Source organism: Dermacentor andersoni, chromosome 1 (genome assembly GCF_023375885.2).
Source record: "Dermacentor andersoni chromosome 1, qqDerAnde1_hic_scaffold, whole genome shotgun sequence".
In the NCBI taxonomy this organism is placed as follows: Eukaryota; Metazoa; Arthropoda; class Arachnida; order Ixodida; family Ixodidae; genus Dermacentor; species Dermacentor andersoni.
In genome coordinates this window covers 130,191,382-130,263,470 of record NC_092814.1, presented here as the reverse complement: position 1 = coordinate 130,263,470, position 72,089 = coordinate 130,191,382, and the positions used below count along the sequence as shown (strand labels likewise).

General features: G+C 46.8%; 1 protein-coding gene and 1 long non-coding RNA gene across 2 annotated transcripts; both read right to left on the bottom strand.

Annotated features, from left to right (window-relative positions):
- Positions 1 to 17,910: 17,910 nt before the first annotated feature.
- Positions 17,911 to 19,842, bottom strand: LOC140215251 (uncharacterized). Its single transcript, XR_011892197.1, has 2 exons — positions 19,037 to 19,842; positions 17,911 to 18,148 (listed from the first exon to the last, which is right to left on the bottom strand). It is a non-coding gene; the product is annotated as an uncharacterized lncRNA (long non-coding RNA).
- A 26,567-nt stretch (positions 19,843 to 46,409) lies between these two features.
- Pgls (6-phosphogluconolactonase) lies at positions 46,410 to 66,730 on the bottom strand. Its single transcript, XM_050193882.3, has 5 exons — positions 66,360 to 66,730; positions 66,071 to 66,271; positions 65,859 to 65,995; positions 64,878 to 65,018; positions 46,410 to 46,624 (listed from the first exon to the last, which is right to left on the bottom strand). The coding sequence occupies exons 1-5, from the start codon at positions 66,484 to 66,486 to the stop codon at positions 46,508 to 46,510; spliced, it is 723 nt and encodes a 240-aa protein (XP_050049839.1). The 5' UTR covers positions 66,487 to 66,730; the 3' UTR covers positions 46,410 to 46,507.
- Between the last annotated feature and the right edge of the window lie 5,359 nt (positions 66,731 to 72,089).

The window sequence follows — 72,089 nt, the reverse complement described above, 5'->3', positions numbered from 1 at the left end:
GCAGCCATAGAGGAGCGCCAAGCGAAAAACATAAAAAAAGATTGCTTTCCTCACACGAACTATTAAAATGGAAAGTAATACAGTCCTAATAACTAACAAAAAATTACTCGCGTACTGATTACAAAGAGAAACAACAATAAAAACAAGAATAAATTTATACAAGCGCTCAATTTACAATTACTCTTTCTTAATGCGCGCTCGATTGGGTCGCCGACTGACAGCCTTTGGTCCACGCTGAGCACAAGAGGTGCGAGACCTAGATTGCCCTCTGCCGTCACCTGCCACTCCCGTGTGCTCACGGTTTGCTGTCTCGTCCCTGAGGGGGAGGCCGTAAACGCGGGAAGGATACCCCTTCTTCCTTCGTCCTCGCTCTCGCGGCGCATTCCACCTGAGTGACTGTTCGACTGACCCGGTCCGAATCGCATGTCAGCCAAGTTGACATTTCAGTCGCACCTTCACTCCTGTCGTAATGAGCCTGTCGCGAAGCCTCCGCTTCCTGACTCACCACAATGAACCCTTCTCGGCTCCGCGCGCTTGCCTGTTCTGTCTCACAGGCTGCGATGTGGCGACTTTCGCGAGTTTTCTCTGCGCCGAACACTTAGCTCCTTTGGTCCTGCTCCGCCTGAACCAATATTTCGCTGCCAGGTTGTCACCGAACGTGCCGCTAGAATCCTTGAGCGTCGGGTTCCTGACTTGCTTGGCCACCATGGCATTCTCTTCTTTTGGTGGTTCCGGAACGTCGCTCAAGTGTGGTAGTACGAGGAAGGTTCTCAGCGCCTCCTTTACACTGTTAGGGCTGCTGAAACAAGCCTCGTCCCCGCAAGGAACGCCTTTCGGAATAGCCACTATCGCTTCTTCGCTCTCTATTCTCGGCAATGCCAGAGAGTCACTCAAGTTCTGAGGCACGAGGAAGGTATCCAGCCCTACACTGACCCTCATAGGGTCGCTGGAACAAGCCTCGTCCCTGCAAGGAGTGCTCTCCGGGATGGCTGCTGGCTCGGATTCGGCGTACGACTGCATTGCGCAGTCACCGATGCTGGAGCCCTGAGCTATCTCCGCTCCGTTCTGCCGCGTCGGGTCTTTTCTCGGCTCGGCTGCCACCGTAGCTGGGTCTATCCCAGAGGATTCCGGCAAGTCGCCCAAGTGCTCGGATACGAGGAAGGTCTCAGCGCCTCCCTAACATTCTCAAGACTACTGGAACAAGCCTCGTCCTCGCAAGGGACGCCCTCCGGAATGGCCCCTCTATTTAGATCGGCGACGGCCTCGCATTGCTCACGCTCTATCTCTGAGGGTTTCGCCGCCTCGCACTTTTCATGCTCTTCATTCACTGGCGCAGCATCAGTTTCTTCCAAAGTACAAACTTTGCATTGGTCACTTTCATTTTGTCTCTCGCTCTCCACAGAAATGCCGAAATGGCGCAACAATGCGTGTTCAGCCAGATCGTACGTCTTGAAGTCGGCATCAGAAAGGCGAGCTAAGCAAAATGACACGTTACAGGGAAGTACCCCCAACAACCCTATACACACCACGTATAAAGTCACGGCCCGGCTGCACCTCCACACAAACATCCTCGAAAAAATCAAGATAACTTCGTATGTGTTCGCCGTCTTCGAATACGTGCAGCCTAGACCGTGCCTGCAGCGTCCTGAGATGCTGGATTTCCCTGTCCATTTCCTCCATACGTATTCTGTGCTGCAGCTTTCGCTCATCCCTTTCGCGTTCTTCCTGCTCTCGCTTTCTCCGGTACTCTTGCCTTTCGCGTTCGCGTTCATCCCGCTCTCGCTTTCTCTGGTCCTCAATATCCTCCCCAGCCTTGCCTATCGCTTGCCTATCGCTTGCCTCTATCGCATCAGTGATCTCCGCCTTCTTTATCTACTTGCCGCAATTAGTCCCGAATTCCCCGCATATCGCGTTTAAGTCCGTCCTGCGCAACTTCCTCCAATCCATGGTCACCTCTCTTTTGCCGACACGTTTCTCAAGGAATCACGTGTAGAAGCAAGGTATCTTTCAACAAGGCTTCCTACATCCTTGTTACTAGGAAGAACCACGTTAAGCCTGACAACTCTCAAGGAGAAAAGGTCGTGCGCTCACCATGCCGAAGTCGAAGCGCTGAGCAGACTATATCTCACCGCTGCCATCTAATGTTGTGACTGGGGGTCCGAAGACGTGGAATTCACCACCCACTTTGCTCGTGGAGAAGTAAGGAAACGTGAAGCTGGGTCCGATATTGAGGTCGTTTCACTAACACGTATATCTTTACATTGTGGGGATGCGCGACCCTCGCGCCTCCCCTGATGTTTTCCCGCATAGCGCATCCCCTGATATGCTGTTTTTCCCGCACGGCTCGCGTGGCCTGGCGCCCGCGGCGCTCGGAGTGGTACAAGCGCGGTGCGAGAGATGGCGCGACGGTCGCGCCGCGGCGGGGTTACTCGGGCGCCGAGGGACAAGAGGCTGTCTCTTTCCCGGCGGGTCGGCGAACAGCGCCGGACGTTCCGCGTGCGCTGCGACCATGCTTCTGCGAGACCGCCTCGCGTGGCCGCCTTCGAACGCACGACCATTGGCGTGACCGAACACGCGAACGACCAGGCGTTGGGATCCAGCATGGGGCGAACATATTCGCTCGCAACGCGGTCGCGGTAAGTCAGACTTCTAGATTTGTCGCGCGCCCATCGGCATGTTTTGGGGATAGCAACTCGGCTAGCAGGCATTGATCTATGAAAGGTGCAATAAATGCCCTTGTGACTGTTTGCACTACTGTGTGTTGTCGTTCCTTTGTCCCAAGAGTACGGAGGAGACAACCCGTATCTCCCACAACATATGTACAAAAAAATGCAAAGTAATAGAGAAAAGTTTATGATGAAGTTGTAGCAGCCGATCACTCCCGCCGCCGTTGCTCCTTTTATGCCTTGCGTGATAATTGTTCAGTCACTTCCCCCCACCCGGCGTCAGCAGACCGATGACATCATGTCCTACCAATCCGGAAGCCGGTTGCCCTTTCCCTAAAGAGGGAACTGTCCGAAACGCACGCACATCACTAGGCACAAAAAGGGAAAGGATGAGAACGTATGCTGACAGGTGATGGCCGTATCATCGCACTGACCGCGTCTGCGGCTTGGACATGCCAATTTGTGCGGCTGACAAGTGATGGCCGTATCATGCTAATTGATCAAACCTCTCCTGAACGAGGTACTCCCGCGCTGATCATAAATCATCAGTTTTGAGAACCATTTTGACGAGGCCGTCGGCCCGTTGCCCATAATCGCGCGAGTCCTGACCTGAGGTTGTAGCTGGGCGAACGGCCGATCACAACAGACGTTGTGATCGATCTGCGGCGGAGGTTGTTAGATACAGGACCTTTTCCTGAGCCTCCTTCGAGTTCACCAGGCCACATCGAATCGCGTCACACCTAATTAAGGAGCGCAGAAGCACATCTACCACGTTCCCGAGGAGCGGCACGTCCAAAGAAGTTGGCGTCCCCCACCTCGTGTGCCACATGTGGAGCTATTGTCCCACTGCTTGACTTTTCCCGAAAGTGTAGCGGGAGCCTGGCACGGTTCCAGGTAACGTGGGTCCTGAGCCAAGCTGCTTTGCAGCTCTGAAAGGTCGCTCGAAGACAACCCGTCTCCCCCCATCCGCCTACTGTGACGGCGCTTGCAAGCCGCGAGGCAACGACGGCCGTAATGCACCGTGAAGCCCTGGGAGCAATCCCCCCCCGTCCGCCTTTGTGACGGCAGTTGCAGACCAAGAAGGCAATACCGCAGACAAGTAATCCCTCGGACAATTGGAGCCCAAGGAGCGACCCTCTGCGCCGGATGTGACTTACATTCGCACGGACGCCACCTGAGCGGGCTCGCCGATTGGCCGAAAATGACACCTGAGCGGGCTCGACAATTGGCCGAACGGGACGTGACTTCGAGACACCGAAGGGGTTAAAAGCCAGAGACCGTGAGCAGCAGGAGAGCATTCCTTCATTCATCTCTTTCGAGCTTCTTGCCACGGGCCGCAGCGTCCGAGTTGCTGCCGGCCCGTAATGACTTTATGACTGTTAATTTCTTTGTACTCTCACTGTAAATAATGTAAATAAACCTTCAGTTTTCATCTCAAAGTCCTCCTCAACCTCGGCCAACTCCCGCACCCAATGGCAACGTCCAAAATCTGGGGGACAGCAACTGGGATTGTCCTCCAGATCCAACAAGGTGAAGCAGTCGTTAAGCACTCCCCATACGTGGGCCGATTTCGAAGATAGTGCAATGCCGGCCCGACCCGCAGAGGAGGTGAAGCAGGCTTTAAGCACTCCCCATACCTGGGCCGATCCCGAAGATAGTACAATGCCGGGCCGACCCGCAGATGAGGTGAAGCAGGCGTTAAGCACTCCCCATACCTGGGTCGATCCCGAAGATAGTGCAATGCCGGGCCGACACGCGGCGGAGGCGAAGCAGGCGTTAAACTTCCCATATGTGGGCCGATCCCGAAGATAGTGCAATGCCGGGCCGACGCGCGGCGGAGGTGAAGCAGGCGTTAAGCACTCCCCATACGTGGGCCGATCCCGAAGATAGTGTAATGCCCGGCCGACCTGCGGGGGAAGTGAAGCAGGCGTTAAGCACTCCCCATACGTAGGCCGATACCGAAGATAGTGTAATGCCGGGCCGACCTGCGGAGGAAGTGAAGCAGGCGTTAAGCACTCCCCATACGTAGGCCGATACCGAAGATAGTGTAATGCCGGGCCGACCTGCGGAGGAAGTGAAGCAGGCGTTAAGCACTCCCCATACGTGGGCCGATCCCGAAGATAGTGCAATGCCGGGCCGACACGCGGCGGATGTGCAGTTTGCCCATTAAGGGGCCCACATACACAGCTTCGCTGGTCATCCTTCTTCACAGAGTGGAAGGGCACTGAGTTTTTTTTTTTTTTAAGCGCTAACGTCGCAATATAGCTGCCAAGAACCAAAAAAAATGTATTAACTGATAAAATTTGAAGCCCCACGTAACGTTTCGTCATCTTGATGAAAACACAAAATTGCATTTTGCAAAACTTCTGTTTCCCGGCACAAATTTCAAGACACGTGAGCTCTCTACAGCTAATCAAAGAGTCAACATGCCGGATAATGGCGGCCATGCAGCCGCCATGAGTGTCGAGAATAGAGCCTATGGTGAAGTTTTTGTAAGCAGGCCTGACCGCTGGAGTGTCCACCGAAACGTCATCACGCCATATGAAGACAGATTAAAGAATGAAAAATGATTGGTAGTGACAGTTAGTGAATGATAACGTTATAATAGAGATTGGTAGAGGTTAATAATGACCAGTAATGACTAATAATGACTACTAATGAATTGTAATGCCTACTAATGACTCTGAAAGGATCAATGTGTCTAACGACGGCTTTACAACGGCTGATTACAAACGACTAAAAATGCTTACTAGTGAGCAGTAATGACTAATAACGACTGAAATGACTTGTAATGACTATGAAATGATCAGTATGTCTAACGAAAACTTGTAACGACTACAATTGATTAGAAATTACTAAAAATGCTTAGCAATAACCAGCAATGACTAATAATGACTGAAATGACTTGTAATGACTACTGATGACTATGATATGACTAACATGTCTAACGACGGCTTGTAATGACCACAATTGATTACAAATGACTAAAAATGCTTAGTAGCGAGCACTAATGACTAATAATGACTGAAATGACCTGTAATGACTAGTAATGACTACGAAATGACTAATATGTCTAACGACAACTTGTAACGACCACAATTCATTAGAAATGACTAAAAATGCTTAGTAATGACCAGTAATGACTAATAATGACTGAAATGACTTGTAATGACTACTAATGACTACGATATGACCAACATGTCTAACGACGGTTTGTAATGACCACAACTGATTACAAATGACTAAAAGAAACAAGAAAAAGAGGCGAATGATAAGAGGAGGAAGAGTAGGCTTTTGCCGTTCACCTCTTAAGAGAGCTCTTAAGAGACCCTGTAATTTTTTTTTCCTTGTTAACATCATTGCAACACCATCTAGATTGGTGTTGCAATGGAACCGAGGCGGTCGCGCCGCCCTAAGACGGACCTCAAACGGCAGCCGGAAAAGGGGTTTGTGTTTGAATTTCAGCGTAATAAAATTATATTTTCTCGTATATTCTTATTACATTCTGACGCTGTCGTGTCTGTAGGTTGTGTGCAAGTCGTAATTTACGAATTTTACGGCGCATTTTACTTCGAAAAATTCAGTTAATTCAGTAACGCCTCTGTGCGCCACGCGGGGGGCCTGCGTGAATCGGGATGACTTTTCTCATACGGACATCGCCGCCAGCCCCGACACCAGATTTTCTGCCACACGGGGCCCTTAATTCTGTCGCGTTAATAGGGAAATAAAAATAGATGACAAATACGTTACAGAAAGAAAGGGTAAAAACTGGTATCATCAGCGAAACTACGGACGGCCCCGGCAATTCAGCAGGCGTTTATTTCTAAAAAAGGAAAAGGACTATTAATAATGAGTGGGCAATATACATATTGCGGTCCTGACTCCATTTCTCTTGATCCCATTGACTAACAAGGATGTTTAATTTTGGGAATAGGTTTCAGGTCCTGTCACACTTATATCATATTGTTACGGAAGGATGAAAGTAGAGAGAGAGGAAGAAGAAGATCGCGAGACGCTGGCTGTTGCGTGTTGTTGGTGGTCAGCCATCTTAGCTGTTCTGACTCATTCTGTATATATATTGTAAATATAGTTTTTATATACTCGCAACATCCCCGTAACATATTGGTGGAGGTGCTGGGTACCACGGCTGGAAACGGAACTCCGCAGTGGACGTCGCATCACCGTCCGCACCATGAATGACGGTGAGCACGCGGGATCAACGTTGTTGCCGCCTCCAACGTCACCGTCGCCAGCTACGTCGCTGTCACCTTCGGTTGTCGTTGTGCAACCCAAGGATCCTGGAACTTTCTGCGGGACCGATGGCACCGACATTGAAGAGTGGGGGCCATGTAGGAACGCGTGAGTGGAATCAACAGATGGGACCCTACGCTTATGCTAGCTAACCTGTTGTTCTACCTAAGAGGCACGGCAAAGGTGTGGTAGGAAAACCACAAAGATGAGCTAACCAGCTGGGACCAATGCAAAGAGAAATTGACAGGGTTGTTTGGCAAACCAGCCGGCTGTAAAATTGCCGCAAAGCAGGAACTGGCCCGTGCCCAATCCCCCACAGAGTCCTATGTCTCGTATATCCAGGACGTGCTGGCGCTTTGTCGTAAAGCCGATCACGACATGACAGAATCTGAGAAAGTAGGGCATGTGCTCAAGGGAATTGCTGACGACGCCTTTATTTTCTGCTCATGTGCCAAAGCTGCTCTACAGTTGATGCTATCATCAAAGAGTGCCGACAATTCGAGCAGGCCAAAAGCCGACGCGTCCTGCACCCATTCACCAGACTTCCCTATCCTGTCGCAACGTCGACGTGTGAAGATCAGCCAGCACAGCAGCATACGTCGTCGTTCGACGTGAACTGGACGCGATGGCGCCCGCAGCTTTCTCTTCGCGTAGCCCTGATGCTACCCCTATTTCAGTTCCCCTTGTGCAAGCCATCGTTCGACAGGAACTTGAAAACTTTGGCCTACATTCTGTCTGTGCTGTCACCAACCCCAGAGCCAACGAACGTCCTTCTACGATTTTCGCTACACCCCGACGCTTCTCTCCGTGTTATCGCAACCCGACTGAGCGGAGAACCACGGACGACCAGCCGATATGTTTCACCTGTCGCCGCATTGGTCATGTCGCCAGATACTGTCGCAACTCGTGGCCCGCAACACCGCGCACCCCGACCAATCTAGACGTTTTAATGGAAATGCCCGCAATGTTTCGCCCACCGCCGAGTCCAACAGCGCCGACAACTCCGCTCGGAACACGTGGTACAGCCGCTCACAATCGCCGCGCGGACACCAGTCTCGTTCACCGCAGACACGTCGCCCATCTTCCCGTTCGCCGCAGCCACGTCGTCTTTCGTCCCCTGCGGCCTTAGGCCGCACCCTTTCGGAAAACTAAGAAATGCAGCCCTCGGAGGTGGTGCTGCATTGCCCACTACTGCAGCAAATCCTCTGTCTGTGCCCACAAAGAGAAGTATAGTTGACGTTAAAATAGACGGTGTACCTGTCCAAGCACTTTTCGACACTGGAGCACACGTATCTGTGATGAGTGCTAGCCTACGTAGACGTTTAAAGAAGGTCCTCACCCTAGCAGCTGCCCGAGTGCTTCATGTGGCCGACGGCGCCGTGCTGGTTGTACGCGGAATGTGTACTGCGCGCATAAGTACAACCAGCCGCCCTACTTCTGTTCTCTTTGCTGTGACCACAATTGCCCTCACGACATTATTCTTGGATTGAACTTTTTATCCTATCATTCCGCTCTCATCGACTGCGCAACCGGCGTTCTTCAGTTGGAACTGCCTCAAGTCACCGATGCTCCGAGCACCGCTACACCGCACTTGTGTTCGCTTCAAGATGTGCGTCTGTCACCTGAGGCAGTCACTTACGTCGCTTTGACCACACAGCCACAGATTCCCAACGGTGAATATGTCCTTTGCCCCGTCATCGACGTGCTGGTGACGATTACAAATAACAACGTCGTTCTTCCGCTTCTCAATTTCAGCCTGTGCCCTCAAGTGCTTCCAGCCGGCATATTCTTGGCCAACGTTTCTAATACTTCCGAATTTGATATTAAAAGTCTGAATGCCGAGAGCGGTTTCTTAGCACCAATTGCAGCTCACAGCTCTGGTTCCCTAACGGATGACTTGGCGAAGATGATTGTACCTGACCTCACCTCTGCACCGGCCACGGACATACGTTGTTAAGAACGGCCCGCTGACGTGCAAATTTTGCCAGCCAGTTGCGACAGCGGGCGTCAACTTTTCCTGGAACGCCACCTCAAACCTCTAGCCACGGCGTCACTAAGTCGACTGGATGTGGAGAACAATACGCGCGTCCTCGACTCTCCGTCGCTGGAGCCAAGATGAGTGCGACGAAGCAGGCTTTGTGCCTGAACCCGCCACCGCCAATCTGGTCTGCTGTGAACGATGCAGTCCCCGAGGGAACGTAGTTCGAGGCCCCTTCCCACGCGCCGTTCAAGACGCAAGACAATGGGCAACCGGCGGGTGGCGCGCTGCGGGGGTCAGCTCGGGGAATAAAATGCGCCTTTATTGACGTAAGCCCCGAGTTCTGCGAAGACCTTCTGACCTCGGTTGGGGACCGTGAACCTGTGCGGAAATGTGTGTGTGTAAGCCCTCCCGCCTATGGTGCCTGGTCGTCTCGCCTACGGTGCCTGGTCGGCTCGCCTACGGTGCCTGGTCGAACGTTTCCCTCACCTTAGGATGGAGGGAGGACTGAGTGTTTATAAACCGCTGTTGTGCGGCTGCTCAGCAACTTTCTCTCGCAGTCATGCTAGACTGATGAACTGCAACGTCCTTATGTAGATACTGTAAATAAACCCATATTCCTCGTTCTCGATGAGAAGCAGTCCTTCCCTTCAACAACGTCCTCAGCGTGGATAAGTTGGACGACGGCATGGGCCAGCTACCATCTAATTCATGCCCGACTCCAATCTTGACAACGGGTTACGAGCGATGGGATTGAACCCCCAATCCTCACAACTGGCTGACAGCGGTGAGGTGGACTTTGCGACGTGGTGCTGTGTCTGCGGTGAGTGCTTGGTTCTTGCTTTGACTCTTTAGGCTTCATTTTGTGGTTGTTCTGTTTAGAACAGTAGGTAAACTAGATTGTTGATTTTTAGCTAGGTTGTGTTTTCCTATGCAGGTTTAGTGAGCAGGACCAAGGCAGTAAAGCAGCAATCATGGAGTTAAGGAGACTGCTGAGAGACGAATTGTTGATTGTTGGTGAGGAACTGGGCCTAGATGTACGCAAGGAAATGCTAAAAGCGGAATTATTGGAGCTAATTTCCGAACAGGCCAGTGAGAAAGAAATTGAAATGGGATTGGAACTTCTGAAAAAAAGAGAGAAACGGGACAGATAGAGAGAAGAATGTGACAGAGAGAGAGGAACGCGATAAAGATCGCGAGTTAAGAAAAATGCAACTTGAACTTGAAAGCAAACGTTTGGAGTTGTCTCAAGGAAGTGAAGGGGCTCTGGGACGATCAAGTGAGGCAGAATCGTACCGCATGGACAGGCTATTAAAGCCATTTGAGGTCGGGACCGACATAGGCTTGCTCCTAAGCAATTTCGAAAGGACTTGCGAGAAGATGAACTTCGGTCCGAGTACATGTCCACAGCGGTTGCTGTCTATGTTGCCGTGTGAGGCTGCAGAAGTAATCGCCAGACTGAGTGCGGAAGATGCATATGATTATGCGAAGGTCAAGGCCAGTCTTCTGAAGAAATACCGCCTTTCAGCCGAAGCTTTCCGGCAAAGGTTTAGAAGCACAGGCAAGAAAGATAGCGAGGGGTATCCGGAGTTTGCATACGGCTTAAAGGCCAACCTAGTCGAGTGGCTGAAAAGCGCGGAAACGTACGACAACAGAGACAGGATCATTGAATGCATGTGTCTAGAGCAGTTTTACAAAAGCATCCCACCATCTGTGAAGCTGTGGGTGCAAGACAGAGGGAATGTAAACACTGTGTAAAGGGCGGCTGAATTAGCCGAAGAGTACGCAACGCGTAGAAAGTTGAACGCCGAGGACGGAAATTGGGACGGTCGAAATGGACCGCGGAAACCATTTCCGTTCAAAAAGGGTTCGCAGGCTAGACGACCGGAGCCTGTAGACGGGGAGGAAAAGCCCTCAGAAAAGAGCGAGGAGAAATCAAACGTGAAAACAGTACCAAAAAAGCAGAAAAGAAAATTCGAATCTTTCAGACCAATCCGCTGTTATAAATGCCACAAACTGGGGCATATTGCTGTGAACTGCGGAAAGCCTAGCGTAGTTTTTTCCCTACGTGGATGAAAAAGACGAGAATATGGAACTTTTAAGCCCATATCTTCACGAGCTGCAAGTTAATGGCAAACCATGCCGGGTGCTAAGAGACAGTGCCGCCACGATGGACATTGTCCATCCGTCTTACGTGACGGTAGATGACTTCACGGGAGAAGTAGCATGGATCAAACAGGTTGTAGAAGAACACAGCGTGTGTCTGCCCATGGCCAAAGTCAAAATCAGTGGACCATTCGGGGAGCTAGTGACCGAGGCTGCAGTTTCCAAATATTTTGTCACTGCAGTACCCTTACATTTTCTCGAATCGTTCAAATCGGTTACTGCGTGAAAAAGGGCTTAAACTGGGAGAAGGCATAGTACAGGAATTGACCCGAGGCCAAGTTCGTGAAATCGCGTCGCTTTCGGCTGGAAATGCACAAGCTGCTCCAGCGGAAGCAGAAAAAGGGATAACTTCAATACCCAAATCCGAGCTAGGCCCGAGGGACAAAAAAAGAGTTGAGGAAAGCCTGCCAGCTGACCAGCTCAATGAGAGCGTATCACGAGAGTGTCAAAGTTCAAGCCTGCAGGAAGAGCAAGCTGACGCAATCGCAAGCGAGACACGGTCGTTATTATCACCGGCCTCAAATAACTTTGATCAGCTCTTACGTGTGGACAGAGAGTCACTGCCAGCCGAGAAAAAGAATGATGACAGCTTAACTAAATTACATCACACAGCTAAAGAAGGCATTGCTAGGCGCAACGTGACGATACATGAGAGAGGAGGGTTGTTGTATCGACACTACAGAGATCGAAAGGGTAGGATTTTAGGTCAGTTAGTCGTATACCTACTAAGTACAGGGAGGACCTTTTGAGTCTCTGTCATGGAAACGGGTGGTCCGGCCACCTAGGCATAAAAAAATCAAAGGAAAGATTGCTTATGGAATACTACTGGCCTAGTTGTTTCAAAGACGTAGAAAACTTTGTAAGATCATGCGACGCCTGCAGCGCTCGGGTAAAGCAGGAGAGACATGGAAAGCTCCACTAAAGGTAGTGCCCTTAATAACAGAACCTTTCAGACGACATGTGATAGGCATGGTAGGGCCTCTACCAAAAACAAAATCCGGTTACAGGTACTTGTTTACCATGCTGTGTCCGGCTACAAAGTTTCCAGAAGCAATCCCTCTGAAAGAGCTCAGCTCCACCGAAGTAGTAGACGCGCTTTTGACAGTATTTGCACGAGTTCGGTTTCCAGCCGAAATTCAGGCGGATCAGGGGTCAGTATTCACCAGCGCACTGACTTCCACATTCTTGCAAAAGTGCCGGGTAAAGTTGATACACAGTTCCGTCTATCACCCTCAGTCAAACAGTGTAGAGAGGTGGCATTCAGTGCTTAAGCGAGTTTTGCGTGCGCTCTGTTACGAGCACAAGGAGGACTGGGAGAACTGTCTGCCGGCAACTTTGTTTGCTTTGCGAACGGTTCCACATGAGGGTACAGGGTTCTCGCCAGCAGAACTAATGTATGGGAGAACACTCCGTTCTCCACTGAGAATGTTAAGAGAGATGTGGGAGGAAAGAGGGGAGAGTCCAACAGTGGTTGAATACGTGCTAAATCTGCTGGAACGGCTAAGCGCAACCCAAGAACTAGTCGAAAAGAACATGGGAGTAGCTCAAGAGAACGCCAAATTATATTACAAGAATGCGAGGCTTCGTACGTTTAACGCCGGACACCAGGTAATGATCCTCAAACCTTCAAGAAAGAACAAGCTTGAAGTTCACTGGGACGGGCCCGTTAAAGTGTTGCACAAAATTTCAGATACTAACTACGCTCTGAAAATGCCCGGTCGCAGGAAGGAGGTGAGGATATATCACTGCAATTTGATGAAGCCGTATATAGAGCGGAGCGGAGTCGTTAACTATACCATCAAAGAGAAGGACGGCACTAGTACCAAGTTCAAGGAGTATAGGGCGACCTCCAACTCTGAAATCGGCCTAGAAGAAGCGGTAAAACATTCGCTAAGCTCGCACGCTCTAAGACCCGAGCAGCTAGATGAGCTAAAAGGGGTGTTAGGGGAATATCTCGTCAGATTCAGCGATCAGCCAGGTAGAACCGAACTAATAACGCATGAAATAGAGCTGACATCAACCCAACCCGCAAGATCAAAGCCTTGCATGGTGTCTCCAAGACAGAGAGAGATTATGGAGGCAGAGATACAGCGCATGCTAGAGTTGGGAGTTATTGAACTCGCTGAGAGTGACTACACGTCACCGCTAATACTGGTAGAAACCCCTAACAAGGGCCCTCATCCGTGTGTTGACTACAGGAAGTTAAATGCCATCACTAGGGACCAGCTGTACCCGATACCCACCATTGAGGAACGAATTGAAAGAGTTAGCGCTGCTAAATACATTTCAATTATAGATCTCGTACGGGGGTACTGGCAAGTTCCCCTTTCAGAAAGTGCCAGCCGCTATGCCGCATTCATCTCACCTATAGGTACTTTTCGCCCTCTCGCACTCAGCTTCGGGCTGAAGAACGCGCCGTTTAGCTTCTCTAAGTTAATGGATATTGTCCTAAAAGACTTGCAGGAGTTCGCCTTGCCATATCTTGATGATGTAGCAATTTTTTCGGACAGCTGGGAACAACACGTATCGCACCTCAAACAGGTGTTCTCACGGTTGAGGGAAGCCGGCTTAACGATGAAAGCGGAAAAGTGTAGATTTGGGTGTTCGCAGGTTACTTATCTGGGCCATGTTGTCGGCCAGGGCACGAGAGGGCCGGTCGAGCTGAAAATAGCTACGATTGGAGAATTTTCTCAGCCGCGCACGAAAACAGACCTTCGTTCATTTTTGGGACTTGCGGGGTACTATCAACGGTACATTCCGATTACTCGCAAATGGCAAGTCCATTAACGGACGCCCTCCGAAAGGGAGCACCGAGTAGCGTACACTGGGATAAGGACAAAGAGAACGCTTTCCAAAGTTTGAAAACGCTATTGGTTTCTCGTCCTGTGCTTCGCGCGCCAGACTACACAAAGGAATTCATAGTTCAATGCGACGCAAGCGACAGAGGTATGGGCGTGGTACTTAGTCATGTCGGCGACGATAACGAGGAGCATCCTATCCTCTATGCCAGCCGTAAACTAAATGTTAGAGAGGAAGTCTGCAGCGCCTCAGAGAAGGAATGCGCTTGTTTAGTTTGTGCCACCCAGAAGTTGTCGTGTTATTTGTACGGAGCGAAATTCATCTTCGAGACCGACCACTGTCCTCTGACGTGGCTCAATCAAATGTCACACAAAAATGGCCGCATGCTCCAATGGAGTCTCACTCTCCAAGAGTACAACTTCTCCGTTAGATATAAGAAGGGAAAGCTGCATGGCAAGGCGGATGGTTTGAGCAGGCTAATTTGAATTCTGCGTTTAAGGGTCCCGCCTAAATTTTAGGGTTAATAGTGTTAATTTTGTTAAGCGAAGAAGATCCCCTCTCATTTAGCAGGATTCCCTCCATGATTGCTGAATTTGTCAGCACGAAATTGCATCAAAAATTGGCAAAGCGAAATGCAGCATTTTTTGTTTCTACACTTATGTTTTCTTTGAAGCCTAGCGGGTCTAAAGTTAGTTCCAAGGTACGTCATCTCGGTGCATAGCCGTGTTGTGGCGTTCGTTTTGCAGTAGCCTGTCCTTGTTGGATGTTTTGGGGTGGTGACATCATTACACAAGTGGTCGCTGCGAGCCGAGGCATCACCCCCTGACCACCAGCCGTTCTCTTCCTGCCCAGCGGTTGTCAGCGCTGGACAGTTGAGATTTTCCGGGCCATGGAGAAGGGCCCGCTGACGTGCAAATTTTGCCAGCCAGTTGCGACAGCGGCCGTCAACTTTCCCTGGAACGCCACCGCAAACCTCTAGCCACGGCGTCACTAAGTCGACTGTGTGTGGAGAATACGCGCGTCCTCGACTCTCCGTCGCTGGAGCCAAGATGAGTGCGACGAAGCAGGCTTTGTGCCTGAACCCGCCACCGCCAATCTGGTCTGCTGTGAACGATGCAGTCCCCGAGGGAACGTAGTTCGAGGCCCCTTCCCACGCGCCGTTCAAGACGCAAGACAATGGGCAACCGGCGGGTGGCGCGCTGCGGGGGTCAGCTCGGGGAATAAAATGCGCCTTTATTGACGTAAGCCCCGAGTTCTGCGAAGACCTTCTGACCTCGGTTGGGGACCGTGAACCTGTGCGGAAATGTGTGTGTGTAAGCCCTCCCGCCTATGGTGCCTGGTCGTCTCGCCTACGGTGCCTGGTCGGCTCGCCTACGGTGCCTGGTCGGCTCGCCTACGGTGCCTGGTCGGCTCACCTACGGTGCCTGGTCAAACGTTTCCCTCACCTTGGGATCGAGGGAGGACCGAGTGTTTATAAACCACTGTTGTGCGGCTGCTCAGCAACTTTCTCTCGCAGTCATGCTAGACTGATGAACTGCAACGTCCTTATGTAGATACTGCAAATAAACGCATATTCCTCGTTCTCGATGAGAAGCAGTCCTTCCCTTCAACAACGTCTTCAGCGCGGATAACTTGGACGACGGCTTGGGCCAGCTACCATCTAATTCATGCCCGACTCCAATCTTGACAACGGGTTACGAGCGATGGGATTGAGCCCCCAATCCTCACAACGTCTCCTCCTCGAATCGTACCTTGACATCTTTGATTTCGGCGACAAGCCTTTAGGACAAACATCTGTTGTTCACCACCGTATCAACACTGGAGACACGAATCCTATTCGTCGGCGTCCCTATCGTGTATCGCATGCTGAACGTCGAGTCATCCAATCAGAAGTGGACAAAATGCTCCGCAAAGGAGTCATCGAACCATCAGCCAGCCCTTCGGCTTTGCCTGTCGTCCTTGTGGAAAAAAAAAGATGGTACCTGGCGTTTATGCCTCGATTATCGTCATTTAAACAAGATCACCCGAAAAGACGTCTACCCCCTACAACGCATCGATGACGCTTTGGACTGCTTTCACGGAGCTAAATACTTCTCGTCCATCGAAGACGGCCTTCATCACACCGGATGGCTCATATCAGTTCAAAGCCATGCCCTTTGGTCTATACAATGCTCCTGCGACATTACCACCTGTCTCTGTTACCTTGACGACGTTATTGTTTTTTCTCCCACGTTCGACAGCCACCTTACCCGACTCGCTGCCATTCTTGCGGTCTTCCGAAAAGCCGGCGTCCAACTGAACTCCACGAAGTGTCAATACACAGTCAATATACAGCTATCTTACCAAGTGATAATAATCATATTTTACATACACTTGACCTTAATCAACAAAAGTCATTCTTTTACACATACATCGTATACGTACCCACCACGGTGCATATACGGGCTCTTGGGGGCGAGCTCCACCACTGGAAAAGCTGGCGCCGCTGTCGGCATGACGCGGTATGAGGGATCACGTGGTCACAGCGGCCGCATTTGGCTGCTTCGGAAGCGCCGAAGCGAGCTGAAAACGAAAGCTGAAAGTCCCACCTGCGCTGCCGTTCTGATTAAACGGGCATGCTTTCCCCGCTTCGGCTGTGTGCTTGACAACACTTGAAATCCCTATAATAAGTAGTGGCTGCCTTTGAAAACTTCCAGCATGGTAGGCTACTGCTCGGTGCCGCAGTGCCGGACGTGCGCAACGGAGCCCGGTGTCAGCCTTCACACTTACCCACAGGACAAGAAGCTGCGTGAAACTTGGATCGCTAAAACTTAGAACCGGCAGGCAGCCATCGGCTGCAACTCGGGTGTGCAGCAAGCACTTCCGCGAGGAACATTTCTGATACGGCGCCGGGGCTGCGATGTTCGGCGAGTACCAGACAGCGCGCACTGAGACGGTCGCCCACGCGCGCTGCCCGGCTAATGTCATGCAGCTTTGGTCTATATATGAACTTGCTGATGCTAGATACTGACAAGTTTACTGAAACGGAAATAGAACGGTAAAAAGCACATTAAAAAGGGCATGGCATATGCTTATGCTTGTGTAGCACCAAACAATGAAATGTGCTGGATTAAGAAAACCAAGCACGGGTTATTGCTCGCTGAGAAGACCGATAAACATACAGTGAGATGCAACTTGAGAAATAATGATATTGAATCGTCCAAGACTTTAGAATAAAAGAAAAAAAAAGATTGAATCGTCGCGACGGCACATCACAAGTCGCCGTCGTAGGCGTCGATGTCTATCGAGATTATTTTTGAAAAGCTCTGATAGTGTCCACGCAACAATGGTTGCTTGTGTACTGTTAAATGCTCATATGCTGCGGCCTAAAGCTCACGGCACGGTGCAAAAACGCGCTCGCAGCGAAAGCGAAACATAGTGCGCGGACATGCATGCAAACGCGCAGTCGGTCACCGCGAACCAGTGTGATCGCTACATTGAGGCTTCATTCTGTCATGCTCCATTTGGCTGTACAGACAGCCCACTATAAGAACATATTTCACATAGTTCACTCTCGGCGATTGTCGACCTTTCCCACAACAAACCGGTTCGGGGGACTCCATCGCGGCGACCGACCGCGCGCAGTGAGCCTTCACCCCTTACAAAAATCATTGCAGACTTGCTGCAGAAATTCTGCATACCCCGAGTCACCCGGGATGCAGAATATCTGAAGACAGGTGACAGACTTTCTGTCACCCCCTGTCACCTCCCAGCGCCCAATTGGTACACCCTTTCTGCAGAAATTCTGCATACCCCGAGTCACCCGGGATGCAGAATATCTGAAGACAGGTGACAGACTTTCTGTCACCCCCCAGCGCCCAATTGGTACACCCTTTCTGCAGAAAGTCTGCTCAATCTGTGTAGGTGCAGGATACAGCATTTCTGCGGAAAGTCTGTCGAGATTGTGGTCACAGGATTACAGCATTTAGGCAGACATTAGAGAGAATTTCTGTAGCCCCACTATGGGGAACTGGCATGCATGCATGCAATAAAATAACAGACGCAATAGTATTCTTTGCACATTTTATTTGTCTCCGATTTCTTCCGGGCTGCTTAGTTGGGACCAAGAATATCGCTTCCAAGGTATAAAGTAGTGAGTACCGACATCTCATGTGTGTGGCAGTGACCATCTTGCACACACCTTGTCGCAGCATGCAAATCAGATGCTTTGACGCGCTGTTCAGCCTGCAGAAGTGCCGCAGGCTCCCAAGTGGTGTAGATTCCTCTGGCTCACAAAATCGTGACATCCCTAAACAAGAAGAAATGTTCAGTTTACTGTAAGCCCTGCTGAAACTGTAAACTTGTGAAACGTCTCGTACAAACAGCTACATGAAGCTGCATGGTTGCGCAAATACCCGATTATTACATTACAGGCAGTTAATATGTAAATGGAACTGGAGCAAACATGAATCTACTATAAAAAACTTCACACAAACGCACGTCTGTACCAAGTCAAATGCGAATTGCACAAGCAGAAAACTCGTTAACACATGATAAGCGTTCGAAAACCTAATTTATTTATGTGGTGCAACAAAGCCATGCCCCAAAGGACGATGCATTGAAAAAGAACAGACTCCCTCTTTTTGAGGTGAGAAAACAATTTTTTCCATTAAAGATAGATACTGTTGTTGAAATCTCGGAACCATTTACAAATACATGAAAACACATGACACCCAACGCAAGAAATACAGGCTGTCTGAAGACACTATATAAATAAAAGAACTTGCATACAAGCTAAAATCTGGCCATGCGTCGTACACAGCAATCGGGTGCCATCTCGCGCAGCCGTTAGCTGTGAAGACGACAAATCGACGTACCTCTAGAAATGGCTATGCGATTTCTCGCTGAAAAATTACGTACAGAAATAGTAACTTTCCCTGCTTGAATTTTTGCGCCTATTCAAATCAAACAGTCCCCGGCGCAAGGAAACTTCACAGCAGAAAGCAAATATTCGATAGATTTTGGCAACATCACGTTTTAGGGCAATTTTCATCAAACTGTTCGCTAAATGCGCCCTGCGACAAGAACGAACATTCGAAAAGCATGATCATTTTTGTCACGTTACTAATCATCTTGTTATCCGTACAGAAATGCACACTTCACGCACCACAAGAATGCGCGTACGCGCCGGACTTACCTTTCTAGGCGTGCTCGGTAAACGAGTCTCCGTGACAGCTGCTGCCGCATCGCACAGGTACCGCAGGAAGGACAGTCTGTGCACGGTGCCTCCGGCGTCAACAGCGTAGAATTGCAGATGAACTACAGCACGTGATAGCACAACTTTCAAAAAGTTCTTCCGCGCACTGTGATGGAATGCGAGCGCAGCGAGAGTACCATCGGCTTTTCATGAGCCGGTAACAAAGAAAGCGCGACCGGGTCATAACTACGATAATTGGCATCGGCACACCACACGAAAAACACTGAGAGCTACGTTATGCAGTCACAGGCGTTTTGGATCATTAACACACACAAAAATCGCCACAATTCCTCTCGGCACGGCATGTACACTACCTCATCGGTCGCCGTCAATGCGGCGTGCACATGGCGTGCACGCGTGCACGCCGTGACATGTCGGTGACCAGGTGAAGACGGGAAAATAATCTCACCGGTAATTTTACCGGTGCTCGCGGCCAGCGCCTCCTGGGGGCCGGCGCCGAAAGCAACCACGCAGTCGGTGGTCGGATGGATGGTGTCGGCGTCGCGCGGTAGATATGTCCTTAAATTCAGGCTGCGGTTCGAGCCATAGTATAACTGCTGCATTTAATGTACGTTATGTAACAATTACCTTATTTCAATTAGTATTAAATAATTGATTTATATAACTGCCATTATCAGACTGTTCTTGTAGCAATCAGTGACAAAGTTTTCAAAATGTTAAAATGGCAAAACAGAGCGCAATGATAAAATGTGTCATGGTTCAGGATGCGCACACGTGTGTGTGTGTGTTTGTGTGTGTGTGTGCGAGTGTGATTCGTGGGTGGCTGAAAGGTGAAGCCGATTTAACTGCTATAAAATGTGTCATGTAGAATATATATATATATATATATATATATATATATATATATATATATATATGGCATGCATATTACATACAAGTCTACCTACTTGCCGTCCACACAGTGTCTGCAGACAATTTGCAGACAATCTTTAGACTAGCTCTACATGGAGGTGACTGGTGGGTGACTCATGGGTGACTGAAAGGTCAGACCTATTGAACCGTAATTATACAATGTGTCATGGTTCAGAATATGTATATATATGCGTTTATATATAGATATACATCTACACACACACACACACTCGCTGGGCCCGCATATTACAGACAAGTCTACTTGCAGTCCGCACGGTGTCTGCAGACATTCTGCAGACTAGGTCTACGTGGAGGTGACTGATGGGTGACTCATGGGTGACTGAAAGGTCAAAACTATTCAACCGTAATTATAAAATATGTCATGGTTCAGAATATGTATGTATATATAGATACATATACATATTTACACACACACTCATTGGGCACGCATATTATAGACAAGTCTACTTGCAGTCCGCACGGTGTCTGCAGACATTCTGCGGACTTAGTCTACAGAAAGGTCGAGTCTACAGATAGGTGACAGGGGTGACTGATAGGTGACTCATGAGTGACTGAAAGGTCAAACCGATTTTTGTAAGGGACTGTACCTGTTCGGTAAAGAGATAGGGTCTGTAAACCATTCTATGCTTTCTGTTTGCCCAAGATTATTATTTTGGTAGTAAAGAACTTCCTGCGTTTCGAAAATACTTACAGAAATGTGCAGGAAGGCTCCCGCGTGGTGTTTTTATTGAGAGCCAACAGCCAAACCTATGAAGAGCGCGCCCCGTTATCCCTCATAACACGCAAGCGAGGCGCTTCCGAAAGATCGCGACTCGGTAAGTCCTCGCTCCCAATAGTGTTGTGCTGCTAAGCACGAGGTCACGGGATCAAATCACGCCGTGGCAGCAGCATTTCGGTGGGGCCGAAATGCAAAAATGCACGCATCCTGTGCGTTGGGGGCACGGTAAAGATACCCTGATGGTCAAAATTAATCCGGAGTCCCCAACTACGGCGTGTCCCATAATCAAAGCGTGGTTTTGGCACGCAAAGCCCCAGAATTCAATTCACATTGCATACACCTTGTGATTGATAATAAAAACTCATGAGACGGTTACGAGTGTGTAACGCGAATTTTTAAGCGTTAGGCTGTGGTGCGGGATATAGGCGTTTTCGCTCCCGCGATGTCGTCGAATCGCTTGGGGCTCTGAAGGTCCTTCTTTCTCCATGACATTTCAGTGTAAAGCACGTTTTATAGCATTCTGGTGTAAACTACTACGCTCCTCGATGCTCGTAAAGGCCGGGCTACATGGAGCGAGAAACCGGCGTCAGAGCGAAGAACTCGATCCTGACCTCCTGCTAGGTTGCCTATCCCGGCGTCCAAAAATTTGGCGCCCGCCACCGACCTGGCTCGGCCAGAAATACTTCGACCAGAAAGAAGTCACAGGCCTACGTGGCACAAGTACAGTCCAGCGTAAGATGGAGGAGTGACTCCATAAAAGCTCCATTTTCGTCATCACGCACTAAATATCTTCGCGGCGAAGTCCCTTTGTATCGTTTTCAGAACCATCTGAGCTGTCCGTCTGGCATTGACAGTGAGCGACGGCTTATGCTGCTCTCTGCACAGCGGTCTGCAGAGCCTGAGGTTGCCTGGTTGCAGCCGTGCGCGTAGTACTGCGATTCGCTTGCTCAGCAGCGGTTCGTACCTTGCGAGGAAGCGCTACATGAAGTGTACCGAAGAGCAAACACAGGTATCGCGACTGCGCGGCGCACATGGCACATCCCTTTACCCGTGGTACAGTGTACTAATAACCGTGGCACGTTCGGATGCTGTTGATGAGGATGATACCCGCCGTGGTTGCTTAGTGGTTTTGGCGTTGCGCTTGCTAAGCAAGAAGTCTCGGGATCAAATCCCGACCACGGCGGCCGGATTTCGATGGGGCCGAAAACGGTTTTGCCCCCGTTTTCTGCAAGAAGATTGGTCTCCTTGCCGTTGTCCTTGGAAACACGTGGATCCTGCGTTTTGCTTTTGTTTTTATTTTTCGTTGGCACCATTTTTCTCCATAGCTTTGGTGGCTCGGCGCAGCGAACGTTGCACGCTGCGTTTCCTGCGGTGTTGTGCTAGCGCTATGCCGCACTGTAGCACATATAACTGCAGCAACAAGCCTGAAAATGGTTATGCAGTTTTAATGCGCAAGCATTCTTTGGCGAATACCCCAGCCACGTCACGCGAAAGTGTAATGTCTTGTACCTGCTCTTCGTAATTTGCAAAGCTGAGACATTTAATCGTTATAGTAGTGTACGTGTAGATAATTGGTAGCTTTATACGCGATAAGGAACAACTTAAACTAAAAAATATATAAAGAGAGAGAGAAGAAGAGGAAAGGCAGGGAGGTTAACCAGATATTAGTCTCTGATCTGCTACCCTACACTGGGGTTCGCAGATAGGGGTTAGAAAGAGGACAGAGAGGAAAGGGTTAAAAAATTCACACACAGAGACACACACACGAAGGGCGTTCCAGTTAGAGACGTTTACAGAGGCCGGTAGATCGCAAGAAGCGCAGTAGCGCTTGCACCCACTTCTTCTGTGACGTTAGGTCCTATCGATGGTGTATAACTTCTTCCGATAGTGGTCGGTCGTCCAGCTGGTTGAGTTCATGGCGAAGGCATTCCTTCTGTGGACTGTACAGCGGGCAGTCTCACAACATATGGCCAATCGATTCTTCATGGCCGCAGTGGTCAGAGGTTGCGGTGTCAGCCATCCCTGTGCGGAACGCATACGCTTTGGTAAAAGCAACACCCAACCACAGTCGATACAAAAGCGTGGCGACTCCACGGCGAAGCTTTGATGGGACTCGAAGGTTTAATGTAGGATCAAGGAAGTGTAGTCGGGAATTCCTGAAATATGGCTCATTATATTGTGACATGGTGCACTGGCGCGCAAGCAGGCAGAGCTTCCGTGCTGCGTCAGTTCTAGAAAGTGGTACTGGTACGTGGTGGTCCTCAGTATGGGCTGAACGGGCAGCTTGATCGGCCCGTTCATTGCCGATACTACCGCAGTGACTTGGAAGCAATTGGAAAGTTATTAGAATACCCATAAGGATAAATGGGGCTCTTTAGAAAGTGCATGGGGAAGCTTATATTAGGGGTGGACCAACTGAAATTTGGGGTTGGGTCAACTTGAATTTTGGTGTTGGGCGAACTTCAAGTTTTGAGTTGGGACAACTGAAATTTCGAGGTGGGTCAACTTCAAACGTGGGGTGGGCCAACTTAAACTTGGGGGCGGGCCAACCAGAAATTGGGACGTGGGCCAAATTAAATTAGGAGGTATGCCAACTTGAAATCTCAACGTTGGCCAACTGAATTAGTTTTTTTTTTTTGTGGGGGGGGGGGGGGGGGGGGGTCAACTTGAAGTTCGCAGGTCGGCCAACTTAAGTTTGTCGATGGTCCAACTTAAATTTGGGCGTCGGTCAACTTAAATTTGGAGGTGTGCCAACTTAAAAATTTGGAGATGGACCAACTAAAATTTCGGGGTTGGGCCAACTTGAAATTTGGGGTTGGTCAACTTGAAATTTGGGGATGGGCCAAGTTAAATTTGGGGGTGCGCCAACTTACATTTGGGGGTGGGCCAACTTCTTAACCATCCAAATCTGCACCTGGGGAAGCTTAAATTTGGGGATGGGCCAACTTAAATTTGGGCGTATTCGTAAGAATACTTGGACAAATCCAGTAAAGTTTCTGCGTTCTTTTTATGATACTACAAGAAAAGCGTGACGGCTTGAACAAGAAGAAGTGGCTGCACAACAGTGGCCGAAATAACTTTGTTCCGACAAAGAACAGTGTTGTTTGCGAGGTAAGTACACTCTTAAGTAAAATTACACCCTTTTGCCACACAACGATAATCGTCATCTGTCTTGTCCACATTTCCTTTCTTTAACGCGGCGAGCCCGGTACTTCCCAGTAACGAACGGCATGCGCGTTATCAGCATGACCTATAGCATTCCCGACAGGAAAGTAGCGGGCGCGGCGCTTTCAAGAAAGGAAACGCAAGCAAGGCAGAAGACGATTATTGTTGCGCGGTAGAGGTACACCCCAAAGGGTTTACCTTTGCCTAAGAGGGTAGTCTTTCTTATTGCTCGCGTCAAAGCATCCCCTAATGCTGCATTTATTTAATTTTTCCGGGCCGCTCATCAGTGTTTTTGATGTGACAATTTGTACGTTGCATAAAAAATCACCCTCCAAGTACTCCGTACACATGGTTAACCAGCTAAGCTGAAACGTGCGGCACCGGTATTTATCACTGCGTTAATTCCGACGAAACATTAAACGACGGCTTGGTAGGCTGTCGGATCCTGCGTACGCAGTTGCTGCTTGCACTCGGCTGCACAAGCCTGTTCTGCAGCATCGGCACGGCGTAGACGAACTCGTTCCCGGTTCTGCTCACGACGTTGCTGATTGAAAAATGCCTGCTCCTATGGAGTACGTATGACGCGTGGCCTACCCATTTCGGAGCCGGAGAGAAACTGCTGTGCGCGCGCTCGGCTGCGACGGAAAGCAAGAACGTCACTACTGGCACAGCTAATCCAACACCATCTAGATATCACAAGGCCTTTTCACTCCGATCCAAGACGCCATTGTACCTGGCCCGACTGCCATAGAATCTAATGTTGATGCTCCCGAGTAGGCAACAGTGATTTTGACGTCACCTCTTCACGCCAGCCTTGTCAATAGAAATTTCCGGCCAAGTAGCGTGACGTCATGGATCAGAGTAAACAGGTCTTGTGCTATCTAGATGGTGTTGACTAATCTCGCTCCTCTCTTTCTCTCCCTTCTTTTTTTTTTCCCCGAATGCGCATGGGGTTACGCCAGATGAGTTTCCGGCGTATAGGCGCCCGACAGACAGACAGACAGACAGACAGACAGACAGACGCACGGACGGACGGAGGAATCGGCTAGCCATAAAAATGGGGTTGACCTCAGGATGCTGAATATTCTGCTGGCACTCCATCACTTCGCACGTCGTCAACTGTTATTAAGCCTGAAATGCAGCACTACAGTTTCAGCTTTCAGCTGTGAACAATTATGTGCGAAGATACAGCCTCTCGATCGCACTTTTCGTGATTGTTAGGATCCGTTGCCTGTTTTACTGAAAATCAAAACAGCGGCTTGTAGAGGAGCTTTCTTTCCAGCATACTTCGATGTGTGTGTCAGTCACTTTGATACAATGAATGCAAGCCCTGAAAAATTAATGACAAGTATACCCGTGGTATTGCTGGTGATGCGCGCTAGCTAGTCCATATATGCCGGGGTTCTTTTTTTCAGTTCTTGAATACGCTTTGAATTGGGCTGCCACGCACGCATGAGTGGGTGACAATTACATTTGGTTTTCTCACGGATACAGGCAATGTGCAGGGGGTGTTCAGATGATCACGCACGCTTGTTCGCACTGAAATTGCGCAACCTTCCTATTTAGTTTAGAGACCACAAAGCAAAAGCTACTTTCACATTGAGAAGACAAACACACGGACGGACGGTGCACTCGTGACTAATTCATTATAAGAAGGCACGCTCAATATAATATCTGCAATGCACATGCTCGCTCAGGCAAGAAAAAAGAAAGCCAAACACCGAGGTGTGTACCACAAGCGATACTAGATCCGATGCACAAAGTAAAGCATCTTCTCATGTGGCAGAGAAAATGTCTGGAGTATGGAACTTGCCTCAAAGCTCCTTTTACATCAGTATGTCTCATTCATACGGCTTTATAAAGAAACCAACCTCCTCATGAACGTTACCTTCAGCATTCTCGATACTGTTATCACCATTTTTCAAAATTTTCTACACCACTGGGGCGCGTAGCTGGCCCAAAATCGTGCACCTCCGTCGAATGCTGTGGCCCGTCCGCGGGAGCCAAGGAGAAAAAGCGTGCCGTGTGCAGTGCGTGCAGCCGGCACGCGAGGAGAATCGAGAAGGAAAGCGCCGCGGGGAGAAAAGTGTCGGGATTTTCAAATAATCAAGGGGTTTTAATCGCGTGACAAGCAAGGAGGTTACATAAAGCTTCTGGAGTGGCACTCCCAGCCGCAGCCGCTTGCGGGAGCGAGTGAAACTAAAACCCTTTAAACTTCGTAAAGTAGCGCCACGCTTTGAAGAATGCCGCCTCCTCCTCGTGCGCTGTGGCCGAGGCCGACGCCGCGTCGCTATTGGCCTAATGGCATCACGTGGGCCCTCGCGCCGGTTTTGTTTGTTTACAGTCGTGCTTCAGCGCCATTTTCGCTTGAGAAGCATCTACGGAGTGGTGAGGAGTGCATGGTGGCATCGTTGCTATTCTGTGTTGTTTGGTTTGCGAACGCCTTGAACTAAGTTTTGTGGCAAGTGCGACGTCGCTTCACGGCATTTTCGATCACCATAACATGCTGCGCCTTCGTATGCGAAAATAGTTTCAGAAAAGACAAGAAACTCTTCTAGATACCATCCGGTAAGCGCTACAGGTTAAGAAAGACATGTATTCATCGAATTGGGAGGAAGAACTTCAGACCAGCATTCTCCACACGACTGTACGAGGTAGTTGCGAGTCTGTCATAGCATAGTCCTACGCGACGTGTACTTTGTTTATATAAGCAGTACGTGGTCGCATTTGGTGCGCTTAATCGTATTGTACGCCAACAGTCTTGAATTCGCGGACATGCGAGGCTGCGTGCGAAGACGTGATTACGAAAGCTTTAGGATTCAGCGCATTTCTTTTGACAAAATTTGAGGCTCGAGCGTGAAAACATATCTTAGGAAAGCAACTCTGCATTCTGTGGTTACTAACTAGCCTTGTCTAGAGCGAATAGCTTTGTTTGCCTCTTTTGTTCGTGTTCATCACTGGCAGTCGCCCAGTGGATTTGCGATGCAAAGGAAAAGTACGCTTGCTCACCCGAAACAGCGTTCGTCGCCGAATGACAGCATCATAAGTCCTTGAGACGTACGTGTTAATTCGTGTCAGCTTCAAAGTGTGTGTAGGTTAAGATGCAGCGGTGGAGCACTCCCAAAGAAAACGTGCGGTCGCTCGCTCGTTCACTGGCTGGTTTAGTCGTCGTTCACTCGTTCGTTTAGTCGTTCGCTTACTCGCTTGTTCAACTATTAGCTCGTTAGACCACTATGTCTCTGAGACACACGTAATGAGACAACAAATGGTGTCTTAATATGAACGACTGCATCATTTCACTTACCGTGATTTCGGCCGCATCTATCGCGGCAATTCTTCGCGCGGTCACCACTTCACTAAAGTCATATCTCGCAAATCTTATTTCGGAGCGAGCGAAACCGTCCGCAATGCATGCACCTCAGTGCAACTCGGATCGCGACAAGTACGTCACTTCGTGAACGGACGAGCTAACGCACTATGAAATGTTATTCGTTATGAGTCACTAACCTGAAAAAATATTACATTCGTTTAAGCCTGAATGAAGCGCTGCTACCGCATTCCCGCTTCGCGAAAGAATACTAAAAAATTTCATTTTCTATATACGCACAATCCTGACTCGACGATCGGCCGTTCATATTTCTGTCGACTTTGAGGCACGAGAAACATAAAAGCCCCAGCGCCCACCTCTGAGTCTTTGCGCGTGCTTAGAAAATTGGCAAGCACGCGGGTTGGCAGCACTGTAGCTTGTAATACTCTCTTAAACCTTCAGAATAGCGACAGTTCGTGCCCTCTGTCGGCCTTTGTACGTCGTAGCTGATACGTGCCGCGAATTCATATGGTAAGGACGGCGCGGATTATTTATGCTACTGAAGGCTAGCTGGAGGTCAGGATGTTCGTATTCGATCGTAAATGTGTTATTTACAACCATTCGCATCAAGGTCTTGCGACACGCACTTGGCAAATGTTGCGTACCTAATTGTAGCGCACGCGATACATTCGGAGTCGCCATGGCAGAGCGTTAGCGCTCGTTCAGATACATTTTTTTTATGTAAATAGTTGTCAAAATAGGAACAAAAAGCTGCCGTCACTGAATTTGTATAACCGTCCGCGTAGAAATTGTATGCTGTACACGAAGTTACTCGGAGCTAGAAAGCCAACGCGAACGCTTAAAGCGCACCGCCTTGCTATGCGTGCATTCCCTCTGCGAAAGGTCGTCTGCTACGCTCGAGCAGTGTAGGCGGCGCCACGGTCCAGAACGGAGCGTGAAAGAGTAGAGAAACGAGGAGTGAAGGTGCAGGAAGAGAGTGTCGCTACTTTATGAAGTTTAAGGGGTTTTAAGTGAAACCAGGTGCAGCGGTGGCGTAGAGGTAAAGCATCCGCCTCGCGTGCAAGAGGACCGTGGTTCGAATCTCGGTGCCGCGCAATTTTCCACTAGAGTAAAAAAAAAATCCGCGTGTTGATAAAATTGCATAAACAGGCCTGGAGTGCGGCCTGATCCCAGTGACCAGAACTGGTAACGCACTCCCTCACCAGAGCAGGATTGGCCACCCTGGTTCAGTACTTGGCCACAACCTCCTATATGAATACAACAATCAAACCCCGGCCCTCAGTCCCCAGCAGCTGCAAATCATTTGAGCACGGCGGCGGTCAGACCTATGACGCAGCAGAGGGTGCTAAGAATCTCTGGGTCCGGACAGGCTGTCATTGGAATCTGAACCCGGTAACATGTAACGCTAGAACGTTATCTAATGAGGCGAGCGTAGCACTGCTATTGGAGGAATTAGCGGGTAGTAAATGGGATACAATAGGGCTCGGTGAGGTTAGGAGGACCAAAGAAGCATATACAGTGCTAAAAAGCGGGCACGTCCTGTGCTGCCGGGGCTTAGCGGAGAGACGAGAACTAGGAGTCGGATTCCTGATTCATAAGGATATAGCTGGTAACATATAGGAATTCTATAGCATTCACGAGAGGGTGGCAGGTCTTGTTGTGAAACTTAATAAGAGGTACAAATTGTAGGTCGTGCAGGTGTACGCCCCTACATCCAGTCATGATGACCAAGAAGTCGAAAGCTTCTATGAAGACGTCGAATCGGCGATGGGTAAAGTCAAAACAAAACACACTATACTGATGGGCGACCACAATGCCAGGGTAAGCAAGAAGCAGGCTGGAGACAAGTAAGTGGGGGAATATGGCATAGGTTATAAGAATAGCAGGGGAGAGTTATTCGTAGAGTTTACAGAACAGAATAATATGCGCATAATGAATACCTTCTTCCGCAAGCGGGATAGCCGAAACTGGACGTGGAGGAGGCCGAAGGGCGAGACTAGAAATGAAATACACCTCATACTCTGCACTAACCCTGGCATCATACAACATGTGGACGTGCTCGGCAAGGTGTGCTGCAGTGACCATAGGATGGTGATATCTAAAATTAGCCTAGACTTGAGGGGGGAACGGAAGCAACTGGTACATAAGAAGCCGATCAATGAGTTAGCGGTAAGAGGGAAAATAGAGGAATTCCGGATCATGCTACAGAACAGGTATTCGGCTTTAACTCAGGAAGAGAACCTTAGTGTTGAAGCAATGAACGATAATCTTATGGGCATGATTAAGGAGTGTGCCATAGAAGTGGGTGGTACCTTTATTAGACAGGATACCGGTAAGCTATCGCAGGAGACGAAAGATCTGATTAAGAAACGCCAATGTATGAAAGCTTCTAACCCTACAGCTAGAATAAAAATTAAATTAAATTCTGGGGTTCCACGTGCCAAAACCACTTTCTGATTATGAGGCACGCCGTAGTGGAGGACTCAGGAAATTTGGACCACCTGGGGTTCTTTAACGTGCACCTAAATCTAAGTACACGGGTGTTTTCGCGTTTCGCCCCCATCGAAATGCGGCCGCAGTGGCCAGGATACAGCTAGAATAGAACTCGCAGAACTTTCGAAGTTAATCAACAGGCGTCAGATAGCTGACATAAAGAAGTATAATACGGATAGAATTGAACATGCTCTCAGGAACAAAGGAAGCCTAAAAGCAGTGAAGAAAAAACTAGGAATAGGCAAGAATCAGATGTATGCGTTAGGAGACAAAGCCGGCAATATCATTACTAATATGGATGGGATAGTTCAAGTGGCTGAGGAGTTCTATACAGATTTATACAGTACCAGTGGCATCCACGTCGATAATGAAAGAGGGAATAGTCTAGAGGAATTTGACATCCCACAAGTAACGCCGGAAGAAGTAAAGAAAGCCTTGGGAGCTATGCAAAGGGGGAAGGCAGCTGGGGAGGATCAGGTAACATCAGATTTGTTGAAGGATGGTGCGCAGATTGTTCTAGAAAAACTGGCCACTTCGTACACGCAATGCCTCATGACCTCGAGCGTACCGGAATCTTGGAAGAACGCCAACATAATCTTAATCCATAAGAAAGGGGACGCCAAAGACTTGAAGAATTATAGACCGATCATCTTACTGTTCGTTGCCTACAAAGTATTTACTGAGGTAATCGCTAATAGAATCAGAAACACCTTAGACTTCTGTCAACCAAAGGACCACGCAGGATTTCGTAAAGGCTACTTAACAATAGATCATATTCACACTATCAATCAGGTGATAGAGAAATGTGCGGAATATAACTAACCCTTATATATAGATTTCATTGAGTACGAGAAAGCGTTTGATTCAGTCGAAACCTCAGCAGTCATGCAGGCATTACGGAATAAGGGTGTAGACGAGCCGTATGTAAAAATACTGAAAGATATCTATAGCGGCTTCACAGCCACCGTAGTCCTCCATAAAGAAAGCAACAAAATCCCAATAAAGAAGGGCGTCAGGCAGGGAGATACGATCTCTCCAATGCTATTCACAGCGTGTTTACAGGAGGTTTTCAGAGACCTGGATTGGGAAGAATTGGGGATAAGCGTTAATGGAGAATACCTTAGTAACTTGCGATTCGCTGATGATATTGCCTTGCTTAGTAACTCGGGGGACCAATTGCAATGCATTCTCACTGACCTGGAGAGGCAAAGCTGAAGGCTGCGTCTAAAAATTAATCTGCAGAAAGCTAATGTTTAACAGTCCCGGAAGAAAACAGCAGTTTACGATACGTAGCGAGGCACTGGAAGTGGTAAGGGAATACATCTACTTAGGGCAGGTGGTGACCGCGGATCCGGATCATGAGACTGAAATAATCAGAATAAGAATGGGCTGGGGTGCGTTTGGCAGGCAGTCTCAGATCATGAACAGCAGGTTGCTATTATCCATCAAAAGAAAAGTGTATAACAGCTGTGTCTTACCCGTACTCACCTACGGGGCAGAAACCAAGTGGCTTACGAAAAGGGTTCCACTTAAATTGAGGAAGACGCAACGAGCTATGGAAAGAAGAATGATGGGTGTAACGTAAAGGGGGGGATAAGAAAAGAGCAGATCGGGTGAGGGAACAAACGCGAGTTAATGACATCTTAGTTGAAATCAAGAAAAAGAAATGGGCATGGGCAGGACATGTAATGAGGAGGGAAGATAACCGATGGTCATTAAGGGTTACGGAGTGGATTCTAAGAGAAGTGACGCGTAGCAGGGGGCGGCAGAAGGTTAGGTGGGCGGATGAGATTAAGAAGTTTGCAGGGACAACATGGCCACAATTAGCACATGAGCGGGGTAGTTGTTGGAGAAGTATGCGAGAGGCCTTTGCCCTGCAGTGGGCGTAGCCAGGATTATTATTATTATTATTATTATTATTATTATTATTATTATTATTATTATTATTATTATTATTATTATTATTATTATTATTATTATTATTATTATGAAGAAGAAGAAGAAGAAGAAGAACTAGAAGAAGCGACGCCAGCGGTGGCCATATTGCTAGACGCAAAAGAGAGCGGCTCCAGCAAAGGCGGCCGCGGTATACGCGCGGCATTTCGTGTGTTTACGGTCCCGCTATGAAAAATTAAAAAAAGAAATCGCTTCAGAAAGGATATCAGCCCGCACCTGCATGTCGCTGCTGCTGATAAAAAAATATTCCTGCGTCGATTTATTGCCGCAGGCTTTCAGAAAAGCTATCGGTGGGACGCTTCGTCAATCGCACTGCCTCGCTTGGTCAAATCATGAACGGTCTCTCCATACAAATTAAGCTTGTGTGATGTGAGTGCGTAACGAACATTGATCACTGCTGATTCACCAATTCACGTGAAAGATACGATAGGCGCTGCTGTGCGGCGCGTCAAGTGAACGGTCTCCCAAGTCGCGGGTGCATCACGGCGCAATCCGCCTAAAAGACTTTGCCATGCTCAATTGTGTCGTGGGAATTTTTGAAGTGATGTTTGTTCAATAACCAGGGTAGATGTTATGGAAGACGATGCTGTTCTCGACGATAGGCATAAATACGTCAGTATTCGCCTTTTCACTTTATTTTACGACGGCAGTTCGAAGTATCGAAGAATAAAGCCTTGCGGGCATCCGCTTTGTTGTGTTGTTTCCTATATTTATAGTAATAATTCCTGTTGGTATAGTAATTTCCATAGTAAGCAATTATTTTTTTGAGAGACCGAAAGTCATCCTCGCGATATTCGTGGTCGGGTTATTTACGTGCAAATACTGTAATTACTCCTTATTTTAGTACACAACATTATCGAGCTGGATTACATAAGGCGCCGCAAGGTATGTGCTTAGCATCCTAAACTACCGGATATTTGTTGGGAGCTCGGTTTAGCGGAGGCAAGGAATACATGTTTTGACAGCTTGAGAACGGAGAGTCGACTGGCTTTAGTCAAAAGTAAAAGCAGGTTTGTTGATTGACTGTGCTGGGGCCTCAGTCGGGCGAGTAGGGGGCAATAATTCCACGGCGAGGCAAACTGTGTTTGGAGATAGTTGATAATACAATCCGAAGGTTTGCCCACGTATCCCTTAGCGTAACTTGTGACGGCACACTTGGAATCACTTGGGATTTTTTTCGATTTGAGAATGAGTGCTAGCGCTATGGTCACCTCCTCTGCTTCTAGAGTGGACGGTGACATTACAGATGCCGCAGTTCGGACGGTCCCGTCTCTAGTCACCGCATAGATAATGCAATTTTGAGGGCCCTGCTTGGCCGCATCTAGAGACCACTTCTGTGTCATGGTTAAATTTTTCGTCAAGTCCATCGGCCCTTGCTTTGCGTCTATGATCATATCTAGCTGCCAGCATGTGTTTGGGCAGGGGGCGCACTATTAGGTGTCGTCTTATCTCGTCTAATAACCTTTTTCGGCTCGCTGAGGTTGCAAATGGGTCAACTCCCAGCCGTTCTAGGATGTATGTATCGACCCGTCTCCGATCTGGACAAACGTTCCCTTTGCGATGTTTCGTGCGCTTCTATGAGCTCGTCTTGCGTGTTGTAGACTCCTAATTTGAGCATTTTCTCAGTGCATGCATAACGTGGAAGGACTATAGGGCTGCCTTGTATGTCATGCGAATTACACTGTCAATTTTTGTCTCGTCGCAGAGGCGGAGATGGTAGTACGAGAAGGCATAGACGATGCGGCTTATCAGAGAGGCCTGAGTTAGGCTGCATACGTCAGCTTCCCTCATACCTCTGCGTATCATGGCTATCCTTTTAATGAGACCAGTAATGTGCTGGGCTGTGTTTTTTAACCAGGCAACGCCCTCCGTGTGCTGCGTGTTGTGTTAGACTAACATGCCGAGCACACGAATCGTTAAGACCGGTTGTACCGACTTGCCGTTCATGCTCATTGTTATGTGGGCATCAGCCCTGTCGTCACGAAGATTATTCGACTTATCTCTGATAATTAGGAGCTCAGATTTCTGCGCCGAGCAAGTTAGACCGTTATGAACATAAGTTTGCACCGTGTCCGCCGCTTCCTGCAATGCGAAGTATATGTCTCCATCCGAACCACTGTTGGTCCAGATGGTAACATCATCCGCATATACGGATACGGATACGGATGGGGGTTTTGTTGAGCAGCAGTGGAAGCTTCCTCATAGTCACGTTAAAGAGAAAGGGGGAGAGGACAGCGCCCTGGGGTGTGCCTCTGGTGCCTATAGGCCAAAACGTGCGCTCCTAAGTCTCCCTAAAGTGATCTCAGTTGTTCTGTCGCTAAGAAAATTGGCGATGTAGCTGTACACCCGTGCACCCACATCCATTTACGAATAACATGTCAGCATAGAGGCATGCGACACGTTACCAAAGGCCTTACTGACATCCAGGCCCAAAATGGTACGGGTGGCTCTTACGAGTCCGGGGTGTAAGATGTCATTTTGAATCTCCCACATGATGTCTTACGTGGATAGATTCGAACGGAAGCCTATTATGGTATCCGGGAAAATTTCACCGCGTTCCGCGAATTCATTTAGTCTGCCTAAAATGGCATGCTCCAGTACTTTGCCCAGGCAATACGTGAGCGATATGGGAGGCAGATTTTCCCCGCTCAATTTCTTGCCCAGCTTGGGAATGAAGATGGCTTTTGCAGGTTTCCAACTCTCTGTAATAATGCCCTTGACCCAGTAAGAGTTGAGAATTTCGGTAATTTCGGCAATCGTGTGGTCAACCAGATTTCGCAGCATCTTATTTGTTATCCTGTCCTCACCGGCTGCTGCTGCCGTTTTAATGCGGAGTAAGACTTCTCTAACTTCCCCCTCTAGAATATCTCTCTCTACCGTTTCATTTGCCTTTCCCGTATTCCCAGTAGGCAGAGGGTTATCTTCTTGGCAATTAAAATACCAATTTTTTGGTTTCCTCGATCATCAAGCCCTTATTATGCCCTGGGAACGAGTCAGTGATACGGTGTAAATTCTTCTGGGAGGTCATCTTCGTGTGTTATTGGTCAAGCAGATGTTTTAAGAGGGGCCAAGTGTTCCTGCGACCCAGCTGCCCATCTAGTCTATCGCATAGCTGATACCAGTGCTCCTGACTCAGTTTCCGCGAGTATTTTTCTATGTCCCGTTCTAACTGAGCTATTCTCTTATGTAGGGTCCTGTTAGGTTTCTGATTTAGCCATCTTTTCTGAAGGCTACTCCGTGCTGCCCAGAGGTGAATGGGTCTGGAGTCCGGTTTGGGGCCGTCCTCCTTTTGTGCCAGTTCCTTGGTGTTACTTTCAGCGTCCTTGACGAGGGTATGTACCCACTCGTCGAGGTCTTCAATGGGTGTGTGCTCTTTTTTGTTCGGACGTCCCATTAGGCGTGCCACCTGGTGTGGCGCACCTTCCATTTCGCCCTTTTGTATCCCCTACATGAGACCTCCATGGAGATGCAGTGGGCGTTACCTACATTCAGCTCCAGGTTTTCCGATTTCGGACAGTCAGTGGTCTTAGCGAAAGCTAGGTCAGGCGATGTCTTCCTAGAGACGCTATTACCCACACGCGTGGGTCTGTCACGATCGTTGAGAAAGGTGAAACCTAGCTTCTGTGCGGTTCCCCAAATTTTGGCGCCCTTTGCACATTTAGGGTAGTCCCATGCCGAGTGCTGGGCGTTGAAGCCGCCCAGGACTAGTAACGGGGCCTTTTGGGCGACCTTTAGGGCCTTACCAAAAAGTTTCCCCTTGGCCTGACTCTTAGCTTTAGGAAGGCTATAAATATTTAGAACGAATAGTCGGCGGTCAGGCCGTCAGGCCGTGGTAATCTCGTTATACGCTGTATAGCGCGAAATTTTGACTGCCACCCAGTCTCCCCGAGGGCAATTACGTCCCGTCGAATTTGGGAATTTTGATTGGTGTACTCTAGGGCTTTGCGTTTTCGGCCAAAGCTCCTAAACTTCCATTGCCAAACCACAGTTACGTTGACATGATAGGCGCCTATGTAGTTCCACTCGTGTCGAACTAGCACTGTGTGATCTTATTGGGCCCCCTCGCGATGGTTGAGGGGTACTGCTACGTGGGCGTAGACGCTCGACCTGTTGGGGCAGCAGGCAGGTGTCACCTGGAATACCGTCTGCCTCCGGCATGCCTATCTTTTTCATGATTCCAATAAGGATGCTGTGATGATGAGTGTTTTCCTCAATTTCGTTAAGCCTTTTGGCTTTCTCTTCTGCAGCTCTAGCCTGTTCCTGTGCTAGCTTTTATATGGCTGCTTCAATTCTAGCGAGGCGGTATTCCGGCACTGCAGTGTCCTTTTTATAGGGCGACTGCTTGGCTCTCCGCTTCACGCTTAGAGCCGCGTCCGTTATCCACCTCCATGTTGTTACTCTGTTCATTATCGCGTCAGGCCTCGATTTCACGTGCATTTTAGGTGAAAGGACCTTTGTATTATGCTTACTTTTCAACAGCCGAACTTTACTGTTCGCTTTAGCCAGCTCGATCCCTTCCTTGCCTGGGGGTTTGGCTGTTGGGTCGTCGTGGCCTAGTGACCTCGTTTGTTGCCATTCCAGGTCACTGGCGTGCTCGTCCCGCTTTGTTGGGCACCTCTGGGTCTGGATGACGATCTGCCCGGGCTCTGGCCCCGGCTTCGTAGAGGTGAGAAGGATTCCGCACGATCCCAGAGAGTCCCCTGGGTCCTTAGCCTGGAGCAGGATGGTCCGGTTACTCCCGTGGTTGTTTTGCGCCTGGCCCTTAGAGTTGGTAGCAGGGCCTTTGTTGGTCTGTTTGGTTCAGATGAACCTATATTTACAGCTGTGGCTGCCCGTTGGGTGTTTCCCTCGGTCGAAGACGCACGACGGGGTGCAGGTCAGTTTCTCCCCCTCCGGCAGTGGCTTGTGTTACTCTTCGCATCTTCAGTACCTGAGATCTTGCGGTCGTGGTTGTGGACATACGTCGGCACGGTGCCCCAACTTGCGACAGTTGAATCACGCCTCCAGCCGCTCCCTGAAGGGGTACACGTGCAAAGTGAAGCAACGGTACCTAATTAGTGATGGCAAGTCTTTTTCCGGCGAAAGTGACCACGAAGTGTCAGGAATCGCCCAGCTTTCTTGCGTTCACGATCGGTAGCTGAGGATTTTTTCTCACCAGTTCACTTTCAATCGTTTGGTCCGTCTCATCGATGTAGGCTCTGTAAACCACCCCTCGAATGAAGTCGTCAGGAACGGGTACAAACGTCGCCACCGGCATGTCGATGTTGTATTTCTCGTTCCGCAGTTGCGTGATGGTCCTGTACGTATGCGTCAGCGCGCTGTCGGTCGAGTGCGTTGACCGTGATCGTATTCATGATAGGGTGAACTCTCACCTGGTCGGCTTGTTCGGTTTGTTTCACATCGATTTTGATGGTTGAGTGGATCGCGTCCACGAGTGTGACGAGGCCAGTATTGGCCAAGTTCGCAGCACACTTGGATCGAAGCACTATTTTATAGTCGCCTTCGAGTAGGCAAGGCATGGGTTTGCGTCGCGGTAGCCGTGGCAGCCGTGCCTTGCGCTTGGCGGGGGTGAGAGCGCCTTCACAGCTCGCTCCTTCGGCCGGCTTGGGAGGGTCGGCTTTCTTGCGGCCGAAACGTTTTTGCAGGTCAAGCGGGGTGGACAAGCCTCGTGGGTATTGCCACGTTCCGTCGTTCAACTCCGCAGGCGCAATGTTCTCGCCTTCAACGATGTATTCTATGTTTAGCTGCTAGAGCTGCGCTGGTTAGGCCTAACGGTCGCCTCCGGGCAGCTGCAAGCTCCGTAGTTGAGCTAAGCCTAAATAGGCCTAGCGAGCAGCATGGTGCGCGAGAAAACGGCCAACTGTCAAGAAAATCGTGATCTGCCGGTTCGTCCGATGGTCCGTGCGGGTGCAGGATGTCCTACCGAAGGTCCTTAGCAAAATTGGGATTCCCATTTGAGCCGCTTGACGAAACAATTTTTTGGAAAGTTACGGAGCACATATGAGATGCGTCCGCACCATGCGAAGGCACAATCGGAAGTCCTCCGACAGGGTCGTTCTGGACTCGCTGTACCCCCGTCCCTTCCTATTCCTTCGAATAGGAAGGGACGGATGGCCTTCGAGCCATCCCTTAATAAAAACATTTTATCATCATTGTCATCATCGTCATAGAGTTAGTATGCTTAGAGGCAAAGCTGGGCGAAAACAATGGCAACAGCAAAGGCACCGCCGTTTTGATACCACTCATTTTTGTAACGCTAAAATATTCAAAATATTATGCAAATACAAGCATATATACGTAGGACGTACGTAGGGAGAACGTGTAAAGATAATTCCGTATATGTTTTAGAAAGATCCGATGGCTATTTATAACATTTTCATGCAAATTTACGGTGCGTGAGATGATGAGTTTGCAGGCGCCTGAATTATATGGAGCCACCAGTGTGGGCGTATCGGGATCCCTTTGATTGCGCATATATTGAACTAGAGCACTAGTATTCTTGTTCAATATACTGGAACTAGATTAATATAGTACAGTTACCAATATTGCTGAATTACAAGGTATAGTCAATATTACTAATGGGTTTCCGCTACCAATTCCAAACGCAGTTAGCGGCACCGGATACAAAGTTTCTAGTCTATAACACATATATCGGACCTAGCTATTCTGGAATACGCCAGAGTTGGTACAATGTATGCGTCAAGGGCTACAAACTTTGTATCCAGTGGTGCTAACGGCGTTTGGAAATGGTAGATGAGACACTTAGTAATAGTGGCTATGCCTTGTTTAGTCAGTAATATTAGTAACTCTTCCGTTATCAATTGCACTGATACCAAGTTAGTAGCTGGCGTGACAAGCGCCACTAAACACCACTTCATCATTCATGGTGTGACAAGTATAGGTAGTAACTACAACTATCTTTTTTTAAGAGTGTACAAATGCTCACGGAACTGACGGAATTTTTATTTATAATTATTACAACGTGCTGGCCGGTCGATAACTTCGATAATTATCAGTCAATGAGAGCAGCATTCCGGGCAAGTTGGTAATCCATTACTTAAATGATATTGCGCGACAAAAAACGACACGGACGTGAGAGAAGACGACACACTTTGCGCTTGGTGTGTCGTCTTCTCTCACGTCCGTGTCGTTTTTTGTCGCGCAATATTACTTCAGTAATGGATTACCAACTTGCCCGGAATGCTGCTCTCATTAAGTTCATTTCTAGTTCAACGGGCCCTTTTCTAAATGTTCTTCATGATCCCTGTGCCACTCTTTCCCTCATTTCCGCTATCGTTTTGCGCTTGGTATGTCGTCTTCTCTCACGTCCGTGTCGTTTTTTGTCGCGCAATATCATTTAAATTATCAGTCAGTCAGTGCACTTCAACATAATGCCGCTTTTCGTCAAAATTGGCGAATGAACAGCGAACCAGCACTTACGAGCGCCAGGAAGAATGATGCTTCAGTGAACCCACCGCTGGTGTGTCGTGGCCACAGAGCTGCGCAGACCACAGCACTTCGTCGCAAATGACCGCATTGCACAAATTCAAGCAAAATGCGGCAGCTGCTATAACAATGATTACGCCTTGTTCCGTCAGTAATATTAGTAACTCTTCCGTTATCAACTGCACTGATACCAGTGCAGTTCATAAGTTATGCACTGACTGACTTAAAATTATCGAAATTATCGACCGGCCAGCACGTTGTAATAATTCTAAATCAAAATCGCGTCAGTTCCGTGAGCATTTTTACACTCTTAAAAAAACGTAGTTGTAGTTACTACCTATAGTTGTCACACCATGAATGATGAAGTGGTCTTTAGTGGCGCTTGTCATGCCATCTACTAGCTTGGTATCAGTGCAGTTGATAACGGAAGAGTTACTAATATTACTGACTAAACAAGGCATAGTCACTATTATAGTAACGAATAATATAAACACGATTGTGCTCTCGCGCAGTAGCTTTGTTCGCGATCTTATTACCTGAAGTAACACGTAGACTATTACTAAATGTCTCAGCAACCATTTCCAAACGCCGTTAGTACCACCGGATACAAAGTTTCTATCCTATGACGCATACATCGTACCAACTCTGGCGTATTCTAGGATAGCTAGGTCTGATATATGTATTATAGACCAGAAACTTTGTATCCGATGCTGCTAACTGCGTTTGGAATTGGTAGCGGAAACCCATTAGTAATATTGACTATACCCTGTTAATTGAGCAATATTGCGAACTGTACTATAGTATTCTGGTTCTAGTATAGTGAACAAGAATACTAGTGCTCTAGTTCAATATATACGCAATCAAAGGGATCCTGATACGCCCACAGTGGTGGCGCCATCTAGTTCAGGCGCCTGCAAACTCATTATCTGAAGCACCGTAAATTTACAGCAATATTTTATAAACAGGCTTCGGATCTGTCTCAAAAATATGCGGAATTATCTTTGCACAATGTCCATACGTACATTCTTCGCATAAATGCTTGTATTGCCTAATATTTTGAATATTTTTAGCGTTACAAAAATGAGAAGTATCAAAACGGCGGTGCCTTTGCTGTTGCCAGTTTTCGCCCAGCTTTTCTTCTAGAGTTAGCATACTAACTCTATGATGATGATGAGTATGATGATAAAATGTTTTTATTAAGAGGAAGCTTTAGCTCGGGTGCTCCTATCTAAATACATGTAAAAGGAGAATTAGTTTTTCTCGGCAACCACAGCATCGAATTTGGCGAGGTTTGTTGCATTTAAAAGAAAAACTTAAAATCTAGTGACTGTTGGTTTAGAATTTTTTATTTAGGTCGTCAATTTTTTATTAAAAATTTTCGGAACACGGAACTACCAAGTTTACAACTCTGCAACTCAGCAAAGAAAAATGATATCACAATTCTGTGAATTGCATCTAATAGTACATCTAAAGTGGACAAAATTGATATGTTACACGTGAACCTCAAAAAATTTTGTAATATGAAAATACAGCTTTTGCAGAACCCTTGTACACAACGTAACAAATTCACGTAATATATAAATTGACATATCAAATTTGTCCGCTTTGAATGATCTAATGGATGCCGTTTACAGAACCACGATTTCTGTTTTTGATCAAGAGCTATTCATTTGTAAACTTCGTACGTCTATTTTCTTCAGACTTGCGAATTTTTGAAAATCTTTTTAACAAAATTCAGGCCCTAAATCGAAATTGTGCTTCCAGCAGTCACTATAATTTAGCTTTCTCTCTCAAATGCAGCGAATTTCATTAAACTCGGTCCAGCGGTTATCTCAGAAAAGCGTTTTTGCGTTTTACATGTATTTGAATAGGCCGCGTCGGAGTTGGGTCCTATCCGAAGGAATAGGAAAGGACGGGGGGGGGGGGGGGTACAGCGAGTCCAGAACGACCCTGTCGGGAGACGCGGTTGTGCTCTCGCAGGGTGGCGGACGTATCTCATGTGCGCTCCGTACCTTTCCAAACATTTATTTTATTCGTTAACCGAGCCCAAATGGGAATCCTAATTTTGCTATGGACCTTCGGTAGGACACCCTGCACCCGCACGGACCATCGTAGAAACCGGCAAATCACGATTTTCTTGGCATTTGGCCGTTTTCACGAGAAAGCTGGCACTTTGGCTGCACACTGGAAAGTCCAACAAAACTACAGCTGAAGCTAAATTTTATTTCTTAATAGAGTGACCACATAAGTAATGTTTTCCTTTACGACGCATCCCCTGCTTGGACAGCGAGGCCGGGCAGTTCCCACCCAAACAAATGTCAGCTTGCGCAATTTGCATCGTGCCCAGTTTTTGGGGAACGCTATTTCCGTATTCGAAAAGACAATCACCTTGGTACATTTAACCTGCGGGCGAGAGGGAGGTCCAGATAAAGTATTATGATCAGCCACGCCCAACGACTGGTGTGCTTACGGCATGAAATCGTTGGATTATCAAATACTGCAACTATATAATCTCTGTCTAGAGATAGCCTACGTAGCGGTGTAGTCTCAGTATCTTATCACCATCAACAATCCAATCAAACCTCTTACAGGTATAACTGTCGAATTTCATCCTGTAATCCCGACTTATCGTAGATATGCTCGTGAAAATGACCTTGGTCGAACGTGTGGAGCCACTTCAATACAAATAGAGCACTGACAGCATTTTTTTTCTGAAGGCATGTGTCACTTCTGAATTTGGCGATTTCATTTTCAGGCTGTTTCTAAATAAGAGCTACATTATCATTTGTTTCCCGGCAGAGGAAGAAACAGCAGATATTTCGTATTTTGAAAAAATGACGGTCATTTTTTTGGCGACTTGTACGGAAAATTCGCACTGTGTAGGTTGCTTATGTGCCCTGAAAACAGTTACTCAATAGTCGCTTCTTCCCAATTCTTATGAGTTATACACGACATTTAGTTGCTTTCCCCCTGTGTCCTCGGTAAAATATGCGGTGCACGGTGTTCATATATATATTCGAAATACAAAGCAATGTTCTGACTGACGAGCGATAGATATTTATTCTGTGTAGGTTCGCTACATCCTTTGTAGAAAGTTAGTCATTGAAACGTTCCAGAGTGTCGTATTGCCGCTACTCTAAATGTTTCCCAGACTCCTAAAGCAACAGCACGAGACACGCTTGAAATTCCGTGAAAATAGAGCATTCCAAACGCAATGCGCTGCGAAACTTTCACTTTCCTGCTTAAATGCAAGTGTTGCTGATAATCATTAAACCCCCGTTTTTCCATGTGTTTTTGTGCATCGTACGAGATTCGTAGTCTGTTTCTCCGGTTTCCTCGGTGAGCTAAACAAGGCATCTTGCTTATATCTGGGGAAAATTAGGGGCATGGTATGGCCAATATGCGTGGGCAATGTTCCAAATGTGTGGGTTAAGCGCATATTTTCCAGCAGAATACATATGCAGGTGATCCATAGCATTATCAGTCTATTTTACAAGCAGTGTAAAACTTAGCTGCCCTTGCATAATTACAACTACAACTGAGGTCAAATTTTGCGAACATAAGGGGAACAATACGCCAAGTTTATGTACGATAGTAAATGCGTGATGAAATAAAGCGCTAAAAAATTGTAAGTAAGTGTTTGAAAATATCATGCTGCTGCTATTAGCTACGTTTTCCAATGTCTCAAGAAAACTCTGCGTTTCTGATATTTTATCATTTGAAGGAATGGGCAGCATTTTAAGTGCAATATGTCGCGTGGTGTTAACGTTTCTGGCTAATGTAGAAGCGTTAAGAATAATTATTGAACCTTCTTTTTCTTTTTTACTTTTTTCATGTGTGATATATTGGTTTCGCCAGGTGCCCTTACTGAAATAGAGTAGGCAGATTCCTTATGTTTGGTGACTGTAAGGACAAGTTAATGGGTGAAGTGTAGGTGAAGCAGGTGAAGTGAAATACATCGCTAATTACATATGCAAGCACTCTAGAGTGATATGAGCGTTTCTAACGAGCGGGGCAGGATAGAGCCCGCTGCCTTCGCATAACTATAAAAGCCACCAAGACCAAATTTAGCGAAAATTGGTGGTACGCTACGAACACTCTCTGTGTGAAGTACGGACGGATTAAACACAGCCTCCGTAAAAAATTCTTATTGAAGTCTTAGAGCGCGTGATATGGCCGCTATCAGCGATGCTTCCCAGTGGCCCGACATAGCTGTAGGTTACAACAGGTTTATATTTTGTGGAAAGCGGACGGGCGACATGGTAACTGCAATGTGCAACAAAACTTTTTACCTTCCTGGTCCAGTTGGAAGCGTTGCAAATAATTACACAGCCGTCATAGCACGTTCCGACTGGGTTTCAGCGATATCCTCGGTGAACTAAACAACACATTTTGTTTATAATTGACGAAAATAAAGGGCGCGTTATGGGCAATATGTAGGTAAACTTCAAAGAGCGAGGACTAATTATGGAATTTGCAGTAAATTACGCATGCAAGCGATCCGGAGCTTTATGAATGCGTTTTGCAAACAAAGAAACAGAAAGCAGAGAACTGTGAACTCAACCGATAACAAATCTAGCGGAAATTAAGTTGGCGTGGGGTCAGAGAGGGAGGGAGGACACCATGGTAAATGTTGTGGCGAAGTAACGTGTACGTTGATAAATTACTCACTTTTTAAAAATTCCCAGCAAGTGCTCCAAAGCATGACATGCGGGCAAGGTTTCAAACGGAACAGTCATATATATATACAAGGGCAATTTTTTTAAAGTACGCGACATAGTTGCAAAAAATTGAAACTTTTATTACAACTGTTCGAAAGAAACTGCTTCGCTGGAAATCAGGTAGTAATTCTCCCAAGATCGCACACATCTTCTGTCTTTTTTCTTGTGAATATTGCAAGTAACTTAGGCTGATCGTACTTCATTGGGTATAACCTTGACAATACTATTACCTAAACTGGCGATACATTTATACCGTAGACTTAAACATCAAGTACTATTTATTTATTTATTTATTTAAAAATACCTTACAGGCCTCAAAGTGAGGCATTGAGTAAGGGGGCAGTGCATAGAAACTACATAGAATATATGACATCTATAAAACCGCCGCAGTTTACATACTACAAACGTAAGTGCAACCGAGGTGAAAAATAATTACTTAGTTCACGATTCACTAGTAAAAAAACAATAACAAGGAATGAATCACACAGAGTATGTTCAATGAAGTCGTGTAATAAGCAAGACCAGAGTGGTAAACAGTATTAAAGATCTTAAAAAAAGACAGAAAAGTAACTAACGCGACATTCCGACGGAAGGGTAATTAAACACAACGACATAACTGTACTAACGTGACGATAAGTTGTAAAACATAGTGAAAGTACAAGAAAGCATGGTGCGACAACCGAAAAACCTCACATTTCTTTAGTCATGTAGTCACTCAAGGCGTCACGGAACGAATCGTAGTTGAACCGGCATTCTTTGTTTAATTATTACAATTGTTTATGGCAAATGCGCATTTTTTTATGTACGCTAGCTGTACTGCTGCTACTGGGCGGAATGCGGGCCTCCGCGAGGTATTGCCTTTTGTACCTGTATTATTTCGAGATTTTATGTAGTTGCAAGAATTAAATGCAAATACAAAGAATTTCACGGGCCCGCATGGTTCACCATGTGTGATGATAAATAGGTCTATGTCTGTTGAATATAAGTATAACCGACAGACGCATGTCCAGGCTCTTTCACTTATTGTATTAATAATTCGCATTATATATATATATATTAGAGAGAGAGAGAGAGAGGGGAGGTCAGATCGTTTGGGGTTTGCCCCACCTCTCGAGAAATAGTTGACACGCCGCTGAAAGGTGCCATTTGCGCACGCGACACATGCATGGTCGAGTGTTTCTTAACTCTACACAGCGATGCCCAAGTCATGCGAATATTTATTCACGCATTAGAAAGCTAACATGCTGAAGTTACGGTACAACTGGTGTTGGTCCTACGATCTAATCTTGCAATCGTGCTCGCTCCCCATTCGTAATGGGCTCGCCATGATCAAAGGTGGTGCACGCGAATTGGCATCGCCGTTTGCTGCCCCCTGCCCGAGTCTCTTCACGCCCTTCCTGGACCCTACATGTCGAAGGTGGCGGCGCCAGGATTCGGCAAAAAATAAATAAATATAAAAAAATATGAATTAGTGTGGCAAACAGTTGCGCGCAGCCGCCAATACATACATTTATTTTTCAATAAAATCCGCAATGGTAAAAAAAAAACCTAAGGAAGGAAGGAAGGAAAATAAGAGGTTAAACATGAACGCTCAGCAGATGTTCCGATTCGCCCGCTCTGCTCCGTCGAGGCGCGTTCGTGATGTGGCGTCGCAGCCAATGGGAATTTAGATGCCGTTTCTGTGCTACAGAGGCCGACTTTTTCGCTCAATGGGCCATTTTATGCTTTCGCATCGAAAAAAAAAACAAAAAAAAAAAACCGCTGGTTCGTTCGACATGAAATTACCCTTGTTACAGCTAGTGGGGATCTTACGGTCCAATTGACTCCCTATCCGTAGTGGGCCCGTCTGTTTTGTAGTGTTTGCGCACTAGTGTAAAGAAATGAGCCCCCCCCCCCCCCCCCTACTGGTGGTGTAGCCGAGCAAGTATAAAAACTTTGCAAAAGAATTGTACACTTGTAGACTCTGGATGAGCACAGGTTTGAGTTTGATGGATACCTACTATGGCTGAGTACGTATCCATCAGTAGTAGGCCCTTAAACGCGACCACTCCCACTCGCATCGACAAATGTACTGCCGAACTATGCCTCTCTCAACGCCGAGGCTAAATTTAGCTTTGATTGCGTCATGCATGGCGGGACAACTGCGCAATCTACGCACGCGAAACATGATCGAGTAACGGCTTCTTTGCTATACGCAACGATACCAAAGTAAGGCGCGTGGTAGTACGGTTGCAAAGATACAAGCGATAATAGAATAGCATGTTTTACGTCAAAAAAAAAAAAAAAGACGAATGGGAGTGCAGACGTGAAGGAGTGTGAAACTTAATACATTAACTGGAGACATTTAGACGGCGCCAGGTATGTTTTCCAGCCTGGTTGCGGAATGTGTGACGGTGCTTAAAGATTTGAAATCATTTGATTTAGAAGGCATATTGTCCGTAACTTGCTTTTACAATACTTTTGCATTATTTAGGAGGGAAGCGCTAGTGTTGCGCCACAAATGTCGGATTAGTGTCTGGTGGCCATTCTGGCCCGCAAGACAAGTACCACAACCGTACATTTTCCTTTCAGACAGAAATAAAAGAAATATCATTATAGGTAAAACTTTTATTGGAAGTCCAATATGCCCCATTCTGAGGCACAAACACAACGCGTTGCTTAATTAAAGACAAAAGTGTCATGAAAAGGCATCATTTGGGCAGCTTGCTAGCGGCCGCGCTGTCCAAAAGCCAGACGACATCGCCTTTGGTGGGCTGAACCAGCGACGCTGGAAGGCGCGGCTCTCCTTCCTTTGCGTGAAGCACTTTCTGAAAATGCAAATTTGTATTAGTAGAAAGGAAACCACCCTAAATTAGTGTGCTAAAATGCCACCTAAGTTGAAGAGTCGTCGCTACGCTCCCCCGCCCCCTTCCATTTTCTTCCCCTGCCTGTGAGAGCATGCGCTTTTCTTTTCCGTTGGCACGTTTCCTCACCTTCCCTCGGCCAAGTCCGAACACAGTCGTACCACCGACCTACCATGAAAATGGCTGAAAGAACCACAGAAAGCTATTCGCTTTAAAACCGACGCGCTTGACCTGCATTTCAGATTTCGTCGACTGTGCACGCTGCTATCGCTGTGCTTTGTGCGTGACGTGCTTTTTTTTCTTTCAGTTCACAGGTTCACCCAATAATGAGTGTGTCGGGGCTCACAGTTTCTGTTACTGTGGCTATTACTACGTGGCATCTGTTGGAGGTGCGTCAACGTTTATGTTCCGGACACACCCGCAAAGCCAAAAGCACAAGCCCCAACCGCAAAGGTCGGACCATCGAACAAGTCGCAGGCTACAAAACTTGCTCCCGGTGCACGGAATTATTCATTTATTCATTTATTTATTTATTTATTTATTTATTTATTTATACAATACTGCAGGCCCAAATGAGGGCCCAAGCAGGAGGGGCAGAATACATAAATATTTACATATGTACGTATATATATACATACACACGCACACATGAAAAAGAAATACAGAAGCAATGCAACATTTGTAAATATCAGAAGAAAATATCAGAATAAAACTAAAATGAAAGCGACGACTAATAAAATTAAGAGAAGGTACGCTGAAGGAAGACAACCCGACAAACATTAGAACAGTAGCACACGCATATATGAGCACTTGCAACCACTATCGAGAGAGGAAAAAAAAATACCAGAAATTGAACGAGCGACCATTGCAAAATACTGAAAACAACAGAACAAGGAAGGTCAGGAAAGTATCAAGCAAAATTCACGTGTAAAAAAGAAAAAGAAAAAGGAAACAGTAAGGCTTGCCGACATGGCAATACCCCTAGTATTAAAGACACATGCGTTCAATAGAATCGGTGTTTATCAATTGTGATAATGGCAGGCTGTTCCAATCTGTTACAGTGCGCGGGAAGAAGGAAAACTTAAAAGGAGCCACACGGAGAAAAAATCAAGATCAAATCATCAGCCACGATGACAGCCCCAGCTCCATCAACCCAGGGAGCCACTTACTTCATGTGGAGTTTCATCGGAAGCTCCCCTGCTCATGCCGACGCGCTTGACCTACAGATCAGATTCTGACGATCGCCGACTGTGATCGCGGCTATGCACAGGTTTGCCCAATAAAGGGTTAGTGTTGTGACGCAGTATTTGTACTTCACCATTAGTACAATGTGACAATACTGTATTTGTGTCTCGTTTCAGTAGTGTCGTACGTTGTCACTGATGTCTGTGCCATTTCAATTCAGCTCCTGTTCTCTATAAATACTGCAAGGTTCCTATGCACTCTAGAAGGTCCTCATGCTCTTTGTGTTTTGTGTCCAAACTATAAAATGTGGTTATTAGTTGAATAGAGAGTTCCTACATTCATAGCTTGTAACCACCTGCCTCAGATTGCTTGTTTATTTTACTCCACCTGAAAACCTATGATGAAAGGATTGGTTTTTAGCGTTGGATGACTTGGTTGATTAACTATCAAGTAACTTCTTAGTGGTTCATACATGGTTTATCTTTCAACAAGGTTATTCAATTCAACCGTGCTAAAATATTTGCTTAGTGTGCCACCCAAAAATGCTTCTGCGCATTTGAAGATATCTTGAAGAACAGTAGCTTGTAGAATTGGGTTGGTTGGTATATTGCTGAACTTGAAGAAAACAACGGTAACTACAGGATGGTGATGAAATGGTTACAGTGGTGACAGTGCCGTATTTGTATCCTCTCAACACTATCCTGTATTTAGTGGTTTCCTTCAAGTCCTCTTGAAGTAGCTTGCCTTCCTCAGAAGTAAGGTATCCAGTACAGTGACGACTATTGTTCAGAAATAGCATACAAGCAAAATACATATATTAGGACTGTATGGCAGTGATCATGGAGAATGTAAAGAAACAAACAGGGCAGTTTTTCGAATGCATAGTTGCGAAGCATTTCCAAGCCGCATTTTATTAAAGTAAGCTTACCGTGCAACCAACACAAGTCAACCTGCCTGGCAAATCTTAAAACGCAAACATTATCAAAGGTAATATAGTGCAATAGATAGGGCAGAGCAAGACGAAACCACATGAGCACTCTCTATCCCGAGTATTGTGCTGTTTTATTCCAGGCAAAGCTACACCACCTGCCTACGCTTACACACTGTTGAAACAAACACTATTCATGAAAGGCAGCCCCCTGAATTTGCAGAAATGCCTGTGTTACAGTAACAGCACACTAGCCAAACACAGGACCTTTTCTAATAATAGTGACATTTCCCAGACCACTGCAATGTCCTGTAGATATCTGCTTTGTGTAGGTACAACCCTACTTAAAAAGCCCTGTGTTCCCCATAACTACTATATCCAATAACCTCACATAACATTGGGGAAGAACAGGTTTTAATAATGATGTATGGGGTTTAATGGTGCAAGGGCCAATAATGGCCAAAGAGTGCCAGGAAAGAGTATGAGGTATGTGATGATGTGTTCAATAGCAAATGATATACATGTACCTTGGCTGTATAGTGGCCTAAAACATTGGCTGTAAAATGTGTAAAAAATACTGTATTTTTATTAAAACTATGTCAAGTGAGGCGAGCTATAAACAAAATATATATGCTGTGAAGTGGTTGTGAGAATGAGATTTAAGAATATTCGAGTGGCACTAATGCCTCATGCAGGTCCTTGTACGCAAGGGCAGGGAAGCACATGCTCTAAATACTGTAATCGCAGCAGCAGCCTCCCATAAGAGGCTGTCAAATGGTTCACTTGTGTGTATAACATGCAGTAAAGATACACCATTTAAAAAGGCTAAAACTGACTTGCTATCAAAAAGTGGCCCGATGCCAAGAAACATTGCTAGATGGAGTGGTATTTGCTGAGGGTATGGTAAATGGAAGTATTTTTTTTCTTTGAGCTTCTATTTCACGACATTCCAATAAGACGTGTAGGACAGTCAATGTGTCATATTTACAACAGATAGGTGGGTCATCGCCGGTCAAGAGGCAAGAGTGTGTGCCCGATTTTCAATTGACACATGATGACCTTGGTTTGTTGTGTTTTTATTATTGGTGGCCAATTCCCTAGCTGTGGCTTAATAACATGAAGCTTATTAGAAGTTTCAGTCCCATGAATGCTGCCAATAGCTTCTAAGCTTTTTCTTTCGCAAGGGCTTCAAATCTATGGCAGGGACTGCTACAAACGGGCTGGTGTGTTTTGTTACTATTGATGGGGTGGTTTCGTCAGTGAGCCCATTGCCCTCGATGCCTATGCGTCCAGGGACCCAACATATTGTGACATGCTGATTAAACATGTGTGTGACACACAAGAGAGAATAAAGGTCATTTAGTACCGGATTTTTACTTTCATGAAATAAACTTAAGGATCTTAGAACACTTCAAGAGTCAGTGTATATGATGGCTTTGGTACCTTCGTATTACTAATATGTTTGACAGCTGATAGTACTGCATATGCCTCAGCTGTAACGATACTCATTTCATTGTGCAGAACACTGGATTCAGAAAAAGATGGTCTGAGTGCTGCATAAGGCACACCGCCATTCGAGTTTGATGCGACAGTGCAATACTCCGGGCATGTGTATTTCACCCAGAAGTGCATCTTAGTCTGTGCTTCTCAGGTATCCTTAGTAACCCGAATAAACGATGTGTCACATTTTGTGAGCTGCCACTGGGATGGCGTTAACAGCTTTGCTGGAGGCATGAGACAATGTTCAAGAAGTGGTGCACCTACTTTGCTGAGGCTCCGCACACGCATTGAGAAAGGCTCTCTCACTGCAGGTCGATTGTGAAACAGTGTGGCACTCGTCACGTCATTTATGGTTAAATAGCATAGGTGTTCAGAGTTGGCATTTACTTTTAGAAAATACATGAAGCTGGGGAATGAATGTCCTTTGTAGATGGAGCGACCACTCCCTTGCCTCTAGGAAGGGGCAAACTTGCCTCTAGGAAGAGGCAAGCTTGGCTTGCAACAGGACTTGTCCTAGCAGCACCTGTGGCCAAGCACGTGCCTAGATGGTGGACAGGATCCAGCCCCTTTAGGGCACTGGGTGTAGCAGACTGATACACTAAAGCACCGTAGTCTAATCGTGTACGTACAAGGCTCTTATAGAGGTTCATGAGGCATTCCCTATCACTACCCCACATGGTGTGTGACAAAATTTTAAGAGTGTTCATTGTTTTTAGGCATTTGTTCTTAAGTTTTTTTATGTGTGGGATAAAAGTAAGCGTTGGGTCTAGTATAATACCTAAAAAATTGTATTCAGCGCTTACAGGTATGCGGCGTCCATGCACTTCTACGTCAAGATCAGAGTTCAATCCTCTCTTTTATGTAAAAAGAATACAAGAGCTTCTATTCAGGTTCAGCTTAAAGCCATTTTCACCTGCCCATTTAGACACTCTGTTGAGACCAAGCTGAACCTGTCGCTCACAGATTGCCAGGTTGCACGATCTAAACCCTATCTGTATGCCGTCAATGTATACCAAATAAAACATACTGCATGGACTGGATAATTGCAAGGAATTCATCTTTACAATAAAAAGTGTACAACTAAGTACTCCACCCAGCGGAACCTCACTTTCCTGGATAAAACATCTGGACAGAGCATTGCCAATTCTAACTTGAAAAGTAGGGTTAGATAGACAGCTTTCTATAACGGTCGGCATGCTCCTCCGAATACCCAACTCGGACAGGTCCCGCAACATTCTGAAGCACCACGTCGTGTCGTAGGCATTTTCCATGTCGAAGAATATGGACAAGAAAAACTGCTTATGAACAAAAGTGTTACGGATATTTGCCTCAATGCGTACCAAATGGTCAGTTGTTGACCAGCCTTCTCTAAAGCCACACTGATATGGATCCAGCATTTTGCTTGATTCGAGAAAATTTAGGAGACAGCCATTAATCATTTTTTTAAATAGCTTGCACGGGCAACTTGCGAGTGCTATTGGGCGATAGTTTGTCAGTAAAGAAGGGTCCTTTCTCTGCTTCAAAACCGGAACGACAATTGCTTCTTTCCATGAGCATGGAAGGTACCCAACAGCCCATATTCTATTAAAGATTGTGAGCAGACTCATGTGGGTGTCTATGTGGAGGTTTTTGACCATATCGTACATCAGTGTATCAGGTCCCAGAGCAGAGCTCTGACAATTTTTTTAGGCTCTTAACTCGGCAATAGTAAATGGGCCATTGTAGGGTTCGATCTGTCTGCACTTAGAATCTAATGTCATGCGTTCTAATTGTTCTGTGTGTTTCAGGAATGACGGTGTATAATTCATGGAGCTGTAGACGTGCTCGAAGTGCTCCCCAAGAGCATTAGCCTGGTCTTCCAACCTATTTTCAGCTTTATTTACCAGAGGCAAAAGGTGGGATGACTGCCCTTTTAACGTTCTAAGTCCATTCCACACTTTTGTTTCCTGTGTATAGGAATTAATTCCAGAGAGAAACTTCTCCCAACTGACCCTCTTCGCTTGTCGTCGCATCCTTCGTCCCTGTGATTTAATCTGTTTAACTTGATTAGATTTTCCACATAAGGGTATCAACGAAGTCTACCCCGTGCCTCATTTTGTCTCTTTCGTACATCTCTGCAGTCTTCATTCCACCAGGGAACACGTGTCTTACATGAATGGCCCTTTGTTTGTGGAATGAACTTTTCTGCAGCACCTACAATAAAAGCAGTAAAATATGCAATGGCAGCATCTATGCTAAAATCGTGTGTAAAGTCCTGTGATAAGGAAGTGGATTCTTTAAAATTATCCCAATCGGCAGAGGCCACCTTCCACTGAGGGGCATGCAGAGGAAAGTGATGTTGCTTTATCAGGCTCAGTATTATAGGAAAATGGTCGCTCCCAGGATTGGGGATAGCATTCCATACTATGACAGCAAAAAGTGTAGAAGATTCAAGCGATAAGTTGATAGATGAGTAGCTATTGTGACAGAGATTGTAATAGGTTAGTTCTTTCTTATTAAGGAGACATGAGCCAGAGTTTATAAGAACATTTTTCATAAGGCGACCTCTCTTGTCGCACCGGGAGTCTCCCCAAAGAGTGTTGCGAGTGTTGAAATTCCCAGCAAGTACATAGTGCTGTGGAAGCTGGTCAATGAGGCCATAGAAATCTTACTGAGTTTATAATTAGTACTGATATATGAAGAGCAGACAGTAACCAGTCTATTAAAAAGAATTGCCTTTACTGATACTGCCTCCAGAGGTGTCTGTAGCAGTAAATGCTGAAAAGCTAGACTCGTCTATAACTATTGCTACGCCACTGGATGAGGCGTTAGCCTCATCACCGTCTTTGCAAAATATGGCATACTGCTGTAAAAAGTACTGTAGAAAGCCCTTTCCAGGCCCCATGATGCAGAGTTTGTCTATTTTGGTGCTGTCCTGAGACTCGCGCCATTTCTTCAGCGCAGGCTACACCATCTGCACAAGAGTTGTGTCGATCGCCTTTAGCAAAGCGCTGGACACCCGCTCTTTGGAGCAGTGTGTCTAGTGTTTGGAGTGGTGAGACCATTGAGGCCACTAGCCCGGAGGTGGAAAGTCTCTTCTCGAACGGCGGAGCAGTGCTAGCTGCAGCCACCGAAGGGGTGGATGGACTCACCGTCGGCTCACTGTGGGTAGACAGGACATCCGCCAAAGGCTATTGTGGTGCTGCCCCCCAATGCGCCACTTTAGCAAAGCTATTTTTCAACAGGTTCAACAGGAAGCACGCAAGCACCTGCCTGCGTGCTTCCTGAAATTATATATTCTCTTTGATTTTAAATATGAGGATTTTATTCTTTTCCGTGATGAGCAGGACCATGAGCAGGCGGCGAGCTCCCCATCACATTTGACACAATGTAGGGTGTTTTCGCAAGATTCAGTTGGATGTTCATGCACATTGCATTTAGCACATGCCAGTCAGCCGTGGCAGTTCTGTGAACTATGGCCAAATCTCTGGCATTTAAAGCATCTGAGAGGGTTGGAAATATATGGCTTCACCCGGATCTTTACATAGCTTGCTTCGATGGTCTCAGGCAACACACTTGTACCGAATGCGAGGATAAGGTGTTTAGTTTGAGTTTCCTTGTTATCATGCCTAATTTTGATTCATTTTACATTTATGACATTCTGGTCACTCGAGCCTTCTAATAATTCGGTCTCAGCCAGTTCCATCAAGACGTCATCTGAGATGACACCACGGGTGGTGTCCATTGTGCGGTGCAGGGTTATACTGACTGGTACGTTTCCAAATGCTACTAGATTCTTTAGTTTCTCATGCTGTTGCTTATAGCGGAGCTCCAAGAGGAGGTCACCGCTGGCCAACGTCGTAGCTTTATAGACTGTGCCAATGGTCTATTTCATGCACTTTGCAACCAGAAAAGGAGATAATTCTCACTGTTTTTTCTAGTTTCTCACTATGGACTACATGGTAGCGTAGAAAGTTCCCTGTTAGTTTGCCACAAAATTTAAATACATACTTCTTCAGTGTGCCCCCTCTTCTGAGGGGCGATCAGGAAGCACAGAGAAAGATAAAGCCATAAGAATTCCTGTTTCGGCAGCAATGCCAGCCACCCACCATGCAGCCCTACAAGGGGACACTGCTGTGAAACACAGAACACAGGACACAACTTGTGAAAGAGAGGTCCTGCAAGCGCCAGTTGTACGACACTACTATAACAAAATATGATATAACCTAGTTTGATTATGTCACACAAGGTTAACCCTTGCTACCCGGAAATTTGGAAGTGATAAGAAGTGAAAAGAAGGCAGGAACAATGAAAAAGAAAAAGAGAAAGATGAAGACTGAAGAGGAGGACAGGAAAAGGCGACTGCCGATTTCCTCCAGATAGGTCAGTCTGGAGGCGCCGTCTATGTGAAGTAAAGGCCGAAGAGGTGTGTTGCCTCCGCCGGGGGGCCTTAAGGGTGAGAACACCCGCCATCGGCTCAACCCCCAGGACCCCCTTTTTCCTTAGACACAGTTACGCTGCACAAAGCTACACATGAGAGGGGCCAACCCTCATGTGCTCAGGTACGTGGTGGTGCAACTCACCAAACACCTGCAGATGCAGACGCCCCTGCGGGGTTTCTTTATATGGGATTCTATATGTTTCATATTGGATTATTGGATACGGGAGTTATAAGGCATATGGATACTTCAATTCAGAATAACTATGAATAAGCAAAAAAACTACATCGTACCTGGAAATAAAGACAAGCTTGTCTACCACCACAAATGTTTTATATTTCAGATCGATATAACCACAGAGACTTGGCGGTAAAACAGAAATTCTAATCTTCAAATAATTATTTTGCTTCTTTTGTGGACGTCATTTCCATTCCCAAAGGAGAAGGCAGAAAACTAAGATATAAAATATTTAGAAAGCATATTGAATAATTGGGACAAAGGTTTTAGTCAATGCCCAATATTGTTATTCATGTTTAAAAACTTATTTTCACTAATATTTATTCATTTTTTTATTGTCTGGCCCTCAACAATGCTACTGCTCGTCAATCCAGCCATCTGGCCAAAAAGTTTGGAGACCCTCCATTAGACCAGTGACACAAGTTGGCAGAGAGACAATAGACCCAGGAAAGTGCGTGAAGTATCCTAAGAATGATAATTGCATTAAAAAAACCCTACACATAAGTCCTTTGGTAGTTACAATTACCAATACCTTTCAACATAAGCTGGATCACAGACAAATTCCCCCCCCCCCCCTCATCCTTTTTTCTTTTGCTTGCTGTATGCTTCATTTTGCTAATGCGTGGTTACAACATCAACTCCTGATGCCACCTCTTAACCCTTACGTTGTTGTTTTATGAATGTTAAATATATTGTGCACATACAGATTTTTTTTTCTTTTTCATACAACCTGTACAGAGGCATCGTAATTCCTTCCGCGACTATTATTAGTAAATGTTATCACATGTGAAAAACAGAAGGACCTAACCTGGATCTAAGAAAATGAGAGCCGCATCATATGATACATTTCTGGTTCCACTTATCATTCATTGTAGCTATTCCATATGTGAATGTTTTTCACAACCATAAAGCTGATACTGCATATGTTAAAGGGACACTAAAGGCAAATATCGTCAAGCTAAAGTGATGGATTAGTGCTCTAAAGTTTCTAAGGCGTGAATACTATCACGAACAGAGCCTTAATAACTGAGAAATCGAGGTAAATGCAGGACATGATTAGAGACTCCCCCGGGACATTCAAGTACTTGCCCGATGACGAAAGCACTCCTCAGTTAAAGGGACCCTGAAATGATTTTGACGATTTTGTACAAACGTGCCAAGTCTTTCGGGTAGGTCCTTCTGATCATTAATTGATGGATCTAAGTGCTCCACGTAAAGCCTGCAATTTATTATAAGGTTTTAAAAATGTACATCGCTACCGATCGCAAAAAGGCACTCGGCTGAATTTTCAGCCGCCCCTGACCATTTGACGCAAGTTGCCCCAATGACGCTAGTAGGGCGAGGTGTCCGATTGGCTGCCCAGGGCTCATCATCAAATAATTTTTCCAGCTTTATGGTGAACAAATGTTATTCGTAATAGGTGGAATGCTAGTTCAATTGTTTCTATAAGAAGCAAGTAACAGAAACAGAATGCACACTATCAAATTCTCGCTACACTTAAGCACTTCCGGCATCAAACAAGTATCGTCTGCTTGTGTTACAACATACTCTGTATTGACGAGAGCTCCGTGGTCAGTGTTGATCTCAATCTTTCTTCTTGCAAGCACAATGGTTTGCCCTTGTTACATTGTGGGCCACAAAGATAGCGACTGGCAATGTCAAGCTACGACATCGCGTCCCTCTGCAAGGCAGCAGACAAGCGGAGTGGCTGCAGTGCATCAGACTGTCACTATCCGATTGGCGCCAGGATTTGCGTGTTTGTGGCCATCACTTTATGCCAGAAGATTACTACCACAATGGTGTTTCGCATGTCTGGTAGTCAGGTGAACGCAAGCACAAGCGGACTGGGCCTGGCTGTTTGACCGTGCCGTTTCACGGGATGAGCAGAGGTGTAAACGTGAATGGTCTGCACGGTGCAGCGACCTGGTGCCACAGGGCTAAACACAGTAGCAGTAACAAAGGGTATTCTTTGCTGCTGGTGTAAATTTTTCACAGAAGTGTAATCGTGAACTTGTTTTTGTAAATGTTTAAAATGTTTTACACCTGGTTAGAGCAATATTAGCTCTTTCTTTGGCTGGTTCAGCTCTACGCCACCAGGTGGCTGGACCGTGCAGATTGAGCTAAAGCCCCTCAATCTCCAAAAGTAATGCCAACCACGCAGTGAATGCCATTCGCATAATTCCCTCAGTTGTTTTTTAAATTCTTGGTGGCATTCGGTTGGCATTGCAGAGTAGCACAGAATAAATGCGAAGTTAATTTGTTGGCCAATGCATGTTTGCCAGTATTCCACTGTGATGTGTGGTGCGCGACATGGTGCGGTGATCGGGACGGTCAGGAGCTGATGACAAGGAGTTCGCGCGCCGAGGCGGATTCCGTGCTGGAAGAAAGAAAACAACGACGCCGAAGAGCGTCCGGCACGAGAACGCGCGGCGCAACAAAAACAACAAAAAAAAAACCAATTAGAAAAGACCACGGGGCACCAGGCAGCCAATCCGAGAATGCCTAATCGGCCAGAGTGAAGAAAAAGCGTGGTGCGCTGGCAGAAGCGGGAGACGCGGGGGAGACGCGGGGGAGACGTAGGGGAGACGCAGGGGAGACGCAGGGGAGACGCAGGGGAGACGCAGGGGAGACGCAGGGGAGACGCAGGGGAGACGCAGGGGAGATGCCAGGAGAGTTCCAGGAAGCGACGGCAGGAGGAGGTCAACCACCGGAGCGGGCGTTGAAGACGGGCCGTCGGGTTCCGGACCCGAGCCACCAGGACTTCACCCGACCGGGGCCTCCTGCCAACCTGTTCCTGTGCGTTGCCCGTCTACCCGAGCATGCCGCCAGCTGCTCAAGGCCGGTGAGCTTCTGTGCTCGTGGGTACGACGAGAACAGTCGGGCTACGGGCCCGAGTTCTACGCCAGCTGCCCGGCCAGAACGCCATCCCCGTCTGTCGTGCCGCCTGCTGCCCGAGGCCGGCGTTCGAGCTTCTGTGCCCGTGGGCAGGACAAGAGCAGTCGGGCCACGGGCCCGAGCTCTACACCCAGCTGCCCGGCCAGAACGCCACCGCCGTCTGCTCGTGCCACCGAGCCGCCTGCTTTACTTCTCCGAGACAGAGCTGGCCAGTTCCGGTTGCCCAGTCAACCAACTTAGACCACGACCTTTGGTGAGACCGGTGTGTGTTCGAAACGAACGGCTTTGTCCTCAATTGGGTTCTCGGAGGCTCCGCCTAAGAGAACCATCAGAACATTTTGAGTACACGAACCTTTGCCCCATATTAGGGTCATCACAAGTTGGCGTCCGCGACGTGATGTTTCGAACACACACACAAACGTTTAATGGAACTATAGAAGGCTTAAAAATAAATAGAAGAAAATAGCAAACATAAAAGAAACACTCAAATACACATCAAAACACACATTTGGGGCTAGTATGGAGCTAAGTGGTGCGCGAGTCCGGGCTTGCCACGACGGCAGGGATACATAACAATCTCGAAGCTGCGACGCTGCGACAAGCTGGTGAAAGGAGTGGCGCCGGTCTCACCAAAGGTCGTGGTCTAAGTTGGTTGAACGGGCGACCGGAACTGGCCAGCTCTGTCTCGGAGAAGTAAAGCAGGCGGCTCGGTGGCACGAGCAGACGGCAGCGGCGTTCTGGCCGGGCAGCTAGGTGTAGAGCTCGGGCCCGTGGCCCGACTGCTCTTGTCCTGCCTACGGGCACAGAAGCTCGAACGCCGGCCTCGGGCAGCAGGCGGCACGACAGACGGGGGTGGCGTTCTGGCCGGGCAGCTGGCGTAGAACTCGGGCCCGTAGCCCGACTGTTCTCGTCGTACCCACGAGCACAGAAGCTCACCGGCCTTGAGCAGCTGGCGGCACGCTCGGGTAGACAGGCGACGCACAGGAACAGGTTGGCAGGAGGCCCCGGTCGGGTGAAGTCCTGGTGGCTCGGGTCCGGAACCCGACGGCCAGTCTTCAACGCCCGCTCCGGTGGTTGACCCCCTCCTGCCGTCGCTTCCTGGAACTCTCCTGGCGTCTCCCCTGCGTCTCCCCCGCATCTCCCGCTTCTGCCAGCGCACCACGCTTTTTCTTCACTCTGGCCGATTAGGCATTCTCGGATTGGCTGCCTGACGCCCTGTGGTCTTTTCTAATTGATTTGCTTTTCTTTTTGTTGTTTTTGTTGCGCCGCGCATTCTCGTGCCGGACGCTCTTCGGCGTCGTTGTTTTCCTTCTTCCAGCACGGAATCCGTCTCGGCGCGCGCACTCCTTGTCGTCAGCTCCTGACCGTCCCGATCACCGCACCATGTCGCGCACCACACATCACATCCACATAACTCGGCAAGAAGAGAGGAAACTTGACATTTATGAAAAGAATACAGAGAAAAAATGTGTTCAGTGGCTTTCCGATTAGCGTCGCCGACCAACATTTTGGACAAGCTCGATTATTAGGACTGCCCCAAAAGTCAATATAAAATGGCAACTGATATTTTGAATGCGAAACAATGGTTCCCTAAAATTTTCGGACTCGATCTGCACAAATCGCTTCGTAAAAATCACTGCTGTGAACTCAATTTCTGCCGTTCGCATATCCTCCAACCCATTACGAATGCCATTAGGCTGCTATGGTAAACTAAAACCGAAACTTCACATCCTCAGTTTGCATTTTGCAGCGACAAGACTGATTTTGCATGGTGAAGTTGTGCAGAATGCAGAGTACCCACAGTGCAAATTTAAGTGATGGTTACGGTTGCCATTGGATATTTCTGGTCAAGAGGTTTCACACGCACATGCGAAATATACTTTAACGTTACACACATGGTGTTTGCCATTAGTCAACACAGATTTACCAATAGGGCGTACAAGCGAGCTTAAAGTGTATGACAGACCGTACGAGTTCCTCATTCAGCTGAGAATGCGGCTTTTTTTCCCAACTGCCCCATAAAAAAAGTGCCAGTTCAAATAATCTTTAGCTGGTCTACATATTACGTAAATGCGTAAGACATTAAAACATTCGAACTATCAGACATTGGTTGGGATATCATCGGCCTTAGTGAGTTTAGAACTGGTGAGGCTTATATGTTACTGAATAACAGCCATGTCCTCTGCTATAGAGGTCTGCCAGATAAGAAGGAATACAGAGTAGAATTCTTAATCCATACGGACATAGCGGGCAAAATTGACTAATTCTACAGCATTAATGTGAGGGTAGCCGTAGTCATAATCAAACTTAATAAGAAGTATAGATAAAAGGTAGTACAAGCCTACGCTCCAACATCCAACAACCACGACGATGAGGAAGTAGATCAGTTTTATGAAGATGTTGAATTAGCGATGAGAAAAGTGCAAACTCGATATACAGTAGTAATGGGCGACTTCAATGCAAAATTGGGGAAAAAGCAGGACGGTGAACAGGCAATTGGCAACTACAGTGCCGATTCTAGGTACGCTAGCGGAGAGATGCTGGTAGAAATCGCAGAAAGGAATAAGCTTCGAATAATGAACACCTTCTTCAGGAAGCGTAGCAACAGGAAGTGGACCTGGAAAAGCCCTAATGGTGAAACAGGAAATTAAATTGATTTCATACTTTCTACCGATACCAACATAGTGCAGGATGTAGAAGTGATAGGTAGAGTAAAGTGCAGTGATTATAGGCTAGTGAGGGCTAGGATTCACCTCAATTTAAAGTGAGAAAGGCGAGAAAGAGTAAAATTGTTCAAGAAACAGGTCAACCTAGAGGCAGTAAGGGTAAAAGCAGACAAATTCAGGCTGGTACTTGCAAACAAATACTATGCAGCCTTAGAACAGAGAGATGAAGATGACACAGAGGGAATGAATGAAACCGTAACTAGGCTGGCTTCAGAGGCAGCAATTGAAGTGGGATGCAGGGCACCAAGGCAACCAGCAGGCAAGCTCTCCTAAATAAACGACCTAATAAAGAAACGACAAAGAATGAAAGTGTCTAACTGGAGAGATAAGACAGAATTCACGGAACTGTAAAAACTGATCAACACGGCAAAAATAAGTGATATTCGAAATTATAATGTGAGAAACACTGAGGAAGCTGTAAAAAATGGTCGCAGCGTGAAATCAGTGAGAAGGAAACTTGGCATAGGACAAACTAAATGTATGCACTGAAAGATAAGCAGGGTAATATCATCAGCAATCTCGAAGGTATAATAAATGAAGCGGAAGAATTCTATACCGATATGTAGAGTATCCAGAGGACTCAGGAGAACTCCATTTGAGACAACACGAATTCGAGACGAGAATGAACAGGATATAGAAACTCCTCCTATAACTAGAGATGAGGTCAGAAGGGCCTTGCAAGACATGAAAAGGGGAAAAGCGGCAGGAGAAGATGGAATAACAGTCGATTTAACGAAAGTGGAGGAAACATAATGCTCGAAAAACTGGCGGCTCTCTATACGAAATGTTTATCAGCTGTAAGGGACCCAGAAAACTGGAAGAATGAAAACATTATACTAATCCACAAAAAGGGAGACATTAAAGAACTGAAAAATTATAGGCCTATTAGCTTACTCCCAGTATTATATAAAATATTTACCAAAATAATCTCCAATAGGATAAGGGCAACACTGGACTTTAATCAACCAAGGGAACAGGCAGGCTTCAGGAAAGGATTCTCTACAATGGATGACATCCATGTCATTAATCAGGCTATCGAGGAATCCGCAGAGTACAGTAAGCCTCTTTATATGGCTTTCATAGATTACGAAAAAGCATTTGATTCAGTAGAGATACCAGCAGTCATAGAGGCATTGCGTAATCAAGGAGTACAGACCGCTTACGTAAATACCTTGGAAAATATCTACAGAGATTCCACAGCCACCTTAATCGTACACAAGAAAAGTAGGAAGATACCTATAAAGAAAGGAGTCAGACAAGGAGACACAATCTCTCCAATGCTATTCACTGCGTGCTTGGAAGAAGTATTCAAGCTATTAAACTGGGAAGGCTTAGGAGTAAAGAACAACGGCGAATACCTCAACAACCTTCGGTTTGCCGATGACATTGTTCTATTCAGCAACACTGCAGACGAGTTACAACAAATGATTGAGAACCTTAACAGAGACAGTGTAAGAGTGGGGCTGAAGATTAATATGCAGAAGACAAAGATAATGATGAATAACCTGGCAAGGGAACAAGAATTCGGGATTGGCAGTAAGCCTCTAGAGTCGGTGAAGGAGTATGCTTACCTAGGTCAACTAATCACAGGGAACCCTGACCATGAGAAGGAAATTCACAGAGGAATAAAAATGGGTTGGATCGCATACGGCAGACATTGTGAGCTCCTGACTGGAAGCTTACCGTTATCATTGAAAAGGAAGGTACACAATCAGTGCATTTTACCAGTGCTGACATATGGGGCAGAGACTTAGAAACTGACAAAGAAACTTGAGAAGAAATTAAGGACTGCGCAAAGAGCGATGGAACGAAGAATGCTAGTCATAACGTTAAGAGACAGGAAGAGACCGGTTTGGATCAGAGAGCAAACAGATATAGCCGATATTCTAATTGACATTAACAGAAAAAAAATGGAGCTGGGCAGGTCATGTAATGCGCAGGTTAGATAACCGTTGGACCACTAGGGTGACAGAATGGGTACCAAGAGAAGGGAAGCGCAGTAGAAGACAACAGAAGACTAGGTGGTGCGACGAAATCGGGAAATTTGCAGGTGCTAGTTGGAATCAGCTGGCACAGGACATGGGTAATTGGAGATCGCGAGGAGAGGCCTTCGTCCTGCAGTGGACATAAAATAGGCTCATTATGATGATGACGATGAACACATTGTATAGCACAAAGTATTCTCGTTTTCCAGCATAACGCATAAGCTTGTCTTCTAGGGCTGTGGCTGTGTGATTGCCACTGAACACGACCATCCCGCAAAATTTAGCGACTTGATTCAAAGTTAGTGTTTGGCGCAAGTGGCACAGCATTTTTATCCCTGTCATCATACAGCCATGACCAACACTGCTGTGGCATTAACTGCTTTGTCGAGTAAATGATTTATGGATGTCAAAGGTTTCTAAGAACATAACATAAACTTGAAAGTGGTGTGGCAGCACTTTCACAACCATGGTCTCAAATTTTTTGGTAATAAGTGCAGCTTCAGTGAGCCAGCACTTGCCAAGATTTTGTGCCCATGTTGGGAGTGTCATGTTCTGCACTTTATGCAGCTTATGCGACCAAATTTTTTTTTCTCTTAAGGACATCTTTCTTCACAAGAACCAGCAATTGCAAATTCTTCAACCACACTCTGCCCATGATCTGGTCATTTTGCACCATGCAGCATCACCAAAAAACTGCAGTTCTGTGCTAAATATCACATAGCAAGAAGGAAGGTATCAAGAGACTTGCCATCTTGCTGACTCTGGTTAAAAAGCTTGGAAGGTTTCCATAATCTTGTGCAGTACTGAATCGCAGTATTTGTTCACTGCTTTCACAACTGAATTGTAAGTAACCAGCAGTTTGGCTTCTCAAGTACACGTCTTCCACACAAAACAATGACAGTCCTTGATCCAAGCATGGCTACCAGCAAATCTTTCTTCTTGGTGCCATCCTAAATTTCATTTGCTTCACAATAGGTTTTGACTTTTACAAGGTAGGACCTTTGTCTTCATCAAACTCTAGCAGCCTGTCGCTCATGATTGTCCACGGGTCTGCTGCATTGTCTAGGCCTGGAAGTGAATCTTCCTCAAATGGAGCTTTCTTCACCACTGTAACAAGGTGAAGTGGCATAGCCACTCTGCTAGCAGAGCTAGCAGGCACTGACCAGCAAAACACAGATATTGATTGCAAGCACGTAATGCTACAGGAAAAAAAGAATGTGGAGGCGGAGAAAGAAAAGTGAGTGACACATGCACAGAAAGGTGGCTACCTTTCTGTGCAACTCACAACTACAGTGTCGGCCTTTTCTGCACCAGCAATTGGAAATACAACCAGCTTTGCAGAATTGATGACTGGAAAAGTCAAAGTCACTCTGCATGGAGGAGGTTTGCAGAAGTCAGTGTTTTCTCATCATCTTTCTCTTTTGTTTTTTGACCACTGGCACACCAATTATAGAAGTTTTGACAAATTGACTTCTTCAGGGACTTATGTACAACTGTGCATGCCAAAATAACACCTCGACATCAGAATTATGAATGAAAATAATTACATTTAAAATGTGTTTCGTAAACACTAGAAAACTTCATCTAAGGCAGGAAAATTAATAAATATGCACAAATTGCATGGCACAAGAGAGTTGGAACACATTTTTGGTGTTTGGCCAATGCACCAGTGTGTAGCCATGTAGCAGGTACTCTTTTGTTCCTTGCACGTGATAAGAACGCGCCAGGCAAATTTCTCAAGCAGTTCGGCATTTTCAACATACACTGCATGGGAAATATATGATGGCATTTCTACAGTTGAAATATTTTTTTATAGTTGAGGTGTACAGATGCAACAAATCTCCCCTAAAAATTCAAGTTCATAGTTGGTTCTGCTATGGCTTGTTTTCAATGACACTAAAGGTACAAGAAACATGCTACAACTATATTTCAATACACAAAATAATTCGCATCTATAGGGGTTAAGAGAATAAGTTTTTGTAGTACTACATGCAGCTGCTTACTTTGACAAAGACAAGTACAATCGTAAAAGGGTTCCAAAGACATCTCTTGTTCACCTATTGATGATCACTCTTATAATGCCTGCAACATACCGATATCTTGTGAAGTAATACCACTACATTAAGGTATACATTCGGTCAACAGAAAGCATGTGTGGGCTGAATTTACATCACTCATCCTACTGGGTAAATGGCATGTGATTGGCAACTAAAGAATGAAGAATTCAGAAGTAGTGCAACAGCCATTTTTGCACCATAACAACAAATGAAATTAGATTTCAATACCCAATGACTCTTTCTGATCCAAATGTTTACAAGCAAATGAGAGAAGGAAGCAACTCACAACTACAGTGTCGGCCTTTTCTGCACCAGCAATTGGAAATACAACCAGCTTTGCAGAATTGATGACTGGAAAAGTCAAAGTCACTCTGCATGGAGGAGGCTTTGGAGAATCTGTGATGTCAGCCACCCATTTGGTTTTCTCCTAGAAAAAAAAATGTAGGTATTCAATTATTGATTAAAGTAAAAGCTTCAACAAACCTTTAACCAAAACAATATTCCACATTGCTATGGCATTACAATATGATATTAGGAACTTTTAATTAAAAAAAATAAACATATTTCTATAAAAATGAATTATGGGATTGTATGTGCTAAAACCATGATCTGATTATGAGGCACGCAGTAGAGGGGGTCTCCGGAAATTTGGGCCACGTGGGGTTCTTTAATGTGCACCAAAATCTAAGTACACGGGTGTTTTCACATTTCGCCACCATCGAAATCCAGCCGCTGTGGGCGGGATACACATTTTTTGAAAGCATTTAGATCTGACCCCATAGAATACACTCAAATTTTATATGAGAAAGCACACATACATACTACTGAGGAATCTTTGAATGTTTGATGTTTAGTGGCGCAAGGGCCAGGTATGACCAAAGAGCGCCAAGAGGAATCTTTATGAATTAGCCAATCAACTAGATGGGAAGGGCCGGGGGGAGGTAAAAATACAGCTTTAAGCACCAAGCGCTTTTTTGAAGTCAGGTAAAATGACGTCAGGAGTGTCATCACGTACTATATCATACACCTACCTACGCTAGCTTCGGAAACTCATAATTATCAAATGCAGCCGAAATCACTTGGGCGCAGAAATTAACGTTTCAAATACCTCGGGGCGCCGAGCACAGAATTCGAATTCAATGAAGGCAATACGTGGGGCAAACCCCAATTAACAGCATCATACACGAAGTTAAGAAATTTTGCCTTTCGAGAAAAGGAAGTCTACAACTGCGTCAAAAACAGCTTTGTATGATATACAGCCACCCACCTCAAGCAACTTGTGCCCAGGGAACAAGGAACAAGTATGCCCATCCGGGCCCATTCCCAACAGCAGCAGGTCAAACTCGGGGACACTCTCAAAGTATACTTTCAACTTTTCGGAGTAGTCTTTGGCCGCCTCAGGGGCTGTAAAAATAGCAGAGCAATTACAACTACGTACAAAACTAGAGACGACTGAGCGGATTGAACTGACGGCCTCACGTGGCAGCGATGTGTTGACGATCACAAATTGTTCCCTTTTCAAACACAGCTTCGGCACAAGCTGTGCGTTGTAGCTGCCGAAAGTGTTCTCAGTATTTTCAAGCGGAACAAGCCTCTCGTCGCAAAAGAAAAACCGCCATTTCTGCCAATCCGTCTTGACACCTGGAAGTACTTGCGTGAGCATGCCAACCATGCTCCCACCTGAAAAAAAGAAACGACACATGAACTGCACAATTAACACGGTGCGCGCGCGCTGCAAACGAGTTTATTGAAACTGGGTGACACTTACCGGAAACACCGACTTTAAGGAATTCATTTCCTGACGAAACGAAAGTATCAGCAACCTGTTGAATCAAAACTTTGAGACGGCAAAGCAGATCTGCTTTGTCTGTCGCTACAGTAACTTTTAGCGTCATGAGGATCGGCGCCTTACGTTTACGGCTGTCAGCGATTAATATTTTTAAAAAACGACATACAATGAGGAACGCCCCTAGCAACTTCTACCACGCCGAGGTCAACAAGGAAACGGACAGATTGCCAAGGCAGACCGGCGGACGACAAACCGGGTACGCCGAGATGTGGTCATGTGGTTGCCACAGAAACACGGAAACAATAAAAACGTCCATCGTGATTTGCTGTTGCCAGATGACTGAATGCATATCTCCAAATTTAACTTACGTCCAGAAACTGCACACTCTTACACTCTAAAAACAGTTTGCACCCTTTGAGGTGTATATTTGTCCCACAACAATAATCGTCATCTGCCTTGCTTGCGTTTCCTTTCTTGAAAACTCGGCGCTCGCTACTTTCCTGTCGAGAATGCTGCGTCACACTGTTAACGCGCACGCCGTTCGTGACTGGGAAGTACCGGGCTCGCAGCGTTAAAGAAAGGAAACGCGGGCAAGACAGATGACGATTATTGTTGTGGGACAAATATACACCCCTAAGGGTGCAACTGTTTTTAGAGTGTAGACAAAGGTACACCCTTTGGGGTGTATATCTGCCACTCAACGATAATTGTCATCTGCCTTGCTTGCGTTTTCTTTCTTGAAAACGCCGCGCCGCTACTTTCCTGTCGGGAATGCTACGTCATCGGATAACGAGCATACCGAGTTACTGGGAAGTACCGGGCTCGCAGGGTTAAAGAAAGGAAATGCGGACAAGACAGATGACGCTTATCGTTGTGTGGCAAGATACAACCCAAAGGGTGTAATTTTGTTTTAGAGTGCACACTCTTAGAAAAATTTACACCCTTTGGGGCGTATCTTGTCCCACAACAATAATCGTCAGCTGTCTTGCCCGCGTTTCCTTTCTTTAACGCTGCGAGCCCGGTACTTCCCAGTCACGAACGGCACGCGCGTTATCAGTGTGACGCAGCATTCTCGACAGGAAAGTAGCGAGCGCCGAGTTTTCAAGAAAGGAAACGCAAGCTAGGCAGATGACGATTATCGTTGTGGGACAAATATACACCCCAAAGGGAGCAACCGTTTTACACTCTAAAAACAGTTGCACCCTTTGGGGTGTATTTTTGTCCCACAACGATAATCGCCATCTGTCTTGCCCGCGTTTCCTTTCTTTAACGCTGCGAGCCCGGTACTTCCCAGTCACGAACGGCATGCGCGTTATCAGTGTGACGCAAAACTCGGCGCTCGCTACTTTCCTTACGAGAATGCTGCGTCACACTGATAACGTGCATGCCGTTCGTGACTGGTAAGTACCGGGCTCGCAGCGTTAAAGAAAGGAAACGCGGACAAGACAGATGACGATTATCGTTGTGGGACAAATATACACCCCAAAGGGTGCAACTGTTTTTAGAGTGTGTAAGAGTGCACTGTGAGTTTTACTCTTAAAACGGTTGCACCCTCTGGGGTGTATATTTGTCCCACAACAATAATCGTCATCTGCCTTGCTTGCGTTTCCTTTCCTGAAAACTCGGCGCTCGCTACTTTCCTGTCGAGAATGCTGCGTGACACTGATAACGCGCATGCCGTTCGTGACTGGAAAGTGCCGGGCTCGCAGCGTTAAAGAAAGGAAACGCGGGCAACACGGATGACAGTTATCGTTGTGGGACAAGATACGCCCAAAAGGGTGTAAATTTTTCTAAGAGTGTTCGAGTACACTCTAAAGAAAGTTTGCCCCCTTTGGGGTGTATCTCCGCCGCACAACGATAATCGTCATCTGCCTTGCTTGCGTTTCCTTTCTTGAAAACGCCGCGCCCGCTACTTTCCTGTCGGGAATGCTATGTCATGCTGGGGACGTATTCTGAAACGTTCGCCGCGGCGAAAGTTTCGCACTGGCCACGCCTCCGCCGTTGCGGCGCGCGCTGAATGGCTGCTTTGACAAAACCGGAAATTCACTTGCGCCACCTGAATTTCCGGTTTTGTCAAAGCAGCCATTCAGAGCGCGCCGCAACGGCGGAGGCGTGGCCAGTGCGAAACTTTCGCCGCGGCGAACGTTTCAGAATACGTCCCCAGATAACACGCATGCCGTTCGTTTATACAGGAAAGTACCGGGCTCGCAGCGTTAAAGAAAGGAAATGCGGACAACACAGATGACGATTATCGTTGTGTGGCAAGATACGACTCAAAGGGTGTAAAAAATTTTTAGAGTGTAAGCGTACACTCTACACTCTTAAAACAGTTGCACCCTTTGGGGTGCATATTTGTCCCACAACGATAATCGTCATCTGCCTTGCTTGCGTTTCCTTTTCTGAAAACTCGGCGCTCGCCACTTTCCTGTCGAAAATGCTGCGTCACACTGATGATAGCACGCATGCCGTTCGTGACTGGAAAGTACCGGGCTCGCAGCGTTAAAGAAGGGAAACGCGGGTAAGACAGATAACGATTATCGTTGTGGGACAAGATAAGCTCCAAAGGGTGTAAATTTTTCTAATAGAGTACATTCTAAAAAATTGGCTGAAGGCTTAGCTTGGTTAAGCCTGGAAGATTGCGAAAGCAATACCCTTGGCAGCGCCTTGGTTCGGCTGATGGTGTGGACATGGTTGCCCTTTGTTAACCTTATGGCTATACATCATCCGACATAGCACAAGGCAGCGCGCCGACCACTGCGAGGAGCCGAGCTGTAGCCCCATTTATCCTCCTAGCGTGACGTCACACCAGCAAGTTTGCACCCTTTGGGGTGTATATCTGCCACACAACGATAATCGTCATCTGCCTTGATGCGTTTCCTATCTTTAACGCTGCGAGCCCGGTATTTTCCAGTAACGAACGGCATGCGCGTTATCAGCATGACATAGCATATTCCCGACAGGAAAGTAGAGGGCGCGGCGCTTTCAAGAAAGGAAACGCATCAAGGCAGATGACGATTATCGTTGTGCGGCAGAGATACACCCCAAAGGGTGCAAACTTTCTTAGAGTGTAAAACAAAATTACACCCTTTGGGTCGTATCTTGCCACACAACGATAAACGTCATCTGTCTTGTCCGCATTTCCTTTCTTTAATGCTACGAGACCGGTACTTCCCAGTAACGAATGGCATGCGCGCTATCAGTGTTACGCAGCATTCTCGACAGGAAAGTTGCGAGCGCCGAGTTTTCAGGAAAGGAAACGCAAGCAAGGCAGATGACGATTATCGTTGTGGGACAAATATACACCCCAAAGGGCGCAACAGTTTTAAGAGTGTAGAGTGTACGCTTTTTGATGGAATTGATGGATTTTTGATGGATTTGATGAAAATTTTGATGGAATGAGCAGCGTTTCCCACAGAAATTTTAAAGCTGAAACACAATTTTTTGCTAAAGTATTAACGCGGGCAAGTCTTATTTGTTTCTTGAGTATTCTATAGCAGTTTAATTGATGTGTTTTTTTTCCACGGCGAGAGACACATGCTTAAAAAACGCAAATTTTAGTTTGAGTTTCGCTCCTTTCTTTTTATATCAAAAAGCATGCAAACTACACTGGAGTTATCTCAGAATGTTTAAGCATACCCCCAAATTTCACTTGGCCTAAGCCCACATTTTAATTGGACCACTCCCACATTCAAGTTGCCCCACCCCCAAATTTAAGTTGGCCCATCCCAACTATTAGCTTCCCCATACATTTTCTATGGAGCCCTATGCATCCTATGGGTATCCTCTCTGATCATTTTCATTTCTTTTTTTGGTTTAAATTCTTTATAAAGCTACCAATCATATATATTTAGACTATATTAAATGTCTTCGCAAATTACGCATTTTTGTGCAGATACAAGGCATTAAACTTTTCGCGAGACGGACCAATTTTCCTGTGGTATTCGCCAAAGAATGCTACATTAAAGAAAGTGCGCACTACAGCTCAAGGAAGAAAAACAGTGTGGACATCGTGCACAACGAAGGAGCGCACGACATCCATGGTAACATCGTGCGGTGTGAAAACTTGGAATAAATACCTCTGATACAATGTGTTATTTAGAAACCTCCTACTTACCTCACAAAGGCGCGCGTTGAAGTTTGCGCTGTCGATCCGGCGCATCCATATCTTCACTCCACATCATGCTTGCCGGACGGCAGGGTAAAAAACTTTTTACCCTGAAGCGATTATGACAACCATGGGCGCAGCAAGTCATGACGAGCAGCAGAAACAACGCCAAGGAAGCGCGCTGTTCTTAGGGCCCCTCACCAGGTCTGGCCATTTTGAGCTGACAAGTGCAGAGCATACAATGCGTGCTAACGACCGTGTTTGCAAAGAATTACATCGCTACGCGCCGTGGAAAGGTCTGAAATTTCAATCCGAACGCCGTTTGCCCTTTCACTCGCGGCGACCGCGCTCCAAGCCGGACGGTGACGTACTCGTGCACCTGCGCCTACGTACTGGTGTCCGCAGTGTGACGTCGCTCGTAGTGACACGTGATTTAGAGAATTATTCAAGACATCTGTTATCTGTGTGATCTATTGCTTGAATTGATGAATTGAAGTTTAGAGAAATAATAAAACATGCAAACGGAATGTCTCTGTGTTTTTTGTTTTACTTAGCACCGAAGCAAGCGAGGTGTACTTCCGCCTCGTCTGCTTGTTCCCACGGTCGAGCAGTCACATGCGCAGGTACCGAAACTATGCCATTTTTAAGGTGAAAGCCTTTAATGGCTCATACTCGCGACGTCCGTCCGTCCGTCCGTGCCCTGGAACGGTGCCAGCTGTGGCTTCTCCCCATCACACTCTCTCAGTAATCACGTGATGGCTCAGCGGCGCATAGCAACAGTACGTTGCGCCGTCACAGCTGTAGCCTCTCCCCCTTGCACTCTCTCAGCTATCAGTACGTGACGGCACAGCGGCGCGCGCGGCAACGCTCCTTCGTCAGACGTCTCGTTGCAGCAGTCGAGTTAGTCGGATGGCTCCCAAGCGGCCCGGTGATGATTCCACGGCAAGCGGTTCGGAGAAGCACCCCAAGAATGTGGATTCCCCCGAAACCAAACGCCAGAAAAAGAACGAGCGAATGCGCATGCGGCGGGCTAACATGTCACTGGGCACCAAGGCCAGGGAAGCGGCACGGAATCGCTATATAGATTTCTCGAATTAGGTCCTCACAAAAGCCGATGAGTCACCGGCCTTTTTGAGCAACGTCATGTGCACAGATTAAGCCAATTTTCACAGAAACGCCCAGGTAAATTTTCATAATGCACACTATTGGAGTGACTACAATTCACACTGGTTAAAGCGCAATCGGCACCATTACCATTGGTCGTTCAATGTGGGGTGCGGAATTTACGCCGGTACTATAATCAGTCCCATCTTCTTCGATCACACTCACTGGAAAGCGTTACATGGATGATATCCTTGAAGGCATGGCGGATGAGCTCTCAACGAGGTACCGCTCTCACGTCTTCCACTTCTGTGGTATCAGTAAAATGGTGCACCAGCACACAGCAGCAGCCGAGCACGAAACTGCTGCATGTGACTTTTCATGCGCAATAGATTGAAAGCACAGGCCTGTAAATTGGCCAGCTAGGTCACCTGCCCTCACTCCACTTGATTTCTTTCTTTGGAGTTATGTGAAAGATCGTGGTTACGTGATCGAGATGGACG

Bases quoted from the DNA above. Each gene is read 5' to 3' on its own strand.
- Pgls (XM_050193882.3), bottom strand. From the start codon at position 66,486: ATGACGCTAAAAGTTACTGTAGCGACAGACAAAGCAGATCTGCTTTGC. The intron at 65,996-66,070 runs GTGAGGCCGTCA...CTATTTTTACAG, and splicing joins CGTCAACACATCGCTGCCAC to CCCCTGAGGCGGCCAAAGAC. The intron at 65,019-65,858 runs GTGGGTGGCTGT...TTTTTTTTCTAG, and splicing joins CTGGGCACAAGTTGCTTGAG to GAGAAAACCAAATGGGTGGC.